This window comes from Lolium perenne, chromosome 5 (genome assembly GCF_019359855.2).
Source record: "Lolium perenne isolate Kyuss_39 chromosome 5, Kyuss_2.0, whole genome shotgun sequence".
Taxonomy (NCBI): Eukaryota; Viridiplantae; Streptophyta; class Magnoliopsida; order Poales; family Poaceae; genus Lolium; species Lolium perenne.
Window position 1 is genome coordinate 133972655 of NC_067248.2, and position 72089 is coordinate 134044743.

The 72089-nt window shown below is 44.2% G+C and overlaps 4 protein-coding genes across 4 annotated transcripts; 2 read left to right on the forward strand and 2 right to left on the reverse strand.

The window, feature by feature from the left end:
* The first annotated feature begins 15620 nt into the window (after window positions 1-15620).
* LOC127299955 (glutamine--fructose-6-phosphate aminotransferase [isomerizing] 1) lies at window positions 15621-21059 on the forward strand. The gene is made up of 11 exons (XM_051330018.2): window positions 15621-16223; window positions 16700-16872; window positions 17359-17470; window positions 17844-17983; window positions 18612-18773; window positions 19062-19383; window positions 19508-19758; window positions 19842-19956; window positions 20053-20308; window positions 20386-20554; window positions 20666-21059. Exons 1-11 carry the CDS (start codon window positions 15992-15994, stop codon window positions 20747-20749), a joined length of 2016 nt encoding a protein of 671 aa, XP_051185978.1. The 5' UTR covers window positions 15621-15991; the 3' UTR covers window positions 20750-21059.
* A 992-nt stretch (window positions 21060-22051) lies between these two features.
* LOC139829793 (putative receptor protein kinase ZmPK1) lies at window positions 22052-24871 on the reverse strand. The gene has a single exon (XM_071820000.1). It carries the CDS (start codon window positions 24633-24635, stop codon window positions 22197-22199), a length of 2439 nt encoding a protein of 812 aa, XP_071676101.1. The 5' UTR covers window positions 24636-24871; the 3' UTR covers window positions 22052-22196.
* Window positions 24872-24893: 22 nt separating this feature from the next.
* Window positions 24894-27135, forward strand: LOC139831029 (uncharacterized). Its single transcript, XM_071820001.1, has 3 exons — window positions 24894-25889; window positions 25998-26099; window positions 26214-27135. Exons 1-3 carry the CDS (start codon window positions 25672-25674, stop codon window positions 26230-26232), a joined length of 339 nt encoding a protein of 112 aa, XP_071676102.1. The 5' UTR covers window positions 24894-25671; the 3' UTR covers window positions 26233-27135.
* Window positions 27136-27656: 521 nt separating this feature from the next.
* Window positions 27657-31337, reverse strand: LOC127299954 (putative receptor protein kinase ZmPK1). Its single transcript, XM_051330016.2, has 2 exons — window positions 31048-31337; window positions 27657-30850 (listed from the first exon to the last, which is right to left on the reverse strand). Exon 2 carries the CDS (start codon window positions 30216-30218, stop codon window positions 27747-27749), a length of 2472 nt encoding a protein of 823 aa, XP_051185976.2. The 5' UTR covers window positions 30219-30850; window positions 31048-31337; the 3' UTR covers window positions 27657-27746.
* Window positions 31338-72089: the final 40752 nt, after the last annotated feature.

Consider the following 72089-nt stretch of genomic DNA (forward strand, 5'->3'; position numbering starts at 1 on the left):
TCTTGGAGGCCCAACACTGTCTACAAGAATAGAAGCTCCCGTAGACATCAGTATCTCGAAAGCAGTACTTGCAGTTGGTGGATTTAAAATATCACAAGCATCATTAGAGTTATCGCATATGGGAAATAAAGCATTATTAGAACAAATTTTCTCCCCTAAAGATGGGAAGCTAAAAAGATCATAGAAACTAGCTTCCCCAAGCTTAGACTTATCCATAGCATTAGCAGTGATTGCGTTCATACTAATAACATTGCTACTAGCATGCAATTGAGGCTCCATAGGTTCTTTAATTTTCGCATCACACAATTCATGTCTTAACTTAGGAAATAAATTAAAAAGCTCATAGTTGTATTCCATTATGCCAAACTAGTGTAAAACAAGAAACAAAAAGATGCAATTGCAGGATCTAAAGGAAATAGCTTCGAGCACAAACACAATGGCGCCAGAAAAGTACTGTTACCTGGAACCGGAGTATGAGTGCCTTTTACCTTTCCTCCCCGGCAACGGCGCTGATACGTCTCCGACGTATCGATAATTTCTTATGTTCCATGCCACATTATTGATGTTATCTACATGTTTTATGCACACTTTATGTCATATTCGTGCATTTTCTGGAACTAACCTATTAACAAGATGCCGAAGTGCCGATTCTTTGTTTCTGCTGTTTTTGGTTTCAGAAATCCTAGTAAGGAAATATTCTCGGAATTGGACGAAATCAAAGCCCAGGGGCCTATTTTTCCACGAAGCTTCCAGAAGTCCGAAGACGAAACGAAGAGGGGCCACGGGGTGGCCAAACCCTAGGGCGGCGCGGCCCCACCCCTGGCCGCGCCGGCCTATGGTCTGGGCCCCCCGTGCCGCCTCTTGACTTGCCCTTCCGCCTACTTAAAGCCTCCGTGATGAAACCCCCAGTACCGAGAGCCACGATACGGAAAACCTTCCAGAGACACCGCCAACGCCGATCCCATCTCGGGGGATCCAGGAGATCGCCTCCGGCACCCTGCCGGAGAGGGGAATCATCTCCCGGAGGACTCTACGCCGCCATGGTCGCCTCCGGTGTGATGTGTGAGTAGTCTACCCCTGGACTATGGGTCCATAGCAGTAGCTAGATGGTTGTCTTCTCCCCATTGTGCTATCATTGTCGGATCTTGTGAGCTGCCTAACATGATCAAGATCATCTATCTGTAATTCTATATGTTGCGTTTGTTGGGATCCGATGAATAGAGAATACTTGTTATGTTGATTATCAAAGCTATGTCTATGTGTTGTTTATGATCTTGCATGCTCTCCGTTATTAGTAGATGCTTTGGCCAAGTTGATGCTAGTAACTCCAAGAGGGAGTATTTATGCTCGATAGTGGGTTCATGTCTCCGTGAATCTGGAGGGGTGACAAGAACCTCTAAGGTTATGGATGTGCTGTTGCCACTAGGGATAAAACATTGGTGCTATGTTCAAGGATGTAGTCACTAGTTACATTACGCGCAATACTTAATGCAATTGTCTGTTGTTAGCAACTTAATACTGGAGGGGTTCGGATGATAACTTTGAAGGTGGACTTTTTAGGCATAGATGCATGCTGGATGGCGGTCTATGTACTTTGTCGTAATGCCCAATTAAATCTCACTATACTCATCATGATATGTATGTGCATGGTCATGCCCTCTTTATTTGTCAATTGCCCAACTGTAATTTGTTCACCCAACATGCTGTTCGTCTTATGGGAGAGACACCTCTAGTGAACTGTGGACCCCGGTCCAATTCTCTTTACTGAAATACAATCTCTTAATCTTTGTTCTACTTGTTTACGCAAACAATCATCTTCCACACAATACGGTTAATCCTTTGTTACAGCAAGCCGGTGAGATTGACAACCTCACTGTTTCGTTGGGGCAAAGTACTTTGGTTGTGTTGTGCAGGTTCCACGTTGGCGCCGGAATCCCTGGTGTTGCGCCGCACTACATCCCGCCGCCATCAACCTTCAACGTGCTTCTTGGCTCCTCCTGGTTCGATAAACCTTGGTTTCTTTCTGAGGGAAAACTTGCTGCTGTGCGCATCATACCTTCCTCTTGGGGTTCCCAACGAACGTGTGAGTTACACGCCATCAGGCACCAGAAAAGTGCTTGATGTCTACGGGAGCTTCTATTCTTGTAGACAGTGTTGGGCCTCCAAAAACTTGCTAAAAGTCCTAATGCTAGTGCTATAAATTTGGCTTTCACGCATCATATTACAAATGCTCTCATAAAAGCTAGAGAAGAGAAACTAGAGCGCGAAGCCTCTATTCCTAAAAAGCTAGAGGATGGTTGGGAGCCCATCATTAAGATGAAGGTTAAAGATTTTGATTGTAATGCTTTATGTGATCTTGGTGCAAGTATTTCTGTTATGCCTAAGAAAATTTATAATATGCTTGACTTGCCACCGCTGAAAAATTGTTATTTGGATGTTAATCTTGCTGATCATTCTACAAAGAAACCTTTGGGTAAAGTTGATAATGTTCGCATTACCGTTAACAATAACCTTGTTCCCGTTGATTTTGTTGTCTTGGATATTGAATGCAATGCATCTTGTCCCATTATATTGGGAAGACCTTTTCTTCGAACTGTTGGTGCTATCATTGATATGAAGGAAGGTAATATAAAAATATCAATTTCCTCTCAAGAAAGGTATGGAACACTTCCCTAGAAAGAGAATGAAGGTACCTTTTGATTCTATTATGAGAACAAATTATGATGTTGACACTTCGTCTCTTGATAATACTTGATGCACACTTTCTGCGCCTAGCTGAAAGGCGTTAAAGAAAAGCGCTTATGGGAGACAACCCATGTTTTTACCTACAGTACTTTGTTTTTATTTTGTGTCTTGGAAGTTGTTTACTACTGTAGCAACCTCTCCTTATCTTAGTTTTGTGTTTTGTTGTGCCAAGTAAAGCCGTTGATAGAAAAGTAAGTACTAGATTTGGATTACTGCGCAGTTCCAGATTTCTTTGCTGTCACGAATCTGGGTCCACCTCCCTGTAGGTAGCTCAGAAAATTAAGCCAATTTACGTGCATAATCCTCAGATATGTACGCAACTTTCATTCAATTTGAGCATTTTAATTTGAGAAAGTCTGGTGCCATTTTAAAATTCGTCAATACGAACTGTTCTGTTTTGACAGATTCTGCCTTTTATTTCGCATTGCCTCTTTTGCTATGTTGGATGAATTTCTTTGATCCACTAATGTCCAGTGGCATTATGCAATGTCCAGAAGTGTTAAAAATGATTGTGTCACCTCTGAATATGTTAATTTTTATTGTGCACTAACCCTCTAATGAGTTGTTTCGAGTTTGGTGTGGAGGAAGTTTTCAAGGATCAAGAGAGGAGTATGATGCAACATGATCAAGGAGAGTGAAAGCTCTAAGCTTGGGGATGCCCCGGTGGTTCACCCCTGCATATTTTAAGAAGACTCAAGCGTCTAAGCTTGGGGATGACCAAGGCATCCCCTTCTTCATCGACCACATTATCAGGTTCCTCCCCTGAAACTATATTTTTATTCCATCACATCTTATGTGCTTTTTCTTGGAGCGTCGGTTTGTTTTTGTTTTTTGTTTTGTTTGAATAAAATGGATCCTAGCATTCACTTTATGGGAGAGAGACACGCTCCGCTGTAGCATATGGACAAGTATGTCCTTGGTTTCTACTCATAGTATTCATGGCGAAGTTTCTCCTTCGTTAAATTGTTATATGGTTGGAATTGGAAAATGATACATGTAGTAATTGCTATAAATGTCTTGGGTAATGTGATACTTGGCAATTGTTGTGCTCATGATTAAGCTCTTGCATCATATGCTTTGCACCCATTAATGAAGAAATACATAGAGCATGCTAAAATTTGGTTTGCATATTTGGTTTCTCTAAGGTCTAGATAATTTCTAGTATTGAGTTTGAACAACAAGGAAGACGGTGTAGAGTCTTATAATGTTTTCAATATGTCTTTTATGTGAGTTTTGCTGCACCGGTTCATCCTTGTGTTTGTTTCAAATAAGCCTTGCTAGCCTAAACCTTGTATCGAGAGGGAATACTTCTCATGCATCCAAAATACTTGAGCCAACCACTATGCCATTTGTGTCCACCATACCTACCTACTACATGGTATTTTCCGCCATTCCAAAGTAAATTGCTTGAGTGCTACCTTTAAAATTCCATCATTCACCTTTGCAATATATAGCTCATGGTACAAATAGCTTAAAAACTATTGTGGTATTGAATATGTAATTATGCACTTTATCTCTTATTAAGTTGCTTGTTGTGCGATAACCATGTTTCACTGGGGACGCCATCAACTATTCATTGTTGAATTTCATGTGAGTTGCTATGCATGTCCGTCTTGTCTGAAGTAAGAGAGATCTACCACCTTATGGTTAAGCATGCATAATGTTAGAGAAGAACATTGGGCCGCTAACTAAAGCCATGATCCATGGTGGAAGTTTCAGTTTTGGACATATATCCTCAATCTCAAATGAGAAAATTATTAATTGTTGTTACATGCTTATGCATAAAAGAGGAGTCCATTATCTGTTGTCTATGTTGTCCCGGTATGGATGTCTAAGTTGAAGAATAATCAATAGCGAGAAATCCAATGCGAGCTTTCTCCTTAGACCTTTGTACAGGCGGCATAGAGGTACCCCTTTGTGACACTTGGTAAAAACATGTGCATTGTGATGATCCGGTAGTCCAAGCTAATTAGGACAAGGTGCGGGCACTATTAGTACACTATGCATGAGGCTTGCAACTTATAAGATATAATTTACATGATGCATATGCTTTATTACTACCGTTGACAAAATTGTTTCATGTTTTCAAAATCAAAGCTCTAGCACAAATATAGCAATCGATGCTTTTCCTCTATGGAGGACCATTCTTTTACTTTCAATGTTGAGTCAGTTCACCTATTTCTCTCCACCTCAAGAAGCAAACACTTGTGTGAACTGTGCATTGATTCCTACATACTTGCTTATTGCACTTATTATATTACTCTATGTTGACAATATCCATGAGATATACATGTTAAAAGTTGAAAGCAACCGCTGAAACTTAATCTTCTTTTGTGTTGCTTCAATGCCTTTACTTTGAATTATTGCTTTATGAGTTAACTCTTATGCAAGACTTATTGATGCTTGTCTTGAAGTGCTATTCATGAAAAGTCTTTGCTTTATGATTCACTTGTTTACTCATGTCATATACATTGTTTTGATCGCTGCATTCACTACATATGCTTTACAAATAGTATGATCAAGATTATGATGGCATGTCACTCGAAATTATACGTGTTATCGTTTTACCTGCTCGGGACGAGCAGAACTAAGCTTGGGGATGCTGATACATCTCCGACGTATCGATAATTACTTATGTTCCATGCCACATTATTGATGTTATCTACATGTTTTATGCACACTTTATGTCATATTCGTGCATTTAATGGAACTAACCTATTAACAAGATGCCAAAGTGCCGATTCTTTGTTTTCTGCTGTTTTTGGTTTCAGAAATCCTAGTAAGGAAATATTCTCGGAATTGGACGAAATCAAAGCCCAGGGCCTATTTTTCCACGAAGCTTCCAGAAGTCCGAAGACGAAACGAAGAGGGGCCACGGGGTGGCCAAACCCTAGGGCGGCGCGGCCCCACCCCTGGCCGCGCCGGCCTATGGTCTGGGCCCCCCGTGCCGCCTCTTGACTTGCCCTTCCGCCTACTTAAAGCCTCCGTGACGAAACCCCCACGACCGAGAGCCACGATACGGAAAACCTTCCCGGAGACGCCGCCAACGCCGATCCCATCTCGGGGGATGCAGGAGATCGCCTCCGGCACCTGCCGAGAGGGGAATCATCTCTGGAGGACTCTACGCCGCCATGGTCGCCTCCGGTGTGATGTGTGAGTAGTCTACCCCTGGACTATGGGTCCATAGCAGTAGCTAGATGGTTGTCTTCTCCCCATTGTGCTATCATTGTCGGATCTTGTGAGCTGCCTAACATGATCAAGATCATCTATCTGTAATTCTATATGTTGCGTTTGTTGGGATCCGATGAATAGAGAATACTTGTTATGTTGATTATCAAAGCTATGTCTATGTGTTGTTTATGATCTTGCATGCTCTCCGTTATTAGTAGATGCTTTGGCCAAGTTGATGCTAGTAACTCCAAGAGGGAGTATTTATGCTCGATAGTGGGTTCATGTCTCCGTGAATCTGGAGGGGTGACAAGAACCTCTAAGGTTATGGATGTGCTGTTGCCACTAGGGATAAAACATTGGTGCTATGTTCAAGGATGTAGTCACTAGTTACATTACGCGCAATACTTAATGCAATTGTCTGTTGTTAGCAACTTAATACTGGAGGGGGTTCGGATGATAACCTGAAGGTGGACTTTTTAGGCATAGATGCATGCTGGATGGCGGTCTATGTACTTTGTCGTAATGCCCAATTAAATCTCACTATACTCATCATGATATGTATGTGCATGGTCATGCCCTCTTTATTTGTCAATTGCCCAACTGTAATTTGTTCACCCAACATGCTGTTCGTCTTATGGGAGAGACACCTCTAGTGAACTGTGGACCCCGGTCCAATTCTCTTTACTGAAATACAATCTACTGCAATACTGTTCTACTGTTTTCTGCAAACAATCATCTTCCACACAATACGGTTAATCCTTTGTTACAACAAGCCGGTGAGATTGACAACCTCACTGTTTCGTTGGGGCAAAGTACTTTGGTTGTGTCTTGCAGGTTCCACGTTGGCGCCGGAATCCCTGGTGTTGCGCCGCACTACATCCCGCCGCCATCAACCTTCAACGTGCTTCTTGGCTCCTCCTGGTTCGATAAACCTTGGTTTCTTTCTGAGGGAAAACTTGCTGCTGTGCGCATCATACCTTCCTCTTGGGGTTCCCAACGAACGTGTGAGTTACACGCCATCAGGCGCCAGAAAAGTGCTTGATGTCTACGGGAGCTTCTATTCTTGTAGACAGTGTTGGGCCTCCAAGAGCAGAGGTTTGTAGAACAGCAGCAAGTTTCCCTTAAGTGGATCACCCAAGGTTTATCGAACTCAGGGAGGAAGAGGTCAAAGATATCCCTCTCATGCAACCCTGCAACCACAAAGCAAGAAGTCTCTTGTGTCCCCAACACACCTAATAGGTGCACTAGTTCGGCGAAGAGATAGTGAAATACAGGTGGTATGAATAAGTATGAGCAGTAGTAACGGTGCCAGAAAAGTGCTTGCTGGCGTGTAGTTGATGGTGGTAATATTGCGGACAGTACAGATGCAGTAAAACAGTAAACAAGCAGCGATAGCAGTAATTAGGAACAAGGCCTAGGGATCATACTTTCACTAGTGGACACTCTCAACATTGATCACATAACAGAATAAATAGATAGATGCTAGACTCTACACTCTCTTGTTGGATGATGAACACCACTAACTGTGTAGGATTACACGAACCCTCAATGCCGGAGTTAACAAGCTCCACAATATTCGATGTTCATATTTAAATAACCTTAGAGTGCATGACAGATCAACACAACCAAACCAAGTACTAACATAGCATGCACACTGTCACCTTCACGCTACGAAAGGAGGCATAGATCACATCAATACCATCATAGCAATAGTTAACTTCATAATCTACAAGAGATCACAATCATAGCCTACGCCAAGTACTACACGATGCACACACTGTCACCATTACACCGTGCAGGAGGAATAAACTACTTTAATAACATCACTAGAGTAGCACATAGATGAATTGTGATACAAAACTCATATGAATCTCAATCATGTAAGGCAGCTCATGAGATCATTGTATTGAAGTACATAGGAGAGAGATTAACCACATAGCTACCGGTACAGCCCCTTAGCCTCGATGGAGAACTACTCCCTCCTCATGGGAGACAGCAGCGTTGATGAAGATGGCGGTGGTGCCGATGGAGAAGCCTTCCGGGGGCACTTCCCCATCCCGGCGGCGTGCCGGAACAGAGACTCCTGTCCCCCAGATCTTGGCTTCGCGATGGCCGCGGCTCTGGATGGTTTCTCGTACCGTGGCTTTTCCGTGTCGAGGTTTTAGGTCGAGGGGGCTTAAATAGGCGAAGAGGCGGCGTCAGAGGGTCAAAGAGGCGGTGAGATGATAGGGCGGCGCGGCCAGGGCCTGGGCCGCGCCGGCCTACCTCCTGGGCCCACCAGGGGCTCCTACGGCGACTCTCGGGTGTTCTGGAAGCTTCGTGGAAAAATAGGATGCTGGGCGTTGATTTCGTCCGATTCCGAGAATATTTCCTTACTAGGATTTCTGAAACCAAAAACAGCAGAAAACAACAACTGGCCCTTCGGCATCTCGTCAATAGGTTAGTTCCGGAAAACGCATAAATATGACATAAAGTATGCATAAAACATGTAGATATCATCAATAATGTGGCATGGAACATAAGAAATTATCGATACGTCGGAGACGTATCAATATAACATCTATAATCATCAATCCAGCTTTGACTTAAATTATTTAGGATGAAACCTATATTCCTCATGGTTAATTCAATTGCTCTTGTGGTGATTCTATTTTATAAACTACTATTTCATTTGGTTCCCAAAGCAAGTACTAGGGAAGCAAAATAGAATTGAATATTGGTTCACTCTACTCACCACATGGTATTTAGTTCTAAGTATCTATGGTTTGGTTTATACTTGTGATCCATGATACACAAGTTAGGACATAAGATTTTATGTAGATTGGTTCCATATGACAAGGTTTATGGTTTTGGAAATATTTCACTTTTTGAAGTATGAAATAGGCATGAGGCATGGCAGGGTTATAGTTATAATCCAAAGTAATCCATGGGTTGGAATTCAAATGTAGTTTAGGGTTTAAGTAGTGATCACCAATGTGATACACAACTAGGATTAGAATATGAGCATAAGCTTTGGTTATGTTTCACTAATGGAACATGGCTCTCATCTACAAGATTAAAGGTTGGTTTGAACAAGTAGAATTTAATACTACTCTAATATTCTCTAGGATAGATATGGATATGGTTAGCATCTATAACCTCACTCACTTTTCAATGTCTTTTAATAACCTAAGGTTCTACTCAGGAGATGATGATATGATCCTCTAAATATATGGTTTGCCTAGGAATTCTACCTTGGTATTTTCTGTAGCTTGTTCTTTAGGAAATCTAGTAAACCTGCATCTTGTGGTATGCCTCCACCTCCTAGCTTCTTCATCTTGATCCTATCTAATTCACATGGAGTGGCTCTTTGTGTTTGTTCCCATGTATCATGGTACAAGATGTCCAAATGGATGAAGGGTGTGGCTCTATTTATAGGCTTGGGCAAGCTCTAGCATCATGACACATAGGTGGTGACTCTTGTGTTAGTTAGATGACTAAGGTGCTTGGTTGTCATGCCCTTATCCATAGCAATTCTTTGAGCATGAGGTGGCATAGCTTGGAAAGCAAGTCATGTAGATATTTTCATCCTATGTGGCAAGATCATTATCCTCTCATATGATTTATTTTTGGATAGCCAAGTGGCATTTGTTACTAAATATCTTGTGGATGGTTTTATTATTGTGGATGAGTCACTATATCATATTGGATTGGATTTCATTATAATATTGATCAAAAGATCAAGGTTGAAGGTTATTCCTCAAATTTGGATAGTTGGTGTTTGATTTCACCAAGGCATGATCATATGAGTTTCAAAATACCCATAGTTAGTTTTATTCAAATAGTTTGAACTATAATTTGTAATGTAAATGGATTTAGTTTTATGATATTCCATATATTTAATAAGTTATGATTTAAATAAGAATGTGTGGCTTTTATGCACTTTAGACCCTATGGTTTACCTTATTTGGTAATAAGTTTAGAAGTGAATTAATTTACACACAAAGGTAGTTGCTAACTTTTAAGTGTTAATAAGTTAGGCTACGATTCTTAAAGAATGTGTTGATATAAATCTAATTCTATTTGATCTAATCCATAGATCAAATCATCTCTACCCAAAACAAGGTTTTAGCATAGATCACAGTGAAGTTTATAGCGCTTGACTTGATGATATACTTCAATTCCAGTAAGTCAAGTGAAACTTCAGTTACTGTGGTAAGTTTTATTTGAAAGCGCGAAAATCCACCAGATTTTCTATGCATGAATGCAATGCACACTTTGGTGTTCTCTCATTTTATAGCCTCTAAACCTGGGATATTACACAAAGGCTCTAAGTGCCATGCTTGTGTGCAAGCAAAGCAGCCTCGCAAGCCTCACAAGCCTGCGAAGGAAAGAAACTTGGCACCACTAGAGCTCATACATTCAGATCTATGTGAGATGAATGGTGAGTTGACAAGAGGTGGAAAGAAATATTTCATGACTTTGATTGATGATTCCACTAGGTACTGTTATGTGTATCTACTGAAAACTAAAGATGAGGCTCTTGATTTCTTCAAAATCTATAAGGCTGAAGTTGAGAATCAACTTGAAAGAAAGATAAAAAGGGTTCGGTCCGTTCGTGGTGGAGAGTACTTTTCTAATGAGTTCAATTTATTCTGTGCGGAACATGGTATAATCCATGAGAGGACGCCTCTCAATTCCCCACAATCCAATGGGATTGCGGAAAGGAAAAACCGTACTCTAACAGATTTGGTTAACGCCATGTTAGATGTTTCGGGTTTATCCAAGGAATGGTGGGGGGAGGCTATATTGACTTCGTGTCATGTCCTAAACCATGTTCCAACCAAGAATAAAGAGATTACCCCATATGAGGAATGGGAAAATAAAAGACCAACACTCTCCTACCTACGAACTTGGGGCTGTTTGGCAAAAGTGAATTTGCCAATCACCAAAAAGCGAAAGCTTGGACCAAAAACCGTGGACTGTGTCTTTCTTGGCTATGCTGCTCATAGCATTGCTTATAGATTTCTTGTGGTGAAATCTGGAGTGGACGACATGAATGTTGGCACCATCTTTGAATCAAGAGATGCTACATTCTTTGAGGACATATTCCCTATGAGAGATGTGCATGGCATGTCTAGTTGGGAATCTGATCCAATGCATGAAACTCCTATGGAGTCTGATGAGGAATCTGATGATGAGAGTTCAGATTCTGATGAAGATGACAATGAAGCTCCCACAAGGAGTAAGAGACAAAGGACTGCAAAGTCTTTTGGTAATGATTTCATTGTGTATCTTGTGTATGATACTCCCACTACCATTTCAGAAGCTCTCGCATCTTCTGATGCAGACTACTGGAAGGAAGCGGTTCAAAGCGAGATGGATTCCATCTTGGCTAATGGAACGTGGGAGTTATCTGAGCGTCCTTATGGGTGCAAACCTGTAGGATGCAAATGGGTATTCAAGAAGAAGCTTAGAGCTGATGGTACTATTGAAAAGTACAAAGCTCGGCTTGTAGCCAAAGGCTATACCCAAAAGGAAGGCGAAGATTTCTTCGATACCTACTCACCTGTGGCGAGATTGACCACCATTCGAGTACTACTGTCATTGGCTACCTCACACGGTCTTCTCGTTCATCAAATGGACGTTAAGACGGCTTTCCTAAATGTAGAGTTGGACGAGGAAATTTACATGGAACAGCCTGATGGTTTTGTACTAGAAGGTCAAGAAAGAAAGGTGTGTAAATTAAAGAAATCTTTGTATGGTCTCAAACAAGCACCCAAACAATGGCATGAGAAGTTCGAAAGAACTTTGACATCTGTGGGCTTTGTTGTTAATGAAGCCGACAAATGTGTGTACTACCGCCATGGTGGGGGTGAGGGAGTTATCCTATGCTTGTATGTGGATGACATACTAATTTTTGGGACAAGTCTCAAAGTGATTGAGGAGGTAAAAACCTTCTTATCTCAGTGTTTTGAGATGAAAGATCTTGGAGAAGCTGATGTTATATTAAACATCAAGCTACTGAGAGATGGGAATAATGGGATTACACTTGTGCAATCTCATTATGTTGAGAAGGTGTTGAACAGATTTGGCTATGCTGATTGCAAATCTTCTCTCACACCTTATGATCCTAGTGTCTTGCTTCGAAAGAATGAAAAGGCAACTAGAGATCAATTGAGATACTCTCAAATCATTGGTTCACTCATGTATTTAGCTTGCGCTACGAGGCCTGATATCTCGTTTGTTGTGTGCAAACTTAGCCGGTTTATGGCCAACCCGGGAGATGATCATTGACATGCTCTTGAGAGAGTAATGCGCTATCTAAAGGGAACCATGAGTTATGGAATTCATTATACCGGGCATCCAAGAGGACTTGAAGGGTATAGTGATTCCAATTGGATTTCTGATGCTAAAATGAAAGCCACAAGTGGATATGTTTTCACTCTTGGTGGTGGCGTTGTTTCCTGGAAGTCTTGCAAGCAGACCTTCTTAACGAGGTCAACTATGGAAGCAGAACTCACAGCATTAGATACAGCTACTGTCGAAGCGGAATGGCTTCGTGAGCTCTTGATGGACTTGCCTATGGTTGAAAAACCAATACCGGCCATCCTCATGAACTGTGATAATCAAACTGTGATTGTCAAAGTGAAAAGTTCTAAGGATAATATGAAAAGTTCCAAACATATCAAGAGGAGACTGAAGTCTGTCAGAAAACTGAGAAACTCCAGAGTGATAGCATTGGATTATGTCCAAATTGCTAAAAATCTGGCAGATCCTTTCACAAAAGGACTATCAAGAAACATGATAGACCTTGCATCGAGGGGGATGGGTTTGAGACCCACTTGAGTTTCCGAGGGGGTAACCCAACCTATGTAATCGGAAATTCCGTGAAGTATGACCTGGGAAAACAAACCGGAGCAACTGAGTTGAGAGAAAATTTAATACTCCCACTCCGCTGCAGATGCAATTCTCTCATAGCAACTGTAAGGCAGGTTGACAATGTCTTAATGTGTTCTGAGCGGCTCTTAATGAGCGAAGACGCCATCCTACAGGGCGATCTTTTGAAGAACACACCTATATGAGCGACACTACTGGTCATAGTGTGGGAGATCTGGGTGAATCTCTAGTAAGCTCATGAAGGGCCGAGGAGTATGCCTTATAAGCTCCACCCGAGCGGAAGGCTATGGTAGCCTAGTACCGTGCCGGCATTGAGCGAAACTTGTTGCACAAAGACTGACAATTCAAGGCATAGTCCATTGTTCAGTTGTAGTCAAGCGTAGCACCTTGCCTAAGTGGAAGTTCAACTTAACAGTCTCCACTGAAGTGCAGGTATATTAAACAGTAAATGGAACTAATGTGTCATCTGATGTGCATATGAGATCTGGTGGGGGATTGTTGAATGTAGATGGGCTGCAGCCCAATAAGGCAGCCCATGTGGTCTACAATTCCTGAAATCTCAAGGCCCATCACGTTGACAGCTTGGGACATCCTTGGGGGACAAAGTTTAGTCCCACATTGCTAGTTGGGAGAGAGTTGGAGTGGTATATAAGGGCTGCTGTTCTAGTCATTCCAAGTGAGTGAGAATAGAAGGAGCCCTCGCGCACTCCTCCTCCTCCGCCCGCCCATCTCGGCTCGGCACGGCACGGCACGGCACGTCACGACACGTCACGTCACGCACGCACGCACGTCGCGTTTCGTGACTCGAGTTCGAGTTCGAGACACACTCAAGGAAGCCTAAATTTTTGCTTGGTGCACCAACTGTGTTGGGTACGTGTCGACTTGTATGTGCATGTTCGCCGCGTGTCCCTGGCTTCCTACGCTACAAGGAGAACGATCAGATCTGGAAAACAGTGCTCTTAGATCTCTCCTTTCTCGCGAAGTTCCTTTTGCTGTGCTACTCTCTAGTCTTCCCCATCCCGGCGACTGCGTGCACAGCCGTCCGGGAGAGCAGGCCTCCGAAACCCCGTCCGTTGAGATCCTGCACCGGGAGACGGACGATAAGGTTTTTGGGGAGCGTCTCGGCGCGACTGCTCGCTGCTGTTCGTGCTCTTCTTCGACGGTTCGGCTGCTTCATCGACAGATCCGAATACACCATGGGCGACATCAACAACTCCCATGGTGGTGGTGGTGGTGCTGCTGCTAGTGCGACCTTCCCGATCGCGATGTACGTGCTTTTATTATCCTACTTTGCACTGCTACTTGTTCCATGTTCAGATCTGATGCATGCGCTTAGTCTGATGTATTTGGTTAAGTATGCTTGTGCATCTGTAATGTTGCTTTCGGTAATTAAACTCACACGGAAATTGCCTAATAATCCAACAGTTTTTTGGACTCAGTCTCTCGGAGGTGCTCATAGAGATAGGATATGCGTACATGCGTTTATAAAGATGAGTGTACTGTATGTACATATATGTGAGGGTCTATGTCTGCACTTTTTTTGAAAAAAAAAGATTGTGAGGTGAGATATGTGAACACAACTTCTCTTTTCCTTCGCATGGGCTGACACAGATTCAGCCGTTCTTCTGGGTGTCCTTTTGAGTTTATATGCTGCGGGCCTCAAGTTCCACAGCAGGCCAGACCCCCGAGGTCCTGTAACATAGCAGAAGAATCAGCTGCATCTAGCGTTGGAGCCTTACAAAAAAAAAAAATCAGCACGACGAAGAGGCTCGGAAATTGCAGAATATATTTTTCCCGAGATCGAAGCAATTAGAAAACGACATCAATCGACACGATCCACACGTACGATACACATGAATTCAGCGTGGACATGTTTTGGTAGCTACATGGAAGCGCTTAGCATGAAGGCATGTGGACGGGTGGATAGTGACAAGCGAGAGCGACGGTAGCATGTCTGGATGGATATGCGCCCGGATCAGCTCGGGAGAGTATTCAAAGTCTTCCAGTCAGCGCATGTGGGCTAGCTATAGTCCACCAAACTTAACGACAGTCTAACCTCACTTGCACATTCCATACTTCATATATTTTCTGCTTAGCATCTTACTACTCATCCGTTTCATAATTCTTATCGTGGTTTTAGTTTAAATTTAAACTACAATCATGATATGAAATGTGATACGGGTAGCTTAGTAAGATATGTCTGGTGGAGAAAGAAATGGGCTATTATCCTCTAACCATGGACTTGAATTCCCTCTTGAAATTCAAGCACTCCACCGTCTAGAAAAAGCAAACACATTTGATATTTGCATGGAGAAACATATTTGATTTCGTGCGAGCCTTTGTATAGCATATCTACCAATTTTTTTATAAGTAGTTATACCAAAGTTTTGTATGAATATATCGCTTGTCGCGAAACTTGATGAACACACATAGAGATATATACATGCAGTATTTTTTTTTCAAATTTTTGTTGTCACTTTGAAATATGTCTTCGTGTGAGCCTTTGCTGCTCGTAGGCCACGCAGAAGCCTCCCTTCATTATTCCGGACCAGCAAACACGTACTTCCGTTCTTGTCATGCTCGATGAAGCAAGTATTGATCTTGAGCACTTGTTCAGGGGAGGAGACCAACAAGTAGTTTTCGCTTGTATTTGACCAAAGTTGCAAAATTTGACTTTGACTGATTCCACAAGGCGAAGTAATTATGAACGCTCACCTGATCGAAGTTGCAAAACAGCGTAGAGGCTGTCAATGTAATCTTTTTCAAACAAGAGATATGCCTTTTTCTGGGTTATATGCCACACACCTCCTCTTCTCCAAATCGGCCCCCCTCAATCCCAGAAGAAAATAGGAGTTCCGACCCCTCGATCCCGAGTCTCCACAAACCGTCCGTCATCGTCTTCCCCTCACCTCTCCTCTCCTCTCCAACGCCGGCGGTCGCCGCCGGCCCGCGCGCTCCGCCCTCCTGGTTTCAGTTAACCACTGACGCTGACCTGACAAAACCTCCCCGTTAGCAGTTGCATCATATAAAAACGTGCTCAAAGGGGAAGCCTCCACCCAAAAGACGCGGCCTTTTCCTGCCTCCTTCCTCCCCGCAGCCCGGTCACCGGCCCGGCGACTCCTTCATCATCCTCCACCTCCGACCTCCTCTCCGAACCACTTTCCAGAAGCCTCCCCCAACCAACTCCCGGCCGAGGATGTGCGGGATCTTTGCCTACCTCAACTACAATGTCTCGCGGGAGCGCCGCTACATCCTCGAGGTGCTCCTCAACGGCCTCCGCCGCCTCGAGTACCGCGGCTACGACTCCTCCGGGATAGCCGTCGACGCCGACCTCCTGTCCTCCGCCGCCGCGCCCTACGCCGGGGCCGCCCCGCTCGTGTACCGCCAGGAGGGCAAGATCGAGAACCTCGTGCGATCCGTCTACTCCGGTGAGTGCATGTTTGATTATTTATGCTCTAGTTGGGCCTTGAGCTAGGTGGTTCGTCGATCGGGGTCGGCAATTTATAGGCTATTTCACGCGGTGAATTTTGACTGGGGTTCAGATCGCATTCTGGATTCCGCTGTACTGAATTTTGGGTTTGGTGGTCATTGGGAAGGCAATTCTGCTGCTGCTGCTGCTGTCGCTTCGCATTGTGAGATTGGGATCTCATGACGCCCAAAATTCTGGATCTTCTAAGAAAAATTACAATTCTTCCCGTTAGGATCCAGTATAACTTGTTTCAGATTTATGCCATCAGTCAACTATTTATGCAATTTTGCGCATAATCCCTCCTGTTATCGGGATTTCCTATCGATTTTTCTGTATGCAAGTTCCTCGTGAGAATTCTGCTACTTCATTTGGTGCACGCCGCTACTAAATTAAACCACAGAAGCTAAGACTTGCTCCATTTTTTGTTCTTTCCAGAGGTTGATGAGAATGAGGTGAACTTGGATGCCGCATTCAATGTGCATGCTGGAATTGCCCACACCAGGTGGGCTACACACGGTGTGCCCGCCCCCAGAAACAGTCACCCGCAGTCTTCTGGCGCCGGTGATGAGTTCTTGGTCGTGCACAATGGCATCATCACCAACTATGAGGTTTGCTTCAAAAAATCTCGTGATCTTGTATATAGAATTCTGTTGTTGTAGTATTTGATTGTAGTTACCTTTACAGTTGATGCACATGCACCATGCATTATTGGAACTAGGAAGATGTTGTGCTAGTGGACTATAATTAGTTTCATGTTCTCAGACCTCCACATGGCCTGTCTCCTTATCTCTTACTGTATACTAGTCTTAAACAGTAGAAGGATTTCCAAAAAAAAAAAAAACTGAGAATCTCAATTGATCATGTAGAAAGTTGCAGGGTTGCTTACACCATATTGTAATTCAGAATGTTTGGTTTCAAAAGATGCTCATTTGTTTATGACACATGTCTGACACGATACTATCTACAACCTTGCATGCATGAGAGCATGATCATGTTCAACCTCCTGATGCCAATCTCGATTTATTATTGCACGAATAGCCTGATGCAGTGCAAAATTTCTGGTGTAACTTGGTATTTCTGATGTATGTCTTCAGGTTCTGAAAGAGACGCTAATTCGGCATGGGTTTACCTTTGAGTCTGACACCGACACAGAAGTCATCCCAAAGCTAGCAAAATTTGTTTTTGATAAGGCTCATGATGAAGAAGGTATATGTATGTTTTTTAGGGCGTGTTATGGTATTCAACTATTCATTGCAAAATCACAAATGAGCTACTGTTTTCTTAGTTTCGTAAGTTTTTCTTGGAGAATTATAGTCTTGCTGAAGCAATATTTGCCACATAGAAACCAAATGAGGCCTAAAGCTATGCATCTGTTACATTTTCTCAACACTTCCTATCGGTCACCTAGAAACTTTCTAGGCCATACATTGCCCTAAACTTGTCAGGTTAATTCCCTGAGCTTGAGAGATCTGATCATCAAATAACGAATTAAATAGTTACTGAATTACTGTCTGGAGTGTGAACATGTGGGTATTAGTTCTAAGTAAAGCGACTTCTTACAATTTATTTGTTGTCGCAGGTGATGTGACATTTATCGAAGTTGTTAATGAAGTCATGAGGCAGCTTGAAGGAGCCTACGCCCTTATATTTAAAAGTCCACACTACCCCAACGAATTGATTGCATGCAAACGAGGCAGCACACTGATACTTGGTGTCAATGTAAGCAACAATACCCCTGTATCTTTATTTTTTTGCTATTTCGTTTGTGTCAAGGAAGTTAATCTAATATTCTGTTTATACACTAGCTATTTATGGTATGTCTGCAAGTTTTCAAGCCTTTCAATAAGCATATTATTATTGACCCTAACATCTAAAGTTAACATATTATATCTAATCGTCTCTGCATGTCTGCCGCCACTTATTTCCAAAATTATGTAACTGAAAAAATGCAAACAGAAAACATAAAGGTCTGAAGAATGATATTAGTTCTGCTTTTGCATACATAAGACCTGTATGCATTTTTTTTTGCCTCGTATGGTTTTGTCATGAATGAGAATCTGTCACGAGGTCTGCAATCCAATATTCGATATATAGTTACTCTATGGTTAGCTGGTTTTGTTCCACATTATTCCTTCACAATGAAACTTTTATGTTTGAATGTTCGTAGAGAAGTTTGTCTAATTTATGGCAAGGATAGTTCAGTAATGATTTACCCTTTCTCCTACCATTTTGGTGTTGCTACGCCTTCCACTTCCGGTTACTGTAACAATATAGATCTTATAGTGCTGCTTCTGTTGAGTTGAATTTGATGGTGTACCAGTCGTAACTATTGTCTCTATATTTTCAGGAATTGAGTGGTCAAAAGATTGGGAAATCATTCCACGATGTGAAAGCACTGACAGCAAATGGAAAGCCCAAAGAACTGTTTTTCTCCAGTGATTTATGTGCTATTGTGGAGCATACTAAGAATTATTTAGCTATTGAAGATAATGAAATAGTTCATATTAAGGTACTTTTGAAGTGATTTCTTTGTTTGAACGCATCATTAATTGTTTCTTTGCCTTTTTTTACAACTTCCTTTTTTCTTAATCAGTCTTGCTTGGGAAATGTGCTTTTATCAACTTCAGTCTATTCACTCTTCATCGCTACTATTTTCACCATTGTTTCCCCACTTTTTACAATGACTGAAAAATAAAACATTGAGATGCATATATGTGCAGCGTTGTTGTTTCTTAGACAAAGCTTACACTTCACAATTTATGTCCTTCCCAAATTCTGAAAATTGTAAATGTTGCAGGATGGCGGCGTGTCTATCCTTAAGTTTGACCATGACAAAGAGAAGCCAGCGTCTGTGAAACGAGCATTATCTGTTCTTGAGATGGAAGTTGAACAAATAAAGAAAGGAAGCTATGACCACTTCATGCAAAAAGAAATCCATGAACAACCACATTCACTGACAACAACAATGAGGGGTAGACTGAAGGATGGTGGAGTTCTTTTGGGTGGACTGAAGGAGCACCTTAAAACAATCCGACGCAGTAGAAGGGTAGTCTTTATTGGCTGTGGCACTAGTTATAATGCTGCGTTAGCTGCGAGAACTTTTGTGGAAGAACTAACTGGTGAGTCAAATCAATGTCCAACTGCATTGTCCTTGTATGGAAATTTTAGAAATCTGCAGTGCAATAGGTACTTTGCTAGTAGTCTTTAAACATATGTTTCTCCCTTGTGTTATTTTGGCCATAGGTATTCCCGTGACTATGGAGGTTGCAAGTGACTTGCTGGACAGGCAAGGCCCTATCTACAGAGAAGACACTGCAGTTTTTGTTAGCCAGTCAGGGGAGACAGCAGATACCCTCCTTGCTCTTGATTATGCACTAGAAAACGGAGCACTTTGTGTTGGCATAACAAACACTGTTGGAAGCACACTCTCAAGAAGAACTCACTGTGGAATTCATATCAACGCTGGTTGTGAGATTGGTGTTGCTAGCACCAAGGTAAACTTTTGTCATTCTCATCTTGCATTGGTTCAGTTTTTTGGCATCTTGTTCCTTAGTTAACATCTCTGAAATCCATGCAGGCATACACTAGTCAAATAGTAGTCATGGCAATGCTGGCATTGGCTATTGGATCTGACCAAATATCCACTCAACCTAGAAGGGAAGCTATCATCAGTGGTCTTTCCAGTCTCCCAGGTATGCCTTGTTGGTTTAACAATGTACCATGCACCTCAAGAAAAATGTTATTTCTTGTTGACGTTTTCAAATGACGTGTGTAATATCACTATGCAGGCCATGCCAGTGAAGTTCTGAAACTTGATTCTGAAATGAAGGAACTTGCCTCTTCGTTGATCGACTCGGAGTCCCTCCTTGTGTTTGGAAGGGGTTACAACTATGCCACTGCCTTGGAGGGTGCCCTCAAAGTTAAGGAGGTTGCACTGATGCACAGTGAAGGCATGTTTGCTGGTGAGATGAAACATGGGCCGCTAGCACTAGTTGATGAAAACCTTCCAATCATCGTCATTGCAACACGTGATGCATGTTTCAGGTATTCGCTTTGAACAGAGCTTGGTCAATTTTCATCTCAGCAGGGAAAATTCGTAAACTGTTCTCCTCATTCTGCAGTAAGCAACAGTCAGTGATCCAGCAGCTCCTTTCTCGTAAGGGGCGTTTGATTATCATGTGCTCAAAGGGAGATGCATCCGCTGTCAGTCCCAGTGGATCTTGCAGAGTGATTGAAGTTCCACAGGTTGCTGATTGTCTCCAGCCAGTGATCAATATTATTCCATTACAGGTTCGTCCGAACTGTATCATCTTTTTTTCTCCAACCCCAAAACCTACACTTGCACCATCTCCTTTTTGTTGGAATTTCGTTACTGAAGCATGTCTGTTATTTCTACTACAGTTGCTTGCATACCATCTTACTGTTCTTCGTGGATTTGATGTCGACCAACCAAGGAACCTAGCGAAGAGCGTGACCACACAGTAAATAGTACATGAAAAATCTGTGCATGGGAGTCGGAAGCATTCAGATATGAGAAATATTCAGATGTTTGTATCAGGGTTCTGTTATAGAGGGCAGGTTGGCCAGCTGTTGTCTCAGTATTGTTTCTGGTAGCCGTGAGGTTCACGATAGTCTAATTATTGTAGATGTTTGAGGAGGTTAGCATCACAGTCTGTTGATCAGCTCACTGAAAATGTATGAATGTTGCTGCAAAAGGAAAGCGTGGCACTTTTTATGTGCTTGCTTTCATGGCCGATGATATGGCTCACAGAAATTCTGCAACAGTTAAGTTGAACAGGGAGTTCACTGGTATTTACTCCCACACGATTGAGAAGACTTCTCATTTCAGTTCAAAACACGTAAGCTGGCCAACGACTGACTGAAATTCATAAGAAGTATCTCATAGACGTGGCACTGGAATTAAAGCTACAAACCTATTCCTCATTTGATGATACCATTAGCCAGTCAATCATTTTCAGGGGTTCGCAGTTTTGATTCCATATATCCAACCGACGATCTTCACTACATCAATAATAAAACTGACATAGATAATTGGCCTCCCTATACATTTAGCAAGATCACACATGCAGGAGACAAACATACAAATTATAGTTGTCATCTGCATGTGCTTTGTTTTTCACAAAGTGTGTAGGTAGCTTAGCTAAGAAGGGCGCCTTCTTGCAAAGTGGTTTGGCTTCGCCTGGCGTCTGTGGTAGCATACTAGATTCTGTTGACACCCTTCGGTATCTTTCTTGTTACCTCGATAACTTCTAGGACTACTACCTCGATAACTTCTAGGACTACTTCCTCTATAAAAGTGACTCCTGCAGACCTGAAAATAAATGTGGATACATATGGGTATCACTGACCTAATGCAAAAGTACAGCACTGCAATGCGTACGACATATCAGGTACGACGTTGCATATGGGCCTTAGATGTGTCAGGCCAAATCAAAGTAGTCCGCTGGATATTGCATCCGGGAACATACATGCATATGTCGTATGCATAGTACTTCCGGCAAAAGTATATAACCTCCCCCAGCAACAGAAAAATCACATGATTTGTGGTTCACATTCGCATTATAAACTAAATAAAGAGGAAAGACAAGAAGAGAGTAAGTAGAGATGAACAAAAACATCACACATATGAGTAGACAAACATTAACTGTCTTTTAGCAACGACACTGTTCAAAAAATAGGTCAAACTGTAACATTTACATGTTATTTATAAACTTGAAATTACGATGACAAACATGATCTTTTTTTTACCACCGGACTATTCGGACGAAGAAACAAACCAAGATCCGTTGTATCCAATGTTCAAATGGATGGTAGTGGAACCTTGTTGCAAGCATTTGTACATCCCTTACCATGCAATCAAATGCTACTCTTACCCTATCCACACATTCCACAAACAGTTGTAGTCCAAGCACTAATCACTAGCTTCATCAAACGACAGGAGAGTCTGGACTACAGATTCCATGGTCGGCCTCTTGTTTCTATCTTTCTGCAAGCAAGAAACAGCCAACTCGATCACCGTTCTTGCTTGCAGATAGTTGAACTGTCCACTCAATTCCTGGTCTACAAATTCACCAACCCATGATTCTTCATGTACCTCCAGTTTATCAGCAAGCGCCCTGACAAGCTTACCGAGCATGCTGTGCACCTCTGCGTCTGAACCGACAGCCAGCTCCGAAACTCTTGTCCCAGATAAAAGCTCAAGCAGCACAACTCCATAACTGTACACATCAACTTTTGCTGTGATTGGGAGGCCAGAAACCCACTCGGGAGCTATGTAACCATCTGTTCCTCGCACCTTCGACATGTTCTGATTGGATCCAGCTCGGCTTAGCAACTTCGCCAACCCGAAGTCGGTGATCTTAGGCTCAAAGTCTGTGTCCAGCAGTATGTTCTCAGGTTTCACATCACAGTGGATGACCCATTCTAAGCACTCATGGTGAAGATAGGCCAATCCTTTGGCCACACCTAATGCAATATTAAACCTTTGCTTCCAGTCCAGGACGGATGTTTTTTGGTCTCTGAACAAAATATTTGCCAGGGACCCGTTCTCCACATACTCACAAACCAACAGCCTGTGTGACCCTTCTGAGCAAAACCCCCAAATTCTCGCCAGATTCATGTGGTTAATCCTGCCAATGATGCTCAGTTCAGCTTGAAACTCTTCCTTGCCACGACTTATATTTTTGAGCTTCTTCACAGCCACTGACCTTTCATCTTCTAGGACACCTTTGTACACAGCGCCTGATCTTCCCCTTCCTAGCTCCACTCTGAACTCTCTTGTTGCCTTCGCGAGCTCTCTGTAACTGTATCTTCGAAAATGGCTAGTCATCACCTTGTAACCTTCCTCGGCTGCCCACACCTCTGATGGCCCCATCTCTCTTCTAAAGACAAAGAACCATGCAAATGCTATGAAGGAAACCTCAATAACAAAAATTGCAACTATGAAACTGAAGAAGTAGATCCACTTTGGTTCTCCATCACTGGTTTCTTTTACATCCGGAAATGGGTGTCTGACTCCTTGGCTCATCTGGTCGCAGTGCAGGGTAGGCGGTGCCGGATCCAACACATTGGACTGAGGAATAGGTGTATCTGATACATTGAACCTGGCAGGAAGCTTGAGATAGATTGCTCGCACCATAGGTGTTGCACAACTCATTCCATTGAAAAGAAGGGATTTCGGGTAGCATGACCCTTTGCCTTGCAGGTACTGGAAGCCTTTGCAGGTGCAGTCACTAATGCAACTGTCCATACAAGCCTCCAAGGAGACTCCCAGAAGACGCTTCTGATCAGATCCCCAGAAATCCGTGTGGGGGAGCTTCACGAACTGCACAGGTTCCTGATCACCACAAGTTAATTTGAAAGTAGCCGTGCAGCCTTCAGTCCAGTTACCTGGGTTGGTCATCACGTAACCTGGTGGGCATGAGCACGTAGGTTTAGGCGAGTAATGGCAGATTCCATTCTGACCGCATATGCCATGGATGGCGCAAGGCTGGGATATAGCTACCATTGAAACTGACCACACCCCATCTGAGTCATCCAGGCTGTACATCCGGAAATTACCATCAGGGTCGAGAGTAAGCCTTCTCTTGGTCCCCGGCACCGCTGCATCAGAGGCCTTAAGTAGTAGTCCATCAGCAAAATCACTAGATGAAAGGACTCCATTGTTGCCTAAACTCCCCAATCTAGTACTGTTATACCGGCTTCTGCTATTGTCGAAGACGCTAATATCAGGGTTTGGCCAGTATATATCCGAGACATCAGGAACATTGTATATGAGTGACAGCATCGATATATCATTGAAACGGAAGATGTAGTTACCAGGAGCATGGGACTGGGTCGTCGGGGCCAACTGTGTCGCAGCGGTGATGCGCTGGGACGGCAGGAGAGTGTCTGTCGGTGAATCAAAACTCTGCCATACTATGCCGCCGCTGGTGTTCTTCACGACGAGATTCCCGGTGTCCAGCAGCTGAGCATGCTGAACATTTGTGAGGTAATCAGCAGCTTGCCACACCAGGGTGTCGTCGTAGTCTCTGAGCACCATGTTGCCGTCCTTGCGCAATGTCAGGGCCGCCCTCCTGGAGTGGACGGGGCGGTCGCGGTTCGCGCTCCAGACAACGGTCTTGTTGGCTGCCCTGGAGTACCATACTGAGAACGTGAAGGCGTTCTCGTAGATGCTGTAGAAGCCGCAGGAGAAGGTGCCGTCCGGTGACTGAAGGATGTCACTCTGGTAGGCTTCCACGGCAAGGGAGGATCCCAGCTGCAGAATGTCCCGACTTGCGGCGCATGAGACTAGCGCGAGAAAGGAGAGGAGGGAGACGGTGGCAAGGTTTGGTGGTAGAGCTGGAGCCATGGTTTCAGAGATGGCAGCACCGGATGGTGACTGAAACAAGTATCTATTTCTGGTGCTTGTGTGTCTCAATCCTGAAAAAGGGGGAAACCACTCCAGGTCGATAGCAGAATGCTACAGGGTCTCAGCTTATTAAGGATCTAAAAGTAGCTCCAGAGCTGTAATCATGCATGCCGGTGCATTGCCTCACATGCAGTCGAAGACTCAAAGTCAGCCTTTTTCGCTCACCTAAGCTCCAGAAAAGTCCTGGTAGAGGGTAGCACATTTGACCGATAATCAGAACTCTATGCCAGCACTAAAACTAGTACTACCAATAAAGGTGGGGTCGCTCGTATCCATTATATCTATTTGATTGATGCTTCGAGTCGAGGACGACTTCTCTGCATTTGAACATTGAACGAAATTGAGCATGCATCAGGCAAAGATAGTCACCTTCAGGGAACCGACAATGTCCATTATCTAAACCCACAGCTAGGACCACAGAATATAATCTGCAACTACCAGAAATGTAATCAGTTCGATACCACGTTGGGGTCCAATATGCCCACCACTCCACCAGAGTGTTGAATTTGGTTTATCCGTATTGGGTACAAAAACTTGTCTGCATCTAAACTAATATACTGAGTTTCTGGCACATATAGTATTGTTAAGATGCTTACCAATAAACTGGAGTTGGGGAAGAGCAATCGTGGACTCGTGACTTTATGGGGTCGGTCAATTCTTTTTTTTTTGAGAAAGGGTCGGTCAATTCAAGTGCACACAAGCAAGAAGGTTGATCACGTTGGTTATGTCATGCTTAGGGGATGAGGATTGAGGACAGGAGCAGGTCACCAACTATATCAAATTCATTGTATAGTTCCTCTATTGGGTTGCTGAAGCATACAGTATCCATTAGAATATTTGAAACAGCTCATGATGAGAGACACCCCAACAACAAGGTAAGAGAGAAAGTGAGGGACTTTGACCTTCGCAGTCAATTCATCGAGCAGGGCGCGTGCACCATCCACCTCCGTGTCAGAGAGATGGAGGAAGGGAGACCATGGAGCGGTGGTTGGGGGCAGTCCTGTATCTGGTAACGGCGGGCGCGAGCGACGTGACGGTGGTCGGTCAGGCCGGCCGGCCGCCGGCGGGAGGGGAGGATATTTCGAACTCCATGAGCAGGAGGGGCGTTGGATTGAGGTGGAAGCCGTATCCATACCATCTAGTTGATGAAAGCCTTCCAATCATCGTCATTGCAACACGTGATGCATGCTTCAGGTATTTGCTCTGAACAGAGCTTGGTCAATTTTCGTCTCAGCAGGGCCTTCTGCTGCAACAGTCAGTGATCGAGCAGCTCCTTTCTATCTGATTGTCATGTGATCAAAGGGAGATGTATCTCCTGTCAGTCCCAGTGGATCTTGCAGAGCGATTGAAGCTCCACAGGTTGCTGATTGTCTCCAGCCAGTGCTCAATATTATTCCATTACAGGTTTCGTCCAAACTGTATTATCTTTTTTTTTCTCGAACCCCAAAACCTACTCTAGCACCATCTCATTTTTGTTGGAATTTCGTTACTGAAGAATGTCTGTTATTTCTACTACAGTTGCTCGCATACCATCTAGTTCTTCGTGGATTCGATGTCGACCAACCAAGGAACCTAGCGAACAGCGTGACCACACAGTCAATACTACAGGAATAATGGGTGCACGAGAGTCAGAAGTATTTAGATATACTTCTCGAAGTGAAGAAGAGAAATACTCAGATGTTCGTATCAGGGTCCTGTCATAGTCTTATAGAGGGCAGGTTGGCCAGCTGTTGTCTCAGTATTGTTCCGGTAGCCCTGAGCTTTATTGTACTAGCTCTGCCCATAAAAGGATGTCTTAGATTTATCTAAATTTGGATGTATGGACGGAGGGAGGTTAGCATCAGTCTCTTGATCAGCTCACTGAAAATGTTATGAATGTTACTGCAAAAGGAAAGCATGACACCTTTTATGTGCTTGCTTTCGTGGCCGATTGTATGGCTCAAAGAAATTCTGTAACAGTTAAGTTGAACAAGAACTTCAGTGGTATTTACTCCCACACGGCCAAGGACTGACTGAAATTCATAAGAAGTATCTCATAGATGTGGCACTGGAATTAAAGCTACAAACCTATTCCTCATTGATGATACCATTAGCCAATCAATCATTTTCAGGGTTCCCAGTTTCGATTCCATATATCCAACCAAGGATCTTCACTACATCAACAATAAAACTGACATAGATAACTGGATTCCCTATATGTTTAGCAAGATCACACATTCAGGTAAACATACAAAATATAGTTGTGATCTACCTGACCTCTGTTCTTCACCAAGTGTGTAGGTAGCTAGCCAAGAAGGGAGCCTTCTGGCAAAGTGGTTTGGCTTCTCCTAGCGTCTGTGCTGATAGCACACTAGATTCTGTTGACACCCTTCGGCATCTTTCTTTTTACCTCGATAACTTCTAGGACTACTTATCTAAAAAAATATGACTCCTGTAGACCTGAAAATAAATGTGAATACATGGCTGTCACTGAGCTAATACAAAATTAGAGCACTGTTTTTTTAGAAGAAAGTAGAGCACTGCTACATATCATGTATGATTTCTGTACGACGTTATACATGGGCCTTAGACGTATCAGACCAAATCAAAGGAGTCCGCTGGATATTGCATCGGGATCGTATGCATAGTACTTCCGGCAAAAGTATATACCCTCCCCCGGCAACAGAAAAATCACATGATTTATGGTTCACATTAAACTAAATTGAACATCACTGAAAATGAGGAAAGATGAGAAGAGAGTAAGTAGAGACAAACAAAAACATCACACAGATGAGTAGATAAGCATTAACTGTCTTTTAGCAATGTTGTTCAAAAATTAGGTCAAACTTTAGCATTTACAGGATATTTATAAACTTGAAATTATGATGACAAACATGATCTTTTTTTACCACTGGACTATTCAGATGAAGAAACAAACCAAGACCAATTGTATCCAATGTTCAAATGTATGGTAATGACAACTTGTTGAAAGCATTTATACATTCTATACCATGCACACAAATACTACTCTTACCCTATTTAAACATTCCACGAACAGCTGTAGTCCTAGCACTAATCACTAGCTTCATCAAACGAGAGGAGAGTCTGGACAACAGATTCCATGGTCGGTCTCTTGTTTCTATCTTCTTGCAAGCAAGAAATAGCCAACTTGATCACCGTTCTTGCTTGCAGATAGTTAAACTGTCCACTCAATTCCTGGTCAACAAATTCACACACCCATGATTCTTCATGCCCCTCCAGTTTATCAGCAAGAACACTGACAAGCTGCTGGAGCATGCTGTGCACGTCTGAACCGACAGCCAGCTCCGAAACTCTTGCCCCAGATAAAAGCTCAAGCAGCACAATTCCATAACTGTACACATCAACTTTCGCTGTGATTGGGAGGCCAGAAACCCACTCGGGAGCTATGTAACCTACTGTTCCTCGCACCTGCGACATGTTCTGACTGGATCCAGCTCTGTTTAGCAACTTCGCCAACCCAAAGTCAGTGATCTTAGGCTCAAAGTCTGTGTCCAGCAGTATGTTCTCAGGTTTCACATCACAGTGGATGACCCATTCTAAGCACTCATGGTGAAGATAGGCCAATCCTTTGGCCACACCTAATGCAATATTAAACCTTTGCTTCCAGTCCAGGACGAAAGTTTTTTGGTCTCTGAACATAATGTTTGCCAGGGATCCGTTCTCCACATACTCACAAACCAACAGCCTGTGTGACCCTTCTGAGCAAAACCCCCATATTCTCGCAAGATTCATGTGGTTAATCCTGCCAATGATGCTTAGCTCAGCTTGAAACTCTTCCTTGCCTCGACTTATATTTTTAAGCTTCTTCACAGCCACTGGCCTTTCATCTTCTAGTACACCTTTATACACAGCGCCTGATCTTCCCCTTCCTAGCTCAACTCTGAACTCTCTTGTTGCCTCCACGAGCTCTGTGTAATTGTATCTTCGAAAATGGCTAGTCATCACCTTGTAACCTTCCTCGGCTGCCCACATCTCTGATGGCCCCAGCTCTCTTCTAAAGACGAAGAACCATGCAAATGCTATGAAGGAAACCTCAATAATAGAAATTGCAACTATGAAACTGTAGAAGTAGAACCACTTCGATTCTCCATCACTGGTTTCTTTTACATCCGGAAATGGGTATCTGACTCCCCGGCTCATCTGTTCACACTGCAGAGTAGGCGGCGCCGGATCCAACACATTGGACTGAGGAATAGGTGTATCTGAAACATTGAACCTGGCAGGGAGCTTGAGATAGATTGCTCTCACCCTGGGTGTCGCACAACTCATTCCATTGAAAAGAAGAGATTTCGGGTAGCATGACCCTGTGCCTTGCTGGTATTGGAAGCCTTTGCAGGTGCAGTCACGGATGCAAATGTCCATACAAGCGTCCAAGGAAATTCCTAGAAGACGCTTCTGATCAGATCCCCAGAAATCCGTGTGGGGGAGCTTCACAAACTGCACAGGTTCCTGATCACCACAAGTTAATTTGAAAGTAGCCGTGCAGCCTTCAGTCCAGTTACCTGGGTTGGTCATCACATAACCTGGTGGGCATGAGCACGTAGGTTTAGGCGAGTAATGGCAGATTCCATTCTGACCGCATAGACCATGGATGGTGCAAGGCTGGGAGATTGCTACCATTGAAATTGACCACACCCCATCCAAGTCATCCAGGCTGTACATCCGGAGATTACCATCAGGGTCGAGAGTTAGCCTTCTCTTGGTCCCCGCTGCTGCTGCATCAGATGCCTTAAGTAGTATTCCATCAGCAAAATCACTAGATGCAAGCACCCCATTGCTGTCTAAACTGCCCAATCTAGTACTGTTATACCGGCTTCTGTTATTGTCGTAGACGCTATTATCAGGATTCGGCCAATATATATCCGAGACATCAGGAACATCGTATATGAGTGACAGCACCGATATATCATTGAAACGGAAGATGTAGTTACCAGGAGAACGAGACTGGGTTGTCGGGACCAACTTTGTCGCAGCTGTGATGCCCTGGGATGGCAGGATCGTGTCCGTCGGTGAATCAAAGCTCTGCCATACTATGTCGCTGCTGGTATTCTTCATGACGAGATTTCCGGTGTCCAGCAGCTGAGCATGCTGAACATTTCTGAGGTAATCACCAGCTTCCCACACGATGGTGTCGTCGTAGTCTGTGAGGACCATGTTGCCGTCCTTGCGCAAGGTCAGGACTGACACCCTGGAGTGGACGGGGCGGTCGCGGTTTGCGCTCCAGACGATGGTCTTGTTGGCCGCCTCGGAGTACCATATTGAGAACGTGAAGGCCTTGTCGTAGACGCTGTAGAAGCCGCAGGAGAAGGTGCCGTCCGGTGACCGCAGGATGTCACTCTGGTAGGTTTCCACAGCGAGGGAGGATCCCAGCTGCAGAATGTCCCGACTCGCAGCGCACGAGACTAGCATGAGAAAGGAGAGGAGGGAGACGGTGGCAACTTTTGGTGGAAGAGCTGGAGCCATGGTTGCGGAGATGGCAGCACCGGATGGTGCCTGAAACATGTATCTATTTCTGGTGCTTGTCTGTGTCAATTCTGAAAAGGAAAAAATCTTTCCAGGTCGAAAACAGAATGCTACCGGGTTTCAACTTCTTAAAGATAAATGGTTCCAGGGTTGTAATCATGCCAGTGCATTGCCTCACAGCCTCACAGGCAGTCAAAGACTCAAAGTCAGCCTTTTTCGCCACCTAAGCTCCAGAAAAGTCCTGGTAGAGGGTGACACATTTGACCAGATAATCAAAACGCCATGCCAGTATTAAAGCTAGTACCAATAAAGGTGGGATCTCTCATATCCATAACATCTATCTGTATTTGAACATTCAAAGAAATTGAGGATGCATCAGGCCAGGATGGTCACTTTCAGGGAACTGATGATGCCCACGCTCTAACCCCACAGCTAAGGCCACAGAATAATGTGCAGTTTCCAGACATGTATGCAGTTTGATACCAGGTTGGGATCCAATATGCCCACCAGAGTGCTGAATTTGGTTTATCCATATTGGGTACAAAAACTTATCTGCATCTAAACTAATATATATAATGAGTTGCTGGTATACATTGCTAAGATGCTTACCAATAAACTGGATGGGGAAGAATAATCGTGGATTCCTGACTTTATGGGGTTGGTCAATTCAACTGCACGCAAGAAAGAAGGTTGATCACGTTGGCTATGTCATGCTTAGGATAGGAGCAAATCTCCAACTATATCAAATTCACTGTATAGTTCCTCCATTCGGTTGCTGAAGCATACATTGTCCATTAGACTATTTGAAACAGTTCATGATGAGAGACACCCCAACAACAAGGTAGAAGAGAAAGTGAGGGACTTTGACCTTCGCAGTCAATTCATCGAGCAGGGCGCGTGCAGGATGGCCGAAGCGAGCTCCATCCACCTCCGTGTCGCCGCACCCCCACGTCGGAGAGACGGAGGAAGGGAGAGATACCATGCATCGGCGGTCGGGGGCGGTCTTGTATCTGGTAACGGCGGGCGCAAGCGACGTGACGGTGGTCGGTCAGGCCGGCCGGCGGGAGGGATGTTTCGAACTCCATGAGCGCGAGGGATGGATCATGGATGTTTCATACCAATCGGGAGGGGACGCGCGCGATGCCGCTCAGCCGTTGGATTGAGTTGGAAGCCGTATCCATAGTGTCTAGTTGATGAAAGTCTTCCAATCATCGTCATTGCAACACGTGATGCATGCTGCACGTATTTGCTTCGAACAGAGCTTGGTCAATTTTCGTTGAGTACCACATTTGAGGCGAAGTGGACGGGTTCAGTACCACTTTTGTTAAAAAAAATTGTGTCGTATCATTTCTAGGGCAGCCAGCAATAGATTGCGCAAAACTTCACCGAACATCGAATTAGCCGCTGCGGCCCTACCGTCAGTGCCGACGTGGCCGTGAGCCACTTCCATCTCACCCCGAGCCGGTTAAGGAGGTGCCATTCCGACCGGGCCGGAACGCATCAGCCAGTTGGTCTCCTTCCACATCGGGCTCGGTCGCTCTAGTTCCTCCTTCGCCGCCTCGCCGCAGAGTCCGGCCGTCGCCATGCCGAGAAAGAAGCGACGACAGCTTGCTCTCGGTTTTCACCGAGGGGCACGACATCAGTCCTCGTCCACCAGTAGGATTGGGGTTAGGGTTTTCTCTGATTTGGGATTTCTGCATCCTAGCTTCGATTCGTCGAATGTCTTCCTCAAATCTGCTTCATCTGCCTTGATTTAGATTCCAGAAATTTTGATGCACCCAGACTAAACCGGCTATGATGATTGTGATTTGAGTTGCAAGCATGACATGCCCATGTACACGTATGTGTGCTTTGAAGGCGCAAAGACCATCGGAGATTTCTTGGACGTGGATGTAAGCTAGGGTGATTGCATTGTGTAGATAATTTAGGTAGTGTACAACAAATTCTGCCAGATTATTTGACTGCTTTGTGTATATATTAGTTGATGAATTGTTTACTGCAGCTTGGTTGCTTTGTGTAGAAAATTTAGTTAGATTACTTAGATAGCACTGCTTAATTATTTTAGTTATTTGCCTTTATTATTTGACTGCTTTGTGTAGATTATCTAACTATTGGCTAAATAGATAGCATTTGCTATTTTACTTTGGTTACTGCCTACATAGTTACTGTCTAAATTTATATATTGCTAGTAGTTCTTTGTGTAGTTACTATCTTGTGTAGATAATGCCTATATAATTTCTTAGATGTGTAGGAGGATGTGATGTGCGACAAAATTCATTGGGTAGATGGTGAATGGCCATCTACAATGAAGGAGTGTTTGCTGGAGCTTTGGAATATGTATGAGGATGAGAGAGACAAAAGAATCTATGAAAATGTGGAGTATGCGACAAAGAATTACCGGCTTGTGTTAGAAAAATAGTAATTAGAGAAGAGGAGCCTAGAGCTGCATAAACAATTAGGTAACACAATAGAGCATGTTGCAAAGCTTACCAACCATTACCAACCATGAGCTGGAGCTTGAGAACGCAATGAGGGTGAAGGCAGAGCAACAAGTGGTCATTTTCAAGGAAGAAAAGAGGAAGTTGGAGTATTGTGTATTTGATCTTTTCAATGTTGGACATGTTCACAAGGACAAGCTTAAGAAGACAGATGGAATACTGAAAGAATTGATGGTGTCCTAAAATGATGAACTTCCTAGGTTAACTAACTAGTTTGTGCTTAATCTATGATATGCTAGGTTGTAATAGACTAGTAGTTGCTATGTTGTTGAACAATTTGGTGTCCTGAGATCTTGAACTTGCTAGCAAGCAGTTGATGTTGTTGAATTAATTTGTGTTTAATCTATGAGGAAATGTTGTTGTCATGTGGATCATGTAGGGTTCGCAGCATAGAAAACAAAAAAATCACCGCAAAGACGAATAAAACCAAGAACCAATCTATGGAAAAGCCAAGATCTAATCTATGAGATCGGAGCAACGAGAAAAAAAGAGAGACTAACCCTCTAAGATCCAAAGCCGTAACGAGATCAGATCTCGTGGTTGATGTAGACGATCGTTCTGGTGCTGCAATCCGGTAGCACTTCCGTACTCGGTCACACGTACGGTGCCGATGGCGTCCTTCCTCTCCCCGTTCCAGCGAGCAGCGGAGGATCCCCTCGGAATCCCAGCAGCACGACAGCGTGGTGGTGGTGGTGGAGGAGAATTCCTGCAGGGCTTCGACTAAGCAGGAGCAGGAGAAACTGGCAGGCAGGAGAGGTGGAAGATTAGGGTTTTAGGTGGGGGCTTTGGCCCGCCACCCCTCCCCTCTTAATATAGTGGGGGTTGGCTAGGGTTGCCCCCAAGCCCAAACCCATCTAGGGCCGGCGCAAGGGGGAGGGGGGAACTTTCCTTCCCCCCGAAACATACCTTATTAGGGTTTCCCCTAAACCCTAGGGGGTTTGGCCGGCTTGGGCCTTGAGGGCTGGTGCACCTAGCCCATTAGGGCTGGTGACGTGGGCATTACCCTTCGGGTAACCGACATTGTCCTATCCCGTATTGTCTAGTTGGAGGCCCATGAAGGCACTTGGAGGCAAGACGGGCCACTTGGATGGCGCACCAGAAGATTCCTTGACGGGCAAGACAAAGAGGCAGCCGAACAAGGAAAGATTAAATTTAAAACTACTGTAAACCTAGTCGTACTCGGTTGGACCTCTTGAGACCTGGCCTCCTATATAAAGGCCAGGAGAGGGGCTGCCGAGGGACACAATCAATCTTAGCAATCTTAGCCACCAAAAATCTAGAGCTAGGTCATCATAGCACTTAGCCTCTCGACGAGATCTCAGCCGAACTATTCGGCACCCCATTGTAACCCAATATCTTTATAATCAAGAACAGACAGGTAGGACGTAAGGGTTTTACCTCATCGAGGGCCCCGAACCTGGGTAAATCGCTCTCCCCGCTTGTCTGTGAACCGATGTCTCGTGTCAGCTTGCAGGATTCCGTCAACCCTAAGCCCCAATCGGAGGGCATTGCCGAGGAGTACCCTCGACAATTGGCGCCGTCTGTGGGAACCCTGTCGGCACAAGATCGGACATCGGCAGAGCCCGTCATGTCATCAGCGACTTCATCAACACCATCATCGCCAAAACTGGGAAGCCCGATTCGCTTCGGCTCCTATGAATTCACCCCGCACAGTGACTCGTCTCGCTCGACCTTCTTCGATCTGCAAGGCAACATGGAGATGACCTTCGGGAGCGTCCACTACAACGTCAACTCAGAAGGAATCCTTCAGCTGTTGGAGTCGCCCACTTCCAGATCGACGAGTCCAAGCGCGTCATCATCACTCGACCTTTCGGCTGGTCTGACAGGCTCAACGAGTTCGCCCACGCCCTCGACTCCCCGTTCGGCGTCTTCCATGTCGGTTGGATCCGACAATCCCGCATCTTCGGAGTTAACCTCGTACTACTGCTTGAACTGCGACACCAGGCACGGGCTGGGATCGAGCGACACACCGTTCATCTGCAATGCCCAGTATTCATCGGGAGAAGATAGTGTCGACAGCATTGTCCAAGGTGTCACCCGAGGAGCGGCACGCCACCAAGTTTACGTTGCTAACAGGGGAGATGGAGATCGCACCCCCCGTTCCAGTAGGCGAGCTAGTTTTGAGAACAGCGCCAGCAACAACAACAGCGACCACACCATCGCAGAGGAGGAGTGGGCAGCAGCCAAGGCAGCCGTGCTTAACAACACGCCGCTCCCAGCAGGAACCACGGCTGGCACCCTCAATGCTTACCGCTCTATTCTGGAGAAAACCGGGAACGATTATTCAAGGAACAAACCACCCTCGAGAGACGCCTATCTGCGGCAGACCGATCCAGCGAACGACGAAGAGGCTCGCAAGGAAGCGCCTCTCGAAGTACTCAAGGGGCAGGCAAGCATCGATCAAGACTATCTAGGTTATCGGAAGATGACGCTAGAGAAATAACGTCGAACCTGACCAAGTCCTTTATGACCACGGACACCGCGGGCATGCCACGGCCAAAAACCGTCGCAGGAGCGACCGCCAACCTCGCTGCATACCTCATCAATCAGCGCCCTAAAGGTTCCATGGCTCAAGCCCATCGAGGCGCCCTGGAAAGTCTCGCGATATTGGGAGATAATCTAGTTCCGTGAAAGGAAAAGACCACGTTGCAGGCTAGTGGCTCAAAGCATCATGCGAGAGATGCTCGGGATGAAATCACCCAGAGCAGGATCGACAAAGCAAGGCGACGACGCGCCGCTAGGGAGGAGTATGACAGTGATTCTTCAGATGAGAGTCAGGAGAACGACGGCGAGCTCAGGGGAGCCAATTGTTTAAGCTACAAAATCCGTGAGGCGATGCCACCCAGAAAGTTCAAACCCACCCCTACTGATGCTGCCAAATACGATGGGCAGCAGGAGCCAAGGTCCTGGATAGACGACTATCTGCAGACTGTGATTCTGCATAAGGGAAACCAGATAGCAGTAATGCAGTGCTTGCAGCTTTACCTAAAGGATTCAGCGCGAGCCTGGTTAAGGCGTCTGCCGAAGGGTTCCATCAAATCATGGGACGACCTAGTAGATGCTTTCGTTGCCAATTTCCAAGCAACGTACAAAAGGCCCGTCGGGATTGAAGAGTTACGGCATTGCCAGCAAAAGCAGAAGGAATCGATGCGCTCATACATCGGGAGATTCACCAAACTCCTAAACGCTGCCGAAGATGTATCTGTCGACAGAGCAATCGACGCCTTCAGCGATGGCATCCGACGTGAAAGCTACATAGAAGAACTCGGACGCAAAAAGCCAAAAACCATAACCAAGTTAATGGAAATCGCCAACAGCTGGGCTGATGGCGAGGACAACGTGTGAAAGCCGCGACAGCGCAGTGACGACGAAGACGACGACCAGCCGAAGCACGACTCGGGTGGTCGAAGGGATCGTCACAAGAGAAGGAAGAACCGCAGCTACGACGACAACAACCTGGTAGCCGCAGGGTACTCCGATCGGCAGGACGATTGATATGACGATAGAAGAGACGATCGACAGGACGGTAATCGGAACAACTCTGGGAACCGTGGCAATTATAAACCACGGTAGCAGAGGACTCCCGAACTGCCCTACGCTGAGCAGATCAACGCTCCATGTTACTTGCACTCGTATACCGATTCTAAGGACGGCAAAACGAAGTCAAGCCACCTGCTCAGGGACTGTCGGCAGTTCATCGACATGCACAAACTCATCCAGCAGGCAGGTCAGCAACCGCTACCACCACCACCTCCACCACAGCATTAGGTCCAGCAGGCTCAACCTCACCAACCCAACGAGGCATTTTCACCGCCACGTGGGCAGATGAGTATGATCCACAGGACAGGTGTTTCAAGAAGAGAAATTAAGAAGCTCACTCGAGAAATCAACCTGGCAGAAAGCATCATGGCAAACATCCCTGAATATGTCGAGTGGTCGTCTCAGAATATTACATTCAGCCGAGCAGATCACCCGATGACCATACCGAAACCAGGACACGCTGCCTTAGTAGTCGAAGCACAGGTCGGGGGATTCAAGATGAGCAAAGTCTTCATGGATGGTGGAAGTGGACTAAACCTGATATTTCTCGACACGATCAAGAGTATGGGGATTACCATGAGAATGCTAGAAGAATCGGACACCCGCTTTCATGGGATTCTCCCCACTTCACCGGCGTACTCTCTTGGCAAAGTTTACCTGAACGTCGTCTTTGGAAAACCCGACAACTTCAGGAAGGAAAAGATCGAGTTCAAAGTCGTGAACTGGGAGTCGCAGTATCACGCTATACTCGGGAGACCAGCTTATGCCAAGTTCATGGCTGTACCGCACTATGCATACCTCAAGCTGAAAATGCCTGGGAGCAACGGGACAAACATCACAGTCTATGGAAGTTTCTCATGCTCGGACAATTGTGATCGAGACTTTTAGAGGATTGCTGCAAAGTTTGGACTGCGGCAGGAAATTACTGACCTTCCTTCGAAGTCATCGTCACGCGATACTAAGGAAGAAGAACGCGTCAGAGGAGCAAAGAAGAAGCCAGCCGACCTTGCTCTTGAAGCTTAGACAGCACAAACTTCTGCAGATAAAGCTTCGGCAGCAAAAGCTTCGGTAGCTGATGGCGCAGAAGACTTAGGAGACGACAAGACACTGGCAACCATCGTTCAGGCCCCTGGTGAAATCAACAACGCTTCGGTAACTACTAACATGGTGACCAAGCCAGAAGATGAGAAGAACCCCTTCAACACTTAAGCAACCTACTAGTGTTTAGCTTCCCTTTCCTTTTCAAGCAGGGCTCTTCCTTTTTCGCCCTTTAGTCCCGCGTTTTTTATTATTAATAAGAACTTAAGTTTGATTCCTTGAAAAGCATTGTAGTTGACCGGAGCACCTAAACCGCATCATTGTAAACCTTGCCCATGCCCCGTGGTGAACGATGGCACAACATAGTGCGCGGCAAAGGATCGTGCTCCGAAAAAAGCCTCTATGAGTGCTACAGGATGCAAAACAAACAAGGACATTAACTCTTCCCTCTGCTATAGATGCCTCTACGAGCGCTGTAAATAGCAAGAGTTTGGAAATACACATAAACACAACCCACGTTCGATATTTTACTTATGGAAATATCAAAGAACAACGGGCTCATCGGCAGACTCACTACACCCGAAATATTCGGGAGTGACTGTCGAAGCATACATCGGTTGAAAGCAAAGTTGCGCATACAACGGGTTTAGCAAAACCCGCAACACGAGCTGATCACTCAAATGATTTGCTGACCAACGAATACACATACGTCTAAACGAGCAATTAAGATTTGCTCCTTCAAAATTTGCCAACGGCATCAACACGGTACAAATACATATACATGTATCTACCAAAAAAAAACCTCGGCTAAAACAATCCTGACACTTGGATGAAGTAGCTAAAATATCCATTTACAAAACAACCTTAATCCCTGAAATCACCCTTGCGGAGTTTCTTTTTCCTCAGGTACCTTTGAATCCTTTTCAAGCTTGTCGACAATCATATTGGCGGGCAACAATACCTTCGGATACAGTGTCTCCAAATCACCAGTTGCGTTGGCGATAGACAGCAAATTCGCTGAGGGATAACGAGCAAGGACAAGGGCAAGTGTAAACCTGGCCCCCGCAAAGACCTGAGCTCGCACCAAGTCTCGAATCTTCTTGGTATTTCCAAACTCCGACATCAAAGTCAGCAGTGTAGGAGGGACCGCGTTCAAAGGGAACATAGTCCTCCAAATTACCCTCAGGGCTTTGTAGCACTTGTCGAAGAAATGGTGGACTTGTTGGACCCGATCCTGAAATTGTGCGACAGCCGAAGCCTTCGAGTGTTCCCGCCAGAAAATTTCTTCGGCTGATGACAGCTGGGTCAATGCGCGCACACGCTCGTGAATCCGCTTGTTCTCTTCCGCACGGTTCAAAGCTATGACTGACAAAGAAATCAATGGAAGATCAGGCAATGCATTTTCAACAAAAGAGTAATGAAATCAAAGACCAGGGAACTTACAGTTTAAACTTTCGGTGGCCTTATGTAGTTCAGTAAGAGCATAGCGCTCTACGTCGGCTACAATCTCGCCCTTCTTCTTGATGATGGCGGCCAAGGCGTAGGTGCTGCGCAGGTCCTTTTCCAACTGTGTGATCCGATTCTTCATACGTTGCACTCGATCATCTTCAGAAAGAGCACCCGAAGAATCGTCAACAAATGCAGGCACTGGGAACACCTGCATGGAAAGACGTCAAAGGCATGACAGATCGATTCACCTCAACATCAGAAGGTACTCCCATCGGGAGAATACAAGCGGAAATATCATAACAAAGAGTGTGCTAACAACATTGCTAGCACAAAGTTTATTACAAACAGAAGTTATCCGACAGAACATTGTTTCACATCAGTTCAAAGAAAAGTTTGCTACAAAAATCAAATGGCTTGGGTTTGAGTCGATAAACTAGGGCCGTCCGATGTCTTCTTTGATGACACCAGCTCGAGGAGCTGGCGCGCACACTTAAGAGCCGATATCTTGAAGATGCTTAAATCAACGAACCGCCCATCCTGCTCTTTCGGCAGCTCCTTAGACATTTCTTCAATGTCAGCCTTAAAGCCGTGACCCATCATAAGTTGGAAGGCAAGGAGGGCACCATAGGTACGCGAGGTACGTTTGAATACCTCGATAACCTCCTTGGTGTCAACCGCGAAGGCGTCGATCAGCTGCCCCAGAGTTTTGTCTTGATTGATCTTGGGGAAGATCATCGAGTGCATCCGCGCCATGGCACCTTTTCCCTTTTCAAGAAGCTCCCGCGTAAGCTGGTGGGAGGCGAGAGTCATCGACACACCATTTGCCGGAGAGTTGTTTGGAACTTTGTCCAAGGCATTGGTGGGGATGTTGGCGGCTTCTGCAAGAGAATGAAATGGAAAAGGTCGTTGACAAAGGATCGAATCCATAAGTGCAATAATAGACAGAGGTGTACAAAAGAGATTACCAAGTAAATCCAAGGAAGACTGACGAAGGAGTTCATCCTTTTCAGCTGCCCGAGCCTCGGCAGTCAGCCTCGACGCTTCTTCTTCTTTCAGCCTCTCCTTCAGTTTGCCCAGTTACTCCTTCAGGGAGTCGACTTCTTGGCGAGCTGTGGCGGCCTTTTTAATGGCGCCATCCAACTTCAAAGAAGAAGATTTAGCTTCCTCCTGCAGTCGAACTTTGTCCGCTTCCAGAGAAGTAAACTGAGAGGCAAAGGCCTCCAGGGAGGAGATAACACCCCGCAGGTCCTAAAGAAAAGAGGATATTTAATGAAGAATCATTAAACAAGGTACACACCAGGAAAATTCGCGTTGAAATCAAAAAGGACTTACAGAAGGAGGAGTCACGGCGGCGGCAGTTGAAGGAACATCTTTCCCCTTAGAAAGGGAGGAAGCTGTCGATACCTGAGCTGCGGGGGCTGCCTTAGGAGCCGAAGCTTCGGAAGCAGCAACGTTCGGCGGAGCAGCTCCGGATTTGGCTTTCTTAGATGGAGGCTCAACGAAATCTTCGTCACTGCGAAAGGAAATGATTGACAAAAAAATTTATGAAAGGAATGCGAGAAATAAAAGGACAAAATACGGCTTCAGGGAAGAAGGTACTTACATATCGAAGAGATCGTCTTCATCGGCAAAGCCGCCGGTCGATCTCTTCATGGGTGAAGCCCTGGTCTCCTCCACAGCTGCATCAATAAAGGCATCACGATCAGCGTCATCATCACGCACTGATCCCTCTGTGTCGCAAGCATCATCGGCTAAGGAAGGAGGATCGGCATGGGCAGCTTCAGAATCTATCGGGTCATCGTGTTCACCCTCTGGGTCTATGTGTTCGGCAGCATGAAAATCAACAGGGACTGAGGAGCCTCTTCCCTCAGAAGTGTCATTTGGAGAATCATGCAAGTTTCCGGAAACTATGGCAATCTGTCGAAGAAAAGAGCAAATAAGAACGAATGGTAATTATGTCGACTAAGTGGAAGCAGCGTAATAAGAATATGAGGAAGAAACAATACCTCTGACGGTGGATGATCGGCATCAAGAGGAGTATAAGAAGATATCAATGGGATCGAGTCTTCCTGACTAAAGAGAGTAAGGCGACGGACTTCATCAAGCAGTTCCTTTTACGACAGTTCAGCAACATTTATCCTGGTTTCATCTTTTGGACCCGTATATAACCACATCGGGCGAATTCTGGCCATGATCGGTTGGACTCAACGTTTTAAGAACACAGCTGCCACCTCTGTGCCAATCATAGTTTGACCTTCGGCTTCTTTGATCCGAAGGAATTTGGCGAATAATTCGTCGGCTGTTACCCTTTCATCGGGAGAGAGAATGTTCTTCCAAGAATTCTTAGGCTTGGCTTCGAGGACGTCGGCAAAGCAAGGAAGCTGGGACTCGGTTGTCAAGGAATCCTTGACATAAAACCATTTCAATCTCCATCCTTGCACAGATTCTCTCATTGGAAAACTGAAATAGTTAGCCTCTAAACGAGCCACGAACCCCACTCCTCCGATGACAAAAGATCCATTGCTACTGTTGTATCTCTTTACGTAGAAGATCTTTTTCCACAGCCCAAAATGAGGTTCGATGCCCAGAAACGCCTCGCAAAGGGTGATGAACACAGCAACGTGAAGGATTGAGTTGGGAGTGAGTTGCCATAGTTGGATCTCGTAAGTCCGCAAGAGATGAAGGAGGAATTCACGGGCAGGAAGCGAGAGAGCCCGGTATAGAAACGACAGGAACACCACGGTAAAACCAGCAGGGGGATTGGGCCGAGAAATCGCACCTAGGAGGATCACGTTCCCCTCGTCGGCGGAGATTAACCCGAGGCTTCGGGCCCTCTTTTCATCGCGTTTCGTGATGGAGGATGCCAGCCAATCCCCGGGTTTGGCTATCGAGCCTGGCAGCGCTGGCGGCGCCGGAGCTGGAGGAGGAGCGTCTGGATCGCTCCTCTTCGGAAGATTAGAGGAGGATTTGGCGGCGGTGCCACCGCTCATGGAGCTGGCGGCGGCACTGAGGTTCTTCTTCTTCACCATTGCGAGATCTGGAAAGGATCGGAAAAGTGGTGGTGGCGGCGCAGCAGTTGCGAAAGGGAGAAGAAGAAGAAGGTCAAGAGGATGCTATGGCAAATGTAGGAGAAGATTAGGGATTTTCGTCCTTTGGAGATTTTAAGAGAAGGAGGGCTGCGTGGGCACGTGTCGTTGCTACCAGTGGACCTTTTTCCGATTGATGGTTGCAGGGATCGAGGAGGCGCCCTGGTAACTGTGCGAGAAGAGCGGAAATTGCTTGAAAATAGGGCCAGACAGAGAAAGGATGGGCCCAGCGGGTCGCGTCTTATCAGTCAAAATCAGGATGTCAGTGAAACGTCATCAATGACGTCGTAAAGAATGCTCGGAGCACTCGAAGGAATAAAAAGGTATCGGGAGCGCTGACACGCACCCGACAGATTGAGGACTCGAAGAAAAAAGATGAAGAAGAAGATAGTTGCTTAGCTTGAGTCTACGCATGGATTACAAACATCCATACCTAGACTCGGGGGCTACTCCCATCGGGAGTGCTGGACGCGCACCCGACAGAACTTTTTTGCACTCCAGGATCATGCCCGGGGACTTGATTCTGTGTAGGATAACGTTGTTTTGCCATCGGCAGTTAACCAGCAAAAGTTGGGCACGTTACTTATCATCCCTTGCATGCGGAAAATATATCGGATGACCTATGAAGACTTGCAGAAAAACTTCGGCAGAGTAAAATGTTCGAGTGGTACAACTTGAGTCTACGCACGGATTGCAAGCATCCGTACCTAGACTCGGGGGCTACTCCCATCGGGAGCACTGACGCGCACCCGACAGAAGAAGATGATGCTGATTAAAGATGAACAAGGACAATCAAGGAGAAGAACATCAGACGGAGACATGCTTCAGTCTCCACCCGAACTATGTTCGGCTGGACACTCGGGGGGTCAAGAAAAAGAGCTTGACACGCGTGAAGCACACGTCCGTTGGGAACCCCAAGAGGAAGGTGTGATGCGTACAGCAGCAAGTTTTCCCTCAGTAAGAAACCAAGGTTATCGAACCAGTAGGAGTCAAGGATCACGTGAAGGTCGTTGGTGACGGAGTGTAGTGCGGCGCAACACCAGGGATTCCGGCGCCAACATGGAACCTGCACAACACAATCAAAGTACTTTGCCCCAACGTAACAGTGAGGTTGTCAATCTCACCGGCTTGCTGTAAACAAAGGATTAAACGTATGGTGTGGAAAATGATGTTTGTTTGCGAAGAACAGTAAAGAACAAGTATTGCAGTAGATTGTATTTTAGATGTAAAAGAATGGACCGGGGTCCACAGTTCACTAGTGGTGTCTCTCCAATAAGATAAATAGCACATGTTGCGTGAACAAATTACAGTTGGGCAATTGACAAATAGAGAGGGCATAACAATGCACATACATATCATGATGACTACTATGAGATTTAATCAGGGCATTACGACAAAGTACATAGACCGCTATCCAGCATGCATCTATGCCTAAAAAGTCCACCTTCAGGTTAGCATCCGCACCCCTTCCAGTATTAAGTTGCAAACAACAGACAATTGCATTAAGTATGGTGCGTAATGTAATCAACACAAATATCCTTAGACAAAGCATTGATGTTTTATCCCTAGTGGCAACAGCACATCCACAACCTTAGAACTTTATGTCACTGTCCTAGATTCAATGGAGGCATGAACCCACTATCGAGCATAAATACTCCCTCTTGGAGTTACAAGTATCAACTTGGCCAGAGCCTCTACTAGCAACGGAGAGCATGCAAGAACATAAACAACACATATATGATAGATTGATGATCAACTTGACATAGTATTCCATATTCATCGGATCCCAACAAACACAACATGTAGCATTACAAATAGATGATCTTGATCATGATAGGCAGCTCACAAGATCTAACATGATATCACAATGAGGAGAAGACAACCATCTAGCTACTGCTATGGACCCATAGTCCAGGGGTGAACTACTCACACATCAATCCGGAGGCGATCATGGTGATGAAGAGTCCTCCGGGAGATGATTCCCCTCTCCGGTAGGGTGCCGGAGGCGATCTCATGAATCCCCCGAGATGGGATTGGTGGCGGCGGCGTCTCTGGAAGGTTTTCCGTATCGTGGCTCTCGGTAATAGGGTTTTCGCGATGGAGGGAATAAGTAGGCGGAAGGGCAGAGTCGGAGGAGGCACGAGGGCCCCACACCATAGGGCGGCGCGGGCCCCACCCAGGCCGCGCGGCCCTGTGGTGTCGGCGCCTCGTCGCCCCACTTCGTATCCCCTTCGGTCTTCTGGAAGCTCCGTGGAATAATAAGACCCTGGGCGTTGATTTCGTCCAATTCCGAGAATATTTCCTTTGTAGGATTTCTGAAACCAAAAACAGCAACTGGCTCTTCGGCATCTCGTGAATAGGTTAGTGCCGTAAAATGCATAATAATGACATAAAGTGTGTATAAAACATGTGAGTATCATCATAAAAGTAGCATGGAACATAAGAAATTATAGATACGTTTGAGACGTATCACAACCCTGCAATTAAGATACAAGAAGTCTCTTGTGTCCCCAACACACCTAATACACTTGTCAGATGTATAGGTGCACTAGTTCGGCGAAGAGATAGTGAAATACAAGTAATATGGATGATTATAAGTAGTAATTGCAATCTGAAATAAAAATGGCAGCAAGCGAACATGTAGTGGAACTTGTTGGAAACGGTGTTTCAATGCTTAGAAACAAGGCCTAGGGATCATACTTTCACTAGTGGACACTCTCAACAATGATCACATAATTGAATAAATAAATGCTACTCTCAAACACTCTCTTGTTGGATAACAAACACCATTCATTGTGTAGGGCTGCAAAAGCACACCTCAAGCCGGAGTAAACAAGCTCCACAACGTCATAAAAGAATCACACACGATGCGCACACTGTCACCATCACACCGTGGAGAGTGACTCCGGAGTTCATATTAAAGTAACCTCTAGAGTTTATAATAGACAAGAGTAACATCTACATATTCAACTAGATTACAAAGCTCATGATCACATAAAGATCACACCATGGGAGAGAGAGATGAACCACATAGCTACCGGTAGAGCCCTCACCCTCGGGGGAGAAATACTCCCTCCTCATCATGGGAGAAAACAACAGCGATGAAGATGGCGATGGAGTCGATGGAGATGGCTCTGGGGGCAATTCCCCGTCCCGGCAGGGTGCCGAAACAGAGACTTCTGTCCCCCAAATTAGGGTTTCTGGTGGCGGCGGAGCTACGAAACTCTTCTGGAGAAATCGTCCATCCCCCTAGGGTTTTCAGGGCAGGAGCTTAATATAGGCGAAAGGGCGGCGCGAGGGGGTGCCCGAGGGGCCCACCCCATAGGGCGGCGCCGCCCCCCTCCTGGCCGCGCCAGTGGATGGGGAGGAGGCCGTGGGCCTCCTGTGGCCTGGCCCTTCTGGCTCCGTGGGTCTTCTGGCGAAATAGACTTTCTGTAATTTTTCTGGATTTTTCCGAGCACTTTGGTTTTTGGGCCTTTTTCTGCAATAAACAGACATAATAAACAGAAACTGGCACTGTGGCATCTTGTTAATAGGTTAGTCCAATAAATACCATAATATGATATAAAGTGCATATAAAACATGTAGCTATTGGCATAAAACTAGCATGGAACATCAGAAATTATAGATACGTTGGAGACGTATCAAGCATCCCCAAGCTTAGTTCTACTCGTCCTCGAGTAGGTAAACGATAACAAAAATAATTTCTGAAGTGACATGCTACCAACATAATCTTGATCAATACTATTGTAAAGCATATGAGATTTGGCTGAAGAGGATCGCCTTCTCGACACCCTCTCCATCCTTGAGCTGCACGGGGATTTGGCGCACACCAATATTTCCGATGCGCGGGCTGCGTTCACGCGCCTCTTCCCCCATTTCTTCCCCAAGCAGACGCAGCCGCAAACTTTCTCCGAGCTTGCCAGGCGTTTCCTTCCCGAAGAAGATCTTGCGCTGGCTTATCGACAAGAGAACCTTAAGGTCGGAGTTGAAGGAAGCTGCGGTGACCCAGCATACCACTGCATGTTGTAGTATACAAGTCGTTGATATGATCTTTGTGAAGGGACTTCTTCACAATTGGCATATCCCTCAGAGTGGTACAACAGAAACATTGCAGGTCATAGCACTCCAGATATTATTACAAACATAGTCTTAACAAGTTGGTATTCTCACAGGTCCGATGAGAACACCCTAAGATACTACTTAAGTACTATTACAACTCACATATAGATGAAAGAGAGCTCAGCAACTTATTTAGGTAAGTTCTACGCTGCTCGGCTCTATGGTACTAAGGTATATCACTACTCCTCCGCCTCATTCTCGTCGGGTCCGTAGACTATCCCATAGTCTACTCCTTCAACTCCTCCGGTCAGATCAGGTTCCTCGTAGACCAGCTCGTAGTCTCCTTCTGGTGCTCCATCGGTGATGGCCTCCACTTCAGTATCACAGTCTAGTAAGGGTGTCGAAAGAAAGTGAGTACAGAGGTACTCAACAAGTTCAAAAGAGTAAAAGGTGTTTGATGCACTAGCTACGACCATCGATCAGAAAATCTTAGGTCAATGCATGTTTCGAAAACATTTCTTCAAAAGGTTGATTTTATTCTGAAAACTATGCCCGTCAGTCTTCACAGGTTGAACAGAACTTCGTTGAGTTCCTTTCCTGCCGCGTTCGCAGTTCTCTTCCCGGAACAAGGAGTGACAGCCACGATTTGATACACTCTGCGGAGGTGCATTACTTTTCCCATAAGAGACCTCATCCTTTTTGCCATCCGCAGGGACTTGCCCCCGTTCACACTTCCTTGGTGTGAGGTCAGGAAAGAAGATCCAAGCCCACACCGCCTTTTCCGCGACCCTACAAACCCACCCTTTTGTCCATCCGTACGCCCCAGTAGACATCTCCCGTTCATACGGCTTTACCCCCGGTGTACTATGGACAATCCTTCATAGACGGTAGAGCCTCTCATCCACACGGATGGGGATTTAAAGGATTTCCCAACCTACTGCAGTGTTATCCCAACACCCAGCCAGGATCTATCAAGTCCGTTGATACTCAAGAGGAAGGAGAAGCTCGAGAAAGACTCGGGGGCTCTAGCAGAATCGGAAGCAAACACATCGGGAGAAGAAGAGGAATCACAATAGGTAATGGTGGTGCAATTTCCTTGGATGCAGGTTTACGTAGCATACATCCTAAGGAAAGAGATACCCGAATATCCGGTAGAAGCAAGGCGAGTTATTCGACGATCCAAAGCTTTTACCGTGGTTAAAGGGGAGTTGTACAAATGAAGTATATCGGGAGTATTGCAGCGATGCGTCACACCCGAAGAGGGAAGAGTTATCCTGAAAGATGTACACGAGGGAGTATGCGGGCACCACGCAAGCAGTCGAGCAATAGCAGCCAAGGTTTTTAGGGCAGGATTTTACTGACTAACAACAGTAGAAGATGCAAAGGACATAGTGCGTACTTGCGATGCGTGCCAAAGATTTGCGGCAAAACCTCATTCTCCGGCAGCAGAGTTGATGCAAATACCCTTGTCGTGGCCTTTCACCCAATGGGGTCTCGATATGGTGGGGAAGCTACACAAGGCGTGGCCAGGAGGATACGTATATATGCTTGTGGATGTCGACAAGTTTACCAAGTGGATTGAGGCCAAACCAATAACTTCGCCAGATGCAGCATCGGTGGTAAGCTTCGTCAAAGGCATCGTTTTTCGATTTGGTGTCCCTCATAGCATTGTCACGGACAACGGCAACAATTTCACCTCCAAGGAATTCAAGGCATATTGCGCATAGGTAGGAATCAAACTACACTTTGCATCGGTTGCGCACCCGCAAACCAGGTCAAGTCGAGAAAGCAAATGGTGTCATTTGCAATGGCATCAAGAAATGATTGATAACACCTCTGGGGAAAGCTCGACACACTTGGCCAGAAGAGTTGCCTAGCGTCTTATGGAGTATACGGACAACACCCAACACAGCAACACAGGAAACCCCGTTCTTTTTTGTCCACAGAGCCGAGGCAGTGCTCCCTATAGAAATAGAACACAATTCCCCGAGAGTGGCGGAATATGATGAAGAAACTTCGAGAAAGGCATTAGAGGACGATGTCGATGCACTTGATGAAGCTAGAGATGGGGTCATGTCAAGAGTCACCAAGTACCAGCAAGACCTGAAAAACTACCACAGTCGACGTTTGCATCCAAGGTCTTTTCAAGTTGGTGACCTAGTTCTTCGGCTTACCCAGGACAGCCATGAAAAATTTGAGTCACCGTGGGTAGGACCATACATCGTCACAGAGGTGATCGCAGGAGGAACATACAGAATAAAGGATAAGAAGACTGGGGTCGCAGAGCCAAATCCATGGAACGTGGCGCAGCTTCGGCGTTTCTACGCGTAGAAGTCAAAATAGATATATGCATGTAAACACACAATGTACTGAAAAGCTCGCGAGTTTTCAGACGCACTCTTTTCCTTTCAGGGCACCGAGTGGGGCTGAAAGGTTTTTAATGAGGCGGGCTCGCGATGCTGCAATATAGTAAAAGTATTGGTGATATATTTTCTTCGGCAAGCTCGGGGGATTGCAACTCGCATAATCGTCAAAATAGACTCAGTATTTGCAATATATAACACACAAATTATTTGCCTTGGTTATAACACCTCGCAAGCAGCTAATATACATATGCCTTTTTGAAACACTCGGGGGCTAGAGGAGAAACAAATAAATATACATAGTTATCGCAATATACATACTTCCCGCAATATACAAGATATTTTTTTATTACAGGAAAAACTCGACAGAAGGAAAAATTCACTCATCTCCTATAAGGTCATCTATGTTTACCCTTTCGCCCTCCGCAGGAGCACCCATGGAATCAGCGTAATAGTTCTCGGTGAAGTACTCAGCATCCATCCGAAGAAGATCCTCAATCATCTTTTCGGCTACGGGTGTCACGTCGTCGTTGATCCTGTTGACATTCCTCCTTCGTTTCTTTAATATGGCATGGCAAAGATCAACAACGTTGGACATGTCCAACTTCGGGTGGCAGATTTGTAGCATGATCATAGCAAATCTAGCACCAGCCAGTAATTGGGCCTTCACAAAACCATGGATTCGATCCACACTTTTGAACTTGTTCATCAATTCAGGAAGAGTTTTTGGCAGAAGATTCCGAGGAAACATGGCGTTGTAAACCATGGCCAGAGTTTGGAGCAGAATTCAAGGTACTCCCGCACCTAACCAGCTCGATCCTGGAATCGCACAATTTGTCATGTCCGGTCTGGGGAAGCCCAGAAGCTGGAGTTATTTTGTTGAGCAAGACGAAGAAGAACCTCGGATCTCGCATCAACACGCTGATCTTCGGCAGTAGCATCCAAAAAGGAGCCTAATCATGTCAAGAAGTATAACAAGGGTTGAAAAACTTGTACACAGATAAGGAAAAAAAGAACACAAGAGGAGGAACTCACCCGCCATATCCAGACTTACGTCAATCAGCAGGTCAAGCATATAATTTTCTCAAGAGGTGGCTTGTAAGGCCTCGGTAACCGCAGATTCTTTCAATTTTAAGGATCCTTGAGCCTGCTGAAGAGCTATTTTCTCCCGCTCAGAAGCTTTGCGGGATTGTTCCATGATAATAAGGGACTGTTTCTTCATGGCTTGAACTTGTTGTCGAAGTTCAGTTAATTCTAAGTGATTTGAGTTCGCACACGAAGAATTGTCGAGGAAAATGTCGTCAGGTATCCGTTTCGAGCGAGACGTAGCAGGGGAGGCAGATGATGGTCCAACAGTCTTAGAGTAATTATCAAACACCAACTGGAAGGAAGAAAAGGTCGACATCAATTACGAAACAAAGATTTTTTATTTTTCATTCCTAAGTCAAGTATTTACATAGGAGAGGATTCATTACAAAAAGACGACTCCTAGTGAGTCGACAAAGGTAGTCGTACATCTTAAAGATATCGACAACTACCAAAAGAGAAAAAGAAAACAAATGGAGGGGTAAGTTGGTCTACTTGACCTCCGGCTTGGCGGTACTGGAGGAAGCAGCTGGTTTGTATCCGAGGAAGGAGAGGATCTTCTTAGAATGCGGCTTAGCAGCCTTCACCAAGGACTTCCATTTCTCCTTGTTTATTCCCGATGTTTCACCAGCTTTCGCCCAGTCGACGTTTTGCTGGCTTTCGGCAACCAGGGCTATGGTCCCTTCAGCTCCAACCTTTAAGTTCTCGCGCCGAAAAGCCAAGCCAAGATCCTGCTCAGGAAGGAAGCGCCTGGCAAGCTCAGAGAAAGTATTTGGCTGCTTCGCCTTGGGGAAGAAGTAGGGGAAGAGGCGTGTGAACGCAGCCCGCGCGTTAGCAATGCTGCTTCGCGCCAAATCCCCATGAAGCTCAAGGATAGAGAGGGCATCGAGAAGATGATCTTCCTCAGCTTCCTGCAGGACAAAATCTTCACCCATTTTTCCTGCTGAAACAAAATTCGGGTTTATCAAAAAATATGAGGAGAGACAATCTTGGAAGAAGCTTGAGAGAAGTGATCAAAGAACTTACTAACAAAGCGCCCGTTTTTGAGATTCTAAGCGACCTATGATGGCTTCTTCACGTGCAATCTGCTGAGTCGTCTTCTCGCTTAAAGCGTTCTCAGCGTGATGAAGCCTCTCACGAAGATCTCCAATAGAAGCAGCGTCTTGCTCCGCCTTTTCTCGAGCCTTCTCGCTTTGTTCAAGCTTAATAGAAAGATCGTCATCACGTTTGTTGGCTTTGACGAGAGACTCTGAAACGAGACAATGATGTCAAGATACAATATAGTCTAGCCGAGGAAACGCAAAAATATCTCATCCGCACAGAGCAAGGTTTACCTTTGAAACCTTCGACAGTATCACGATACCCAATAAATTGGGTACCGAGATTGATGAAATGTTTCATCAGAGGCTACAAAAATAAAGTCGAGAGGCGGGTTCAGAAGGGAAAAGGCTCGACAATTGGTAATAAATACAAATTGAGACTTGACAAAATAAAAATAGATGCAGAAGTGCTCATGTCATCCAGAGGAGGAGTAGTCGAGCTTCTAGCAAAACAGCCGTAGCTCTCGCCAAGTTCAATCCTTGGTCTTTTAGGCGAAGGGGCTCGGGGGCTGGCGACAGGAGTCGATGCTCCCTCATCATGTTGCCGAGGAGAAGAAGGTTCTTCGGAAGCACTGCGCGCTTCAGAAAGAACTAAGGTATTTGACGTACTCGTGGGAGCCGTCACATTAGCAGCAGGTTCTTCTTCTTCTTCGCCACTGTCAAGGAAGCAAAGTGAGGATATTTACAAAGAACATGCAAAATAAGGAGTAGCAAAACTTACGAGCTAATAATAGCATCGTCATAAGGGCAGAAGCCACCCTCTTCTTCGGGAGAAGTTTCCGCGGCAGGTGACCCAATGGGTTTGGAGGTGCCGAAATCATCGACTTCATCCCTCTTCCTTTTGTTCTTTGGAGAAGCAGCGGAAGGGGGAGAGCGCACTGATTCGGAAGCATCAGATTCTGTCTCTTTTTCGGAGGAAGCCGCGGATTTGCGGGATCCTGCGACTTCACTCTCAGGGCGAGAAGTGCCCTGCGAATCGTCGGTAACGATGGCTCGTTCGTCGACTTCCCCACCCTCAGGTAGGGGAGGCAGAGAAGATAAGACTTGGTGTTTCTATAAAAGGAAAAATAACACCAAGGGAAAGTTAAGCAAGACAGCAGTCGAAAAAATATAAACTCAGGAAGACAAGTTCAGCAAGATAGTAGTCGAAAAAATATAAACTCAAGAAGAAAAGTTATTTACCTTGGGGAGGGCATTGGTGCCGTTGTATGGTTCCACGCGACAAGAGGTTGGAACTGTGTCTTTCTTGCTCAGCGATGAAAAACGTCGGACAAGCTTCTCCAAATCCTTCACAGAAAGATCCTTGGATACCCGGTCGACATCTTTTTCGCCGGCATACATCCAGAGGGTGTTTTTGTGAGCCTATAGAGGCTGCACCCTGATCCTAAGGAAGTGCGCAGTAATCTGAACACCTGACAGTTCCTTACCACGGGTGTTCTGAAGCTCATGGATGCGCTTCATCAGCGCATTTGTCGCCATCTTCTCTTCTTCGGTAGCTTCAGCATCCCACGGTCAGCGCCGAAGGATTTTTGCGCCACCATCAAAAGGCATGATGTTGTAGTCCTACGAGTCGATGTAATCCTCGCGGATGTATAGCCATCTTCTGCGCCACCCTTGGACGGAATCGGGGAATTTGACATTGAAGTAATTGACGTCTGGACGGATGCAGATAACAACACCACCTACATTGTAGGCGGTGTTGTGGGAGTTGTTGCGGTGAACATAAAAGATGTGTTTCCACAGGCCCCAATTTGGATGGGTCCCGAGAAAGCATTCACACAAGGTGATGAAGATGGAGATGTGGAGGATGGAGTTGGGAGTTAGCTGGTGTAGCTGCAGCCCATAGACATAAAGTAATCCACGGAGGAACTCGTGGATGGGAGTGGACATGCCACGGATGAGGTGGTTGCTTGTGACGGTAAAGCACACGTCCGTTGGGAACCCCAAGAGGAAGGTATGATGAGTACAACAGCGAGTTTTCCCTCAGTAAGAAACCAAGGTTATCGAACCAGTAGGAGATGAAGATCACGTGAAGGTTGTTGGTGAAGGAGTGTAGTGCGGCGCAACACCAGGGATTCCAATGCCAACGTGGAACCTGCACAACACAATCAAACTACTTTGCCCCAACTTAACAGTGAGGTTGTCAATCTCACCGGCTTGCTGAAAACAAAGGATTAAACGTATGGTGTGGAAAATGATGTTTGCTTGCAGAAAACAAAAGAGAACAATGATTGCAGTAGGTTGTATTTCAGATGTAAAAGAATGGACCGAGGTCCACAGTTCACTAGTGGTGTCTCTCCAATAAGATAAATAACATGTTGGGTAAACAAATTACAGTTGGGCAATTGACAAATAGAGAGGGCATAACAATGCACAACATATCATGATGACTACTATGAGATTTACTTAGGGCATTACGACAAAGAACATAGACCGCCATCCAGCATGCATCTATGCCTAAAAAGTACACCTTCGGTTTAGCATCCGCACCCCTTCCAGTATTAAGTTGCAAACAACAGACAATTGCATTAAGTACTGTGCGTAATGTAAACAATACAAATATCCTTAGACAAAGCATTGATGTTTTATCCCTAGTGGCAACAGCACATCCACAACCTTAGGGGTTGCTGTCACTCCCCCAGATTCAATGGAGACATGAACTCACTATCTAGCATAAATACCCCCTCTTGGAGTTACAAGTATCAACTTGGCCAGAGCCTCTACTAGGAACGGAGAGCATGCAAGATCATAAACAACATATATGATAGATCAATAATCAACTTGACATAGTATTCCATATTCATCGGATCCCAACAAACACAACATGTAGCATTACAAATAGATGATCTTGATCATGATAGGCAGCTCACAAGATCTAAACATGATGGCACAATAGGAGAAGACAACCATCTAGCTACTGCTATGGACCCATAGTCCAAGGATGAACTACTCACGCATCAGTCCGGAGGCGGGCATGGTGATGTAGAGCCCTCCGGTGATGATTCCCCTCTCCGGCTGGGTGCCGGAGGAGATCTTCTGAACCCCCCGAGATGGGGTTGACGGGGCGGCATCTCTGGAACTGTTCTCGTATTTTGGCTCTCGGTGCTAGGGTTTTCGGAGACGAAGGAATAAATAGGCGAAGGGGAAGCGTCGGGGGAGCCAGGGGGCTCCCTCACCACACCTTGGCGCGGCAGTCCCCCCCCCCCCCGCGCCGCCCTATGGTGTGGACCCCCTGCTGGCCTTTCTCGACTCTTCTTCGGTCTTCTGGAACACTCCATGGAAAATAGGGCCGTGGGCTTTTGTTTCGCCCAATTCCGAGAATATTTGTAAACCAACTTTTCTGAAATCAAAAACAGCGTAAAAACAGAACTGGCACTGTGGCATCTTGTTAATAGGTTAGTCGCAGAAAATGCATAAAAACATTATAAAGTGTGAATAAAACATGTAGGTATTGTCATAAAACTAGCATGGAACATAAGAAATTATAGATACGTTGGAGACGTATCAAGCATCCCCAAGCTTAGTTCCTACTCGCCCTCGAGTAGGTAAACGATAAAAAGAATAATTTCTGAAGTGGCATGCTACCAACATAATCTTGATCAATACTATTGTAAGGCATATGAGATGAATGAAGTGACTCAAAGCAATGGTCTACAGTTTGCTAACAAAAAGATAATGACTAAACAACTGAATCATATAGCAAAAACTTTTCATGAATAGTACTTTCAAGACAAGCATCAAAAAGTCTTGTATAAGAGTTAACTCATAAAGCAATAGATTCTTAATAAAAGGTTTTGAAGCAACACAAAGGAAGATTTAAGTTTCAGCAATTGCTTTCAACTTTCAACATGTATATCTCATGGATAATTGTCAACACAAAGTAATATGATGAGTGCAATAAGCAAGCATGTAAGAATCAATGCACACAGTTGACACAAGTGTTTGCTTCTAAGATAGAAAGAAGTAGGTAAACTGACTCAACATAAAGTAAAAGAAAGGCCCTTCGCAGAGGGAAGCAGGGATTAAATCATGTGCTAGAGCTTTTCAAGTTTTGAAATCATAAAGAGAGCATAAAAATAAAGTTTTGAGAGGTGTTTGTTGTTGCCAACGAATGGTAGTGGGCACTCTAACCCCCTTGTCAAACAAACTTTCAAAGAGTGGCTCCCATGAAGGACGTTATCTCTACCAGCAAGGTAGATCATCCCTCTTCTCTTTTGTTTACACATGTATTTTAGTTTTATTTATAGATGACACTCCTCCCAACATTTTGCTTTCACAAGCCATGGCTAACCGAATCCTCGGGTGCCTTCCAATTAACATTTCACATACCATGGAGGAGTGTCTATTGCAAAATTAAGTTGCTTACTGATAAATCAGTGCAAAACATGTGAAGAGAATTATTAATGAAAGTTAATTAATTGGGGCTGGCCACCCCGTTGCCAGCTCTTTTTGCAAAATTATTGGATAAGCGGATGTATATGCCACTAGTCCATTGGTGAAAGTCTGCCCAACAAGATTGAAAGATAAAACACCACATACTTCCTCATGAGCTATAAAACATTGACACAAATAAGGAGTAATAAAGTTTTGAATTGTTTAAAGGTAGCACATGAAGTATTTACTTGGAATGGCAGAAAAATACCACATAGTAGGTAGTTATGGTGGACACAAATGGCATAGGTTTTGGCTCAAGGTTTTGGATGCACGAGAAGCATTCCCTCTCAGTACAAGGCTTTGGCTAGCAAGGTTGTTTGAAGCAAACACAAGTATAAACCGGTACAGCAAAACTTACATAAGAACATATTGCAAGCATTATAAGACTCTACACTGTCTACCTTGTTGCTCAAACACTTTTACCAGAAAATATCTAGACCTTAGAGAGACCAATCATGCAAACCAAATTTCAACAAGCTCTACGGTAGTTCTCCACTAATAGGTTTAAACTACATGATGCAAGAGCTTAAACATGATCTACTTGAGAGCTCAAAACAATTGCCAACTATCAAATTATTCAAGACAGTATACCAACTACCACATGAAGCATTTTCTGTTTCCAACCAAATAGCAATAAATGTTGCGGCTTTCAGCTTTTGCCATGAACATTAAAAGTAAAACGAAGAACACCAGCGTTCAAATGAAAAAGCGGAGCGTATCTCTCTCCCACACAAGCATGTTAGGATCCGATTTATTCAGAGAATGAAAATAACAAAACGAAAATAAAAGCACACAGACGCTCCAAGTAAAGCACATAAGATGTGACGGAATTAAAATATAGTTTCACTAGAGGTGACCTGATAAGTTATTGATGAAGAAGGGGATGCCTTGGGCATCCCAAAGCTTAGACGCTTGAGTCTTCTCGAAATATGCAGGGATGAACCACGGGGTCATCCCCAAGCTTAGACTTTTCACTCTTCTTGATCATATTATATCATCCTCCTCTCTTGATCCTTGAAAACTTCCTTCACACCAAACTCAAAGCAATCTCATTAGAGGGTTAATGCATAATCAAAAATTCACATGTTCAGCAAGTACACAATCATTTCCAACACTTTTGGACATTATCCAAGGTTACTGAAATTTAATGGAGCAAAGAAACCCACTCAAACACAGTAAAAGAGGCAATGCGAAATAAAAGGCAGAATCTGTCAAAACAGAACAGTCCGTAAAGACGAATTTTTTCGAGGCACTTAACATGCTCAGATGGAAAAGCTCCAGTTGAATGAAAGTTGCGTACATATCTGAGGATTACTCATGAATTTTTTGAGAATTTTTAGATTTTTCTACAGAGAGAAAAACTCAAAACCGTGACTGCTAAAAATCTGTTTCTGCGCAGAAATCCAAATCTAGTATCAACTTTCTATCAAAGAGTTTACTTGGCACAACAATGCAAGAAAATAAAGATACAAAGGTATTGCTACAGTAGTAACAAGCACCTTGACTCAAATATAAAACAAAAATTGCAGAAATAAAATAATGGGTTGTCTCCCATAAGCGCATTTCTTTAACGCCTTTCAGCTAGGCGCAGAAAGTGAAAATCAAGTAACATCAAGAGAAGAAGCATTAACATTATTACCAAGGGCTTTACGCATACCCCTCTTACTCTTATTCTTACTCTTTGGTCTAGGGAATACATGACCGCATCCGGGTGTAGAGGTAAAATTTAGAGTGCCTTTTCCCACATCTATGGTTGCTCCCAATAGTTTCAGCAGGGATCTTCCAAGTGTGATTTGTCCTGTCCCTACACATTCAATAACGAGATAATCAGTGGATACCGTTCTTCCAAGAAAGGTTGTGAACACACCTCAGCTATCCCCTTAGGAATTATAACAGAATTATCAGCAAGAGTTATTCCGTCTCCACCTTCCGTAAGTCCCCAAAGTTTCAAAGATTCATAAATACTTTTAGGCATAAGGCAAAACTCAGACATAATATCACAACGGGCATAAAAAGTTTCACCACAAATAGCAACCTTAATAGTAGGGACCCACATTGAAGGTTCAAAGTTTACTGGAACATAATCATAATATTCACGAATCTGATTATACCCTTCTTTTAAACAAGATATATTTGTCTCGAGAGTGTTTAATCTATCATGAATGCTAGCAAGAGATGAATCAAATTTATTAGCTGAGCTAGATGATGCAACCAATTTTTTTATGGCATTAAACGCTTGATCCCCATCGCAGTGAAGGAAATCTCCTCCCACTACAGCATCCAAGGCATATCTATAGCGAAGAATAAGCCCAACATAAAAGTTACTAAGAAGCAGGCTTAGAGTCATTTTAGGTTCAGTTTTACCATAAGAATCAAAAATTCTAGACCAAGCTTCTTTAAAACTCTCCTCATCCCCTTGTTTAAAAGTAAAGATCAATTCCTCAGGTGACAGAGTAACAAGTACAGGACTAGACATGATAACAAAATAAATTAAATGCAAGTAACTATTTTTTTTGTGTTTTTGATATAAAGGAAGCAAACAAGACAGGAAATAAAATAAAGCAAGACAATAAACAAAGTAAAGAGATTGGGTGTGAGAGACTCCCCTTGCAGCGTGTCTTGATCTCCCCGGCAACCCCACCAGAAAAGTAGCTGCTTGCGACAGTAAAGCACACCGTTGGGAACCCCAAGAGGAAGGTATGATGAGTACAGCAGCGAGTTTTCCCTCAGTAAGAAACCAAGGTTATCGAACCAGTAGGAGATGAAGATCACGTGAAGGTTGTTGGTGAAGGAGTGTAGTGCGGCGCAACACCAGGGATTCCGATGCCAACATGGAACCTGCACAACACAATCAAACTACTTTGCCCCAACTTAACAGTGAGGTTGTCAATCTCACCGGCTTGCTGAAAACAAAGGATTAAACTTATGGTGTGGAAAATGATGTTTGCTTGCAGAAAACAAAAGAGAACAATGATTGCAGTAGGTTGTATTTCAGATGTAAAAGAATGGACCGGGGTCCACAGTTCACTAGTGGTGTCTCTCCAATAAGATAAATAACATGTTGGGTGATACGTCTCAAACGTATCTATAATTTCTTATGTTCCATGCTACTTTTATGATGATACTCACATGTTTTATACACATTATATGTCATTATTATGCATTTTCCGGCACTAACCTATTGACGAGATGCTGAAGAGCCAGTTGCTGTTTTCTGCTGTTTTTGGTTTCAGAAATCCTACAAAGGAAATATTCTCGGAATTGGACGAAATCAACGCCCAGGGTCTTATTTTTCCACGAAGCTTCCAGAAGACCGAAAGGATTACGAAGTGGGGCGACGAGGCGACGCCACGCCAGGGCCGCACGGCCAAGGGTGGGGCCGCGCCGCCCTAGTGTGTGGGCCCCTCGTGTCGCCCCTAAACCTACCCTTCCGCCTACTTAAAGCCTTCGTCGCAAAAACCCCAGTACCGAGAGCCACGATAGAGCCACGATACGGAAAACCTTCCAGAGACGCCGCCGCCGCCAATCCCATCTCGGGAGATTCAGGAGATCGCCTCCGGCACCCTGCCGGAGAGGGGAATCATCTCCCGGAGGTCTCTTCATCACCATGATCGCCTCCGGATCGATGTGTGAGTAGTTCACCCCTGGATTATGGGTCCATAGTAGTAGCTAGATGGTTGTCTTCTCCTCATTGTGCTATCATGTTAGATCTTGTGAGCTGCCTATCATGATCAAGATCATCTATTTGTAATGCTACATGTTGTGTTTGTTGGGATCCGATGAATATTGAATACTATGTCAAGTTGATTATCAATCTATCATATATGTTGTTTATGTTCTTGCATGCTCTCCGTTGCTAGTAGAGGCTCTGGCCAAGTTGATACTTGTGACTCCAAGAGGGAGTATTTATGCTCGATAGTGAGTTCATGCCTCCATTGAATGCAGGACGGTGATGAAAGTTCTAAGGTTGTGGATGTGCTGTTGCCACTAGGGATAAAACATCAATGCTTTGTCTAAGGATATTTGTGTTGATTACATTACACACCATACTTAATGCAATTGTATGTTGTTTGCAACTTAATACTGGAAGGGGTTCGGATGATAACTTGAAGGTGGACTTTTTAGGCATAGATGCATGCTGGATAGCGGTCTATGTACTTTGTCGTAATGCCCTGATTAAATCTCATAGTACTCATCATGATATATGTATGTGCATTGTTATGCCTTCTTTATTTGTCAATTGCCCAACTGTAATTTGTTCACCCAACATCTATTTATCTTATGGGAGAGACACCACTAGTGAACTGTGGACCCCGGTCCATTCTTTACATCTGAAATACAATCTACTACAATTGTTCTTTACTGTTCTTCGCAAACAAACAAACATCATCCACACTATACATCTAATCCTTTGTTTACAGCAAGCCGGTGAGATTGACAACCTCACTGTTACGTTGGGGCAAAGTACTTTGATTGTGTTGTGCAGGTTCCACGTTGGCGCCGAAATCCCTGGTGTTGCGCCGCACTACACTCCGCCACCAACAACCTTCACGTGTTCCTTGACTCCTACTGGTTCGATAACCTTGGTTTCTTACTGAGGGAAAACTTGCTGCTGTACGCATCACACCTTCCTCTTGGGGTTCCCACCGGACGTGTGTCTTACACGCTATCAAGCATTTTTTCTGGCGCCGTTGCCGGGGAACTGAAGAAAAGCTACACCACAAAGGTTTCTAACTCCCACGCCAACTACACGCCAGCATTTTTTCTGGCGCCGTTGCCGGGGAGATCAAGACACGCTGCAAGGGGAGTCTCCCACATCCAATCTCTTTACTTTGTTTTTGTCTTGCTTTGTTTTACTTTATTTTACTGCTTTGTTTGCTCTTTATATCAAAAACACAAAAAAATTAGTTGCTTGTTTTACTTTATTTACTGTCTTGTTCTCCATATTAAAAACGCAAAAAAATTAGTTACTTGCATTTACTTTATTTAGTTTGCTTTATTTACTATTACTAAAAATGAGTAATCCGGAAGTTGAAGTTCGTTCGTTTAAGCAACAAGGGGGAGAAAGTTTTAAAGATGCTTGGTATAGAATTAGTGATGCTCATCATAGGTGCATTAAGAAACACTCCACTATTATCCTACTTAGGAACTTTTATGTTGGTATCTCTACCTGGAATAGGTATGTTCTTGATACTCTTGCGGGAGGTAATTTCCTAGGCACTCCTGTTTTAGAAGCTAGTTGCATCATTGAGAGTCTAGTTGGAATACCACCTGTTAATGAAACTAAAATTGAAATCTCTCTTGAAGATGTCATGAAAAAGTTGGAAGCCATAGAGGAAAATCTTCCAAGTGTTGAGACTAAATTGGGAATATTACTTAATAGCACTGATAAACTTGATAAAACTCTAAGTGGAATCAATGAGAGAATTGCCGGTTTTGAAACTTGTGCTACTCATGATAATCGAACCCATAGGATTAGTGAACTTGAAGAAGCTATGGGAACCTTGGGTTCAACTTTTTCTTCTCTTAAGTTTAAGGAGAAAGCCTATGTGGGTAAGGAGCAAAAGTTCATGTATGCCTCTAAAGTGCCTAAGCCAAAAAAATTATTATAGGCCCAAAATTGACAAAGCCCTTAGCACCACTACGGATGGGGGAGCATCTAAGATACCTATTGATGTTGATGCTTCATCTCTTGATAATACTTGATTCACACTTTCTGCGCCTAGCTGAAAGGCGTTAAAGAAAAGCACTTATGGGAGACAACCCATTATTTTACTTCTGCACTTTTATTTTATATTTGAGTCTTGGAAGTTGTTACTACTGTGGCAACCTCTCCTTATCTTTATTTTATTGCCTTGTTGTGCCAAGTAAAGTCTTTGATAGTAAAGTCAATACTAGATTTGGATTACTGCGCAGGAACAGATTTCTTGCTGTCACGAAATTGAGCCGCCCCTGCTGTAGAAAATTTAGAAAAATCTGCCAATTTACGTGCGTGATCCTCAGATATGTACGCAACTTTCATTCAATTTGGGAATTTTCATCTGAGCAAGTCCAGTGCCTCTAAATTTTTTTTCTTTACGGACTTTTCTGTTTTGACAGATTCTGCATTTTATTTCGCATTGCCTGTTTTGCTATGTTTGATGGATTTCTTTGTTCCATTAACTTTCAGTAGCTTTGTGGAATGTCCAGAAGTGTTAAGAATGATTATGTCACCTCTGAATATATGAATTTCAATTATGCACTAACCCTCTAATGAGATTGTTTTGAGTTTGGTGTGGAGGAAGTTTTCAAGGGTCAAGAGAGGAGGATGATACAATATGATCAAGAAGAGTGAAAGGTCTAAGCTTGGGGATGCCCCCGTGGTTCATCCCTGCATATTTTAAGAAGACTCAAGCATCTAAGCTTGGGGATGCCCAAGGCATCCCTTCTTCATCGACAACTTATCAGGTCACCTCTAGTGAAACTATATTTTTATTCCGTCACATCTTATGTGCTTTACTTGGAGCGTCTGTTTGTTTTTATTTTTGTTTTGTTTGAATAAAATCGGATCCTAGCATTCTTTGTTTGGGAGAGAGACACGCTCCGCTGTTTCGTATGAACACATATGTTCTTAGCTTTATTCTTAATATTCATGGCGAAGGTTGAAACTGCTTCGTTCATTGATATATGGTTGGAAACAGAAAATCTTGCATGTGGTAATTGGTATAATGTCTTGAATAATTTGATACTTGGCAATTGTTGTGCTCATATAGATCATGTTTAAGCTCTTGCATCATGCACTTTGCACCTATTAATGAAGAACTACATAGAGCTTGTTAAAATTTGGTTTGCATGATTAGTTTCTCTAGAGTCTAGATATTTTCTGGTTAAGGTGTTTGAACAACAAGGAGACGATGTAAAGTCTTATAATGCTTGTAATATGTTCATATGTGAGTTTTGCCGCACCATTTTATACTTGAGTTTGCTTCAAACAACCTTGCTAGCCTAGCCTTGTATTGAGAGGAATTCTTCTCGTGCATCCAAATCCTTGAGCCAAAAACTATGCCATTTGTGTCCACCATACCTACCTATTACATGGTATTTTTCTACCATTCCAAAGTAAATTACTTGAGTGCTACCTTTAAAAATTCTATCCTTTGTCTTTGCAATATATAGCTCATGGGAAAATAGCCTTAAAAACTATTGTGGTGAAGAATATGTAGCTATGTATCTTATTTCTTAATAAGTTGCTTGTTGAGCGGTAACCATGTTTCTGGGGACGCCATCAACTTTTACCTTTGTTGAATATCATGTGAGTTGCTATGCATGTTCGTCTTGTCTGAAGTAAGGGCGATTTTCATGATCAAATGGTTTGAGTATGCATATTGTTAGAGAAGAACATTGGGCCGCTAACTAAAGCCATGATTCATGGTGGAAGTTTCAGTTTGGACAATTAATCCTCAATCTCTTATGAGAATATTATCTGTTGTTGAATGCTTATGCATTAAAGAGGAGTCCATTATCTGTTGTCTATGTTGTCCTGGTATGGATGTCTAAGTTGAGAATAATCAAAAGCGAGAAATCCAATGCGAACTTTCTCCTTAGACCTTTGTACAGGCGGCATAGAGGTACCCCTTTGTGACACTTGGTTGAAACATATGCTATGCAATGATAATCCATGTTAATCCAAGCTAATTAGGACAATGTGCGAGCACTATTGGTATACTATGCATGAGGCTTGCAACTTATAGGATATCTTATACATAACACATATGATTTATTACTACCGTTGACAAAATTGTTTCTATGTTTTCAAAATGAAAAACTCTAGCACAAATATAGTAATCCATGCTTCCCTCTGTGAAGGGCCTATCTTCTACTTTATTGTTGAGTCAGTTTACCTATTCTTTCTATCTCAGAAGCAAACACTTGTGTGAACTGTGTGCATTGATTCTTACATGTTTACCTATTGCACTTGTTATATTACTTTGTGTTGACAATTATCCATGAGATAAATATGTTGAAGTTGAAAGCAATTGCTGAAACTTATATCTTCCTTTGTGTTGCTTCAAAGCTTTCTACTAAGAATTTATTGCTTTATGAGTAACTCTTATGCAAGTCTTATTGATGCTTGTCTTGAAAGTACTATTCATGAAAAGTCTTTGCTATATGATTCAGTTGTTTACTCATTGTCTTCACCATTGCTTCGAATCGCTGCATTCATCTCGTATGCTTTACAATAGTATTGATCAAGATTATGATAGCATGTCACTTCAGAAATTATCTTTGTTATCGTTTACCTACTCGAGGGCGAGTAGGAACTAAGCTTGGGATGCTTGATACGTCTCAAACGTATCTATAATTTCTTATGTTCCATGCTACTTTTATGATGATACTCACATGTTTTATACACATTATATGTCATTATTATGCATTTTCTGGCACTAACCAATTGACGAGATGCCGAAGAGCCAGTTGCTGTTTTCTGCTGTTTTTGGTTTCAGAAATCCTACAAAGGAAATATTCTCGGAATTGGACGAAATCAACGCCCAGGGTCTTATTTTTCCACGAAGCTTCCAGAAGACCGAAAGGATTACGAAGTGGGGCGACGAGGCGACGCCACGCCAGGGCCGCGCGGCCAAGGGTGGGGCCGCGCCACCCTAGTGTGTGGGCCCCTCGTGTCGCCCCTAAACCTAACCTTCCGCCTACTTAAAGCCTTCGTCGCGAAAACCCCAGTACCGAGAGCCACGATACAGAAAACCTTCCAGATACGCCGCCACCGCCAATCCCATCTCGGGGGATTCAGGAGATCGCCTCCGGTACCCTGCCGGAGAGGGGAATCATCTCCCGGAGGTCTCTTCATCACCATGATCGCCTCCGGATCGATGTGTGAGTAGTTCACCCCTGGACTATGGGTCCATAGTAGTAGCTAGATGGTTGTCTTCTCCTCATTGTGCTATCATGTTAGATCTTGTGAGCTGCCTATCATGATCAAGATCATCTATTTGTAATGCTACATGTTGTGTTTGTTGGGATCCGATGAATATTGAATACTATGTCAAGTTGATTATCAATCTATCATATATGTTGTTTATGTTCTTGCATGCTCTCCGTTGCTAGTAGAGGCTCTGGCCAAGTTGATACTTGTGACTCCAAGAGGGAGTATTTATGCTCGATAGTGGGTTCATGCCTCCATTGAATCTGGGACAGTGACAGAAAGTTCTAAGGTTGTGGATGTGCTGTTGCCACTAGGGATAAAACATCAATGCTTTGTCTAAGGATATTTGTGTTGATTACATTACGCACCATACTTAATGCAATTGTCTGTTGTTTGCAACTTAATACTGGAAGGGGTTCGGATGATAACCTGAAGGTGGACTTTTTAGGCATAGATGCATGCTGGATAGCGGTCTATGTACTTTGTCGTAATGCCCTGATTAAATCTCATAGTACTCATCATGATATATGTATGTGCATTGTTATGCCTTCTTTATTTGTCAATTGCCCAACTGTAATTTGTTCACCCAACATCTATCTATTATATTATTAAAACAACAAACAACCAACGGTATAGATTAGCTAGACTAAAAGAAATCAAGAAGAGCGGTCAAGATTAACTTCTTCTCCCCGCGTCTACAACCAACAGATACAAACAGAAAATATGCAAAGAGCTCCATTTAAATCTAATCAAGCAGTACGATCAAGATTAAATCCCTCGCGTGCGGCCATATAAATCTCAACGTTGCGTCCGGCCATATAAATCTCAACGACAGCCCTTTCTCTTCCCCCCATGTCTACAAGCAAATTCCAATGACAATCTGCCTCTTCTTCCTAACAATCTGCCTCTTCTTCCAACACACATAAGCCGTGATTTGTGTTGCTTGGCTCAGATCGATCAAACCATTGACAGCGGTAACAGCTAACATGTTTGGAGGTCTTGCACGACAATGATTCATCTATGGAGAGCTCAAACAGACGAAATCGATCATGATCCGAATGGTTCGCGCAGTCAATATGGTCCGCTGAAATCAAAACGGACCGGGGATGTCAAACCGTCCAAGAGATCGAAAGAAGGAGAACACATTGCAGAAAGGCTGTCCGCTGTCAACAGGCCAATGAGATGGAGAGCAGCGATTTTCCGTCCTACGCTCGCGCCAGGCAATGGAGAGGAGACCGTCAGCTACTGAAATTTCTCCAGGTTTGTTTTCTGATGTTGCATAAGCAAAGATGTTTGATAGATATCTGCAGTATAATAATTAAAGTAATGTTCCCAATTTGGAATAAATTTGATGTTTCCAATTTGCAGTCTGGATTGATGTACGCGGATCAATCTATCACAGGTATATAGGAAGCTGCCATGGGATTAATTAACCCTGATCGGTTATGTACATCGACGCATCACCGGCAAGAGAAGCAGTCAATTTACAAGAATAGATAGAGTAAGCTTACAAGTGTAGCACAAGATAGTATTGTTAAAAATCCAACTATTCCTCGACACTTAACATGTGATGTCAAGTACAAGTGTAGCACCTACGCACGCCTATAGATTCCGTCTCAATCCATTGGTTCGTCGAAGGCTGCCGATTCTTCGTCGCAGGATCATCGCCCGCCTATACAAGCATAGCACCTACGCACGCCTATAGATTCCGTCTCAATTTGCCCTTCAATCTTTGATAGCAGTCGCAGCCATCGAGCGGACGTCCTCTTCAACGGGCACGGTGGGCGGCTGGGGGTGGTTCTCCAGCGATCCAACGGCCGTCGTCGTCTTTAGCGGACACCACGGGCGGCTAGGCGAATGGTTCTCCAACGTCCGGCTTCATCTCCATCCATGAATCTCAAGAATCGGCTCACCCTCCGGCTTGACAGGTCAGTAGATCTATTTAGTGTTAGAGGAACAGAAGATTACATGAAGGAACTCACACGCAGGGAAGTCAAAAGAAGATGCCGATCAAACTACCAAGACAGAACCATCAGTCATGCAACGATATTAGCAATACGGTACCAATAGCCAAGCAGCGATTGATGTTTTCCTGGATCATTGTTTCCAGGTCTTTGATCTGAGGTAAGTTGCATTGCTTCTCCCTATTATATGCTCGGTCACATTGTTTAATTTATGAATCTTTTGCAAAGCAATTCGGTTTCCATCGTTTTTCCATGTAGCAACTACAAGTAGATGCGTACTGTTGCCTCAGCCTCAAACGTTGTACGTGATTGCCTTTGTTACAACCACTTCTGAACTTCAGGGTTAACTATTTGGTGCCGGCTTTGCAGATCTGTGGCATCCGAGAATCACCAGCGCAGGTAGTCTGTTATCTTTCCATTTGTGTCATTTCTTTCAGATTGAATAGCATCATTTCTCAAGTTTGTTGGGCTTCAAAATTTTATGAAGATTTCCTTTTCTTTTGCTTGGATTCAATCGAACATGATGTTCTGAAGTGTAAGGAATTGACATCGTCTTGAACTCTTTCTTTTGCAGTGAAACATTGATGGTTTGATATCTCACTATGCAGGGAAAAGGCATGAATCAAATCAAGTGGAATGGTTAGAATCTCTGCAATCTACATGGATATTTGCTATTTCTCTTAGGTTTTCAGTTTGGTTAGAGTTTTCTGATCTAGGGTAAGTTAATTGACACTCTGATTACAATATGTGTACAGGCTACAGACATGTGCATATATGCTATGAACAACTACATATACGATGATGCTGCCTACAGGTGACGGGGTGAACGGCTTGAATCCATGGCTGATCAGTTGTGTTTCTAGGAGATAAGGAATCCATGAAGTTTACCATGTAAAAATTTAAGCAAATACCAAGGATTCATGCAACACACAGAATCCAAATAATGTTATGCTGATATATAGCTTAGGATATCACAGTTTTGCACAAAAGTTTCTCCGATTACGTGTAGCAGTTCTGCTAAATTATGTTTTTGAGTTAACTACTTTGCAAAATGTTACATCTGTGAATTTTGGTCATCAAATGAAAAAAGTTATAAACAGTCAAATTTTTCTCTTTTACCTGGGAAGGTTCTTTTGTTAGCAAATGCAGCGGCCAAGTCTGAGTTCACTGACAGATGCTAAAGGAAATGCAGACTACATGTATTGTTTCTAAATTGTTCTTAGAAGGTATGTTTCTAGCAGAAATTTTCCTTCTCAAAGTACAACACACTCAAAAGAATGCATGCTAATGAGCGTTATGCATACGTTGCTTTCCATGGTGGTGTTTTATTAAAACGCACGTATCTGGACATCAAGAAAAAAAGTACATGCACTTATGAAAGGGCTATCATAAGAGCACACAACTATGTGAATATCAGAAAAGCCAGAATCATCGAAATAGTTTGGGAGGAGGAGTTCCATTCCATGTATGTGCAGCACATGACTTGGAGAATGATCTCCACAGAAGAACTATTTTGAGACGTAGGGTGAGTTGGGTATTGTCGTGGGTGATGGTCAACCAGCCTAGAGCCTACGCCTTTCGGCCTCATCTTAGGCCGTTTCCCTTAAGTGTGTAACTATCTTTTTTCTAACATATATAGCAATTTCTATGTTAGATTAATATATAGTTTTGGACATCGCGATTATTTACTATATTTTTCTTAGAGCCACATGTTCAGTATTGTTTAAGCCAATATCACAATATACTTTGTCGTATAGATTTTAGTAGGCAATTATGTGGTGCACATGTCTATTATAGTATATTTACTTTCATAAAAAAAAATTGTTTCATTAGTAATCAGTTCACAAATGCTAATGTTCTTTGATAATGGCCTGGTGCCAACCTCTAAGACATGTTATTGATTTCTATCTCACCAGGTTAATATGAATTTCTGTTTCATGCTTTCACATATATGTATCAGCATTGGAATATGTAGGTTTAGATCCATTGGCATTAATGACATGGGGAAATAATGGCGCGTAGGTTCTGAAGTCTGCTATAATTAATATTGAGACAATTTCTACTCTACAAAACAACCCTCTTCCTAACTATAGGGGGGAGAAATGCAACTAAGAATTCATTCGGATCAGTGCAGGGCAAGAATGTGAAGAGCAGCAACAATTAGAAGGCGAAGGATTTTCCAGTGAGATCCGAGGCGGCAAATATGTACAGTGAGATCCTAGATGGCCAACAACGTATTTGAGATCAGAGAATACATTGTCTTGCTGCCACCCATTGGTCACCTGCATGTCCATGGCCGACATACGACATGTGAGACTAGAAGTCGGAGAGCTGAGCCACATGCATGCAGGCTCCTCCACACAGTGGCAACTTCTCAGCCGGCCAGCTAGCAAGGGGACGTAATCTGACCATGACAAAAAAAAATGTACAGTGCACAATATCATATCTATGCATGGAGCAGATTCGTCCACTTGCCCGGTTGCTATAGAGCTGCACATCACGGGAAGCTCAACTGGTCAATCGGCTAACTCAAAATTGCCATATCAATTTGGTTAGCTATTTTGTCAAAGGATGAATGTTAAGTATAACATATTAGTTGGATCTATTTTATGGAAGATATGACATCTGATGGACTCCATGATGTGATGACTATTACGAGAGAAGATATGGGCAACGCCATCAACAAAGTCAAAAGGAATGATAGACGCTCGATCCCTGTAAAAGCTGAGGAAAAAGGCATGTGCATTGTGTAACTGAAAATCATAAGTATTCTCATGATATAAAATTATTTCAGATTTTGGTCTATGCTGGTAATACTTAGCTTCCCAAAAAGTTTCCACTCAAACTTCTCTAGGTTTTGACAACTAATAAGTAAAACTTATATACTTCTGAAATACATACATGATGTAAACAATACTATCTTCATAACGCTAGCCGCGCAAATGCGCGGGTCAGCCAGCTAGTTTATCTTATGGGAGAGACACCACTAGTGAACTGTGGACCCCGGTCCATTCTTTACATCTGAAATACAATCTACTGCAATTGTTCTTTACTGTTCTTCGCAAACAAACAAACATCATCCACACTATACATCTAATCCTTTGTTTACAGCAAGCCGGTGAGATTGACAACCTCACTGTTACGTTGGGGCAAAGTAATTTGATTGTGTTGTGCAGGTTCCACGTTGGCGCCGGAATCCCTGGTGTTGCGCCGCACTACACTCCGCCACCAACAACCTTCACGTGTTCCTTGACTCCTACTGGTTCGATAACCTTGGTTTCTTACTGAGGGAAAACTTGCTGCTGTACGCATCACACCTTCCTCTTGGGGTTCCCAACGGACGTGTGTCTTACACGCTATCATTGGGTAAAAAAATTACAGTTGGGCAATTGACAAATAGAGAGGGCATAACAATGCACATACATATCATGATAACTACTATGAGATTTACTTAGGGCATTACGACAAAGAACATAGACCGCCATCCAGCATGCATCTATGCCTAAAAAGTCCACCTTTGGGTTAGCATCCGCACCCCTTCCAGTATTAAGTTGCAAACAACAGACAATTGCATTAAGTACTGTGCGTAATGTAAACAATACAAATATCCTTAGACAAAGCATTGATGTTTTATCCCTAGTGGCAACAGCACATCCACAACCTTAGGGGTTGCTGTCACTCCCCCAGATTCAATGGAGACATGAACCCACTATCTAGCATAAATACCCCCTCTTGGAGTTACAAGTATCAACTTGGCCAGAGCCTCTACTAGCAATGGAGAGCATGCAAGATCATAAACAACATATATGATAGATCAATAATCAACTTGACATAGTATTCCATATTCATCAGATCCCAACAAACACAACATGTAGCATTACAAATAGATGATCTTGATCATGATAGGCAGCTCACAAGATCTAAACATGATGGCAAAATAGGAGAAGACAACCATCTAGCTACTGCTATGGACCCATAGTCCAAGGATGAACTACTCACGCATCAGTCCGGAGGCGGGCATGGTGATGTAGAGCCCTCCGGTGATGATTCCCCTCTCCGGCAGGGTGCCGGAGGAGATCTTCTGAACCCCCCGAGATGGGGTTGACGGCGGCGGTGTCTCTGGAACTGTTCTCGTATTTTGGCTCTCAGGGACGAAGGAATAAATAGGCGAAGGGGCAGCGTCGGGGGAGCCATGGGGCTCCCTCACCACACCTTGGCAGTGGGCCCCCCCGCGCCGCCCTATGGTGTGGCCCCCCTGCTGGCCTTTCTTGACTCTTCTTCGGTCTTCTGGAACACTCCGTGGAAAATAGGGCCGTGGGCTTTTGTTTCGTCGAATTTCGAGAATATTTGTAAACCAACTTTTCTGAAATAAAAAATAGCAGAAAACAGGAACTGGCACTGTGGCATCTTGTTAATAGGTTAGTCCCAGAAAATGTATAAAAACATTATAAAGTGTGAATAAAACATGTAGGTATTGTCATAAAACTAGCGTGGAACATAAGAAATTATAGATACGTTGGAGACGTATCAGTGGTCAATGAATGTTACCCGGTATCCAATGCGAGGTGTCGGGAAGCTTTCCTCCCCAGGAAAGATCAATCCTTCTTCCTTCTTCATCATCCCAAGCTTCTTGAGCATGTTCACGTCCTGGTTCGAGATCTTGGATCTCTCCCACTCAGAGATCTCCAAATCTTCTGTCGCCATGTTGGTTCCTGGAGCGGTGTGCCTGAGGAGCTTGGTGCGCGGTGGCATTCAAACAAGTGGTGGAGGAAAATGGAGATGAGAAGCAGCGCAATGAGCTTGGTAGAAGGCAATGGAGCTTTTTCCAGAGAGGGGGAAAAGTTGAGCGGCGCAGCAAAGGGAAAGGATGAGGAAGAAGGAGGTCATCTATATCAAGAACGTGATCCATCACACCATTGGATAAAAAGGAAATGAATCCGATGCCTTACATGTGTTATCAAGGGTATAATCTTATATTTACTGAGAAGTTACTGGGCAGGCGCCGCAGCACGCGTGCCAGGAAAAGTGGACGACGTGTGTCCCCACTTGCGTAACATGTCAAGCGACGCAGTGTTAGGGGTCCACAGGTCAGTGACAAAGACAGAACCCGCACCTTCCCAATACAATGATCGTGGCCATTGTCAGCACTGATGTCACCATAAGGGAAATTTCGACTGCAGTCCTCCGAAGATTGGCGACAAAGGAGTTTTTATGATGCAGACAAAATAATTTCGGGAGCCTTTGATCAAATACAAGTTTTTTGTTCAAATGCTCGGGGGCTAGTTTTTGTAGCAAGATTGATATGGAGTTGATTCAAAAGATAGCAAAGGTGAGCCTACAGCCAAGTATAAATACTCGACTATAACCTCGGGGGTTACTCCCATCGGGAGCGCTGGTCGCGCACCCGATAAAGATGGGAAATATAAAAATTGTTAACATATCGACAAGATGGTAAAAAGATGAGCCTACAACCAAGCACAGGTACTTGGCTGTAGCCTCGGGGGCTACTCCCATCGGGAACGCTTGTTGCGTACCCGATGAAACTGAAGGAGCCGAAATAAGTATATTTCGAGTTATAACATAACTCTTCATATACTCCCATCGGGAAGTCAAGAAAGTAAGTCATCATATGACTCGAATAAATGTGCCATTCCAACAGCCGAAAAAGGCACTCGACAATATATTCTCAGAGCGCCTCAGTCGCGATTAAATCTCTGAATGCCGTAATACTTTACGAAGGTAAGACCCCGGGATCCGTCCTGTGTGGCGTGGTATCGCACATGAATGCGCTCTGCTACTTTTTTCCGTATCAACAGATGCGAAGAAAAATCCTAACGGACGCGTTAGGTACTCGATAAAATATGACTGGAGTTCGGCATATGGTAAGACCTTAAGCGACACATGTCGAATTGCACCAGTATACCGAGGTCAGGTCCAGGGACTTGACCTTGAAGTAGGTTTTTGCAGGATTGCCATGAGAGCAGTTAACTGGTACCTGATACGTCAGATGAACCAGCCCCATCTACCATTATCCCTGTACAATATATGATTATTTTATAAAATTATTCAGTGACTCGAAGAAACTATGTGTTAATTGTAATGATGGCGATTTTACTTTATTCTTCGATTAAAGCAAAATCTCGGGGTCTACTAACATAGGCATCCCCAATGGGCCTGTCGAAGATGGTACCCGGGGTTTACTGAAGGCCCATGAGTCGACGAATACGAAGCTCGGAAGCCCAATTAGCTGTTGATATGGAAAGATAGAATTGTATTAGGAATAAAGAGATTTGTAACTTTACAGGTCGAACTCAAAGAGTCTCCTGGAATCTGTAACTTGTGTAATACGAAA

Coding starts and splice junctions, on each gene's coding strand:
- LOC139831029 (XM_071820001.1), top strand. CDS start 25,672: ATGGAGCGGTGGTTGGGGGCAGTCCTGTATCTGGTAACGGCGGGCGCG. Junction 25,890..25,997: donor ACACGTGATGCATGCTTCAG/GTATTTGCTCTG, acceptor ATGTGATCAAAG/GGAGATGTATCTCCTGTCAG.
- LOC139829793 (XM_071820000.1), bottom strand. CDS start 24,635: ATGGCTCCAGCTCTACCACCAAACCTTGCCACCGTCTCCCTCCTCTCC.
- LOC127299954 (XM_051330016.2), bottom strand. CDS start 30,218: ATGTTTCAGGCACCATCCGGTGCTGCCATCTCCGCAACCATGGCTCCA.
- LOC127299955 (XM_051330018.2), top strand. CDS start 15,992: ATGTGCGGGATCTTTGCCTACCTCAACTACAATGTCTCGCGGGAGCGC. Junction 17,471..17,843: donor TAAGGCTCATGATGAAGAAG/GTATATGTATGT, acceptor TTGTTGTCGCAG/GTGATGTGACATTTATCGAA. Junction 17,984..18,611: donor CACTGATACTTGGTGTCAAT/GTAAGCAACAAT, acceptor CTATATTTTCAG/GAATTGAGTGGTCAAAAGAT.